This window comes from Ruditapes philippinarum, unplaced genomic scaffold (assembly GCF_026571515.1).
Source record: "Ruditapes philippinarum isolate M1 unplaced genomic scaffold, ASM2657151v2 ctg5105_1_1_1_1, whole genome shotgun sequence".
NCBI classification, from domain to species: domain Eukaryota; kingdom Metazoa; phylum Mollusca; class Bivalvia; order Venerida; family Veneridae; genus Ruditapes; species Ruditapes philippinarum.
Genome location: NW_026858020.1, coordinates 1 through 72,089, shown reverse-complemented (window position 1 = coordinate 72,089; position 72,089 = coordinate 1). Strand labels below are relative to the sequence as shown.

Below are 72,089 nucleotides of genomic sequence, written 5' to 3'. Positions count from 1 at the left end.
AATACGACAAAGCATTTATAGATACAGTTATAGAATAAATCACATATCTTATGAACTATTTATTACACGATGATTATATACAATACTTCTATTACGTTATACAAATGAGTTTGTTTATAATGAGCCGCGTCATGACAAAAACCAACATAATGGGTTTGCGACCAGCATGGGTCCAGACCAGCCTGCGCATCCATCCGCGCAGTCTGATCAGGATCCATGCTGTTCGCTTACCAACCCTATTACAAGTAGAGAAAATGACATCTAACAGCATGGATCCTGATCAGACTGCGCGGAGGCGCAGGCTGGTGTGGATCCATGCTAGTCGCAAACCCATTATGTTGGTTTTGTCATGACACGGCTCATATAATCACTTATGAGATCACTTACGGGAGATGATGATGATATTTTTCAAGAAATGCTATTTCGAATAATTTGACATCATCTATCAACAATACATGTACATACACCCCAGTGAATCTGATTCTAGCTTGTTAACTTAAATATAATTGGACCTGGCAGCAGGGTACTTCAAAATTTACTTTAAGATAAATCTTAATTGTGTCTTGTATAAATGACGAATTCCGCCAGATAAAAGGATAACAACAACACGACGCTGCAAAAACATTTGAACAAATACAGCAGCTATGTCTGTTTCATTTTAATATGTCGGGTTAGAGTCTAGAACAAAATCACATAGAGACTCGATTATGAGATCACAATTTAATTCCTTTATTTCGTACATGAATTATATTAGAAATAAACAGTAAAAATTACCGTTAAGACATTCAACACCAATTGCGCTAACTTACGTAATCAGAGAAAACCGACACTCGTTATACCCTGCTGCGTTTATGATCAATATCCGGATCAATATCTGGCTTAATCAGTATTGGCTTCGATTATCGCAATACAGCACGTGGCTATTACACAATATTATGTCATAAATGAGACCGCGCGGAAAGAATCAAAATTGGGGAATTCGGAACTTCATAAGATTTCTATGCAAAAACGCAAATCTTTATGTTTCCTGAAATAAAAGATTAAATAAATAAATAAATAAATAAATAAATAAATAAATAAATAAATAAATAAATAAATAAATAAATAAGAATATATGAGTGATGAATGAATGTATGAATAAATGAATAAATGGTTGGTTGATTTATTCAGTGAATGAATGAATGAATGATGGATGGATGGATGGATGGATGGATGATTGATGAATGAATGAATGAATGAATGAATGAATGAATGAATGAATGATGAATGAATGAATGAATAAATGAATGAATGAATGGTTGATTGGTTCAGTAAATGAATGAATGAACGAATGATGGATGGATGGATGAATGAATGAATGAATGATGAATGAATGAAAATGAATGATGAATGAATGAAAATGAATGATGAATGAATGATAAATAAATAAATATAAGAATAAATGAGTGATGAATGAATGTATGAATGAATGAATGATGGATGAATGAATGAATGAATGAATGAATGATGAATGAATGAATGAATGAATGATGAATGAATGAATGAATGAATGAATGAATGAATGAATAAATAAATGAATGAATGATTGGTTGATTGATTCAGTGAATGAATGAATGAATGAATGAATGAATGAATGAATGAATGAATGAATGAATGAATGAATGAATGAATGAATGAATGAATGAATGAATGAATGAATGAATGAATGAATGAATGAATGAATGAATGAATGAATGAGATATCATTGTTGATTTTTATTTACATATGCAAGTACATGTATTATATTAACGTAAAATTTAAATGCTGTGTGGACAATCCCGAACTTATCTTCGTGATTTCACAATTATTTTAACTTTCACGATTTCAACTTCACAGATTCACGATTTTAATATAATTAATTCATGTTTTGAACATCACAATTTCAAATTTATCATTTTCTCATGTTTGGCTCATCATTATAAAATATTATAATGATAATGAAAAAGAAATTACAAAATAACATGATTCACCATAGATGCAAAATACAAAAACGTACTATCTAATCGCCAATCGCAATTGTAAACTATTCGCTATTACACAGCGGTATTGAGCTAGAATACCGCGTCTGCATGCTACAGGTGGATGTCTTACACGTTCTGTGCACTGACTGTATCATTCGCTATTTCTATATACAGAATCCGTATTCGCACGAATACGGAATTTCGTATTTTAGTAATATACGGACTTGTCTTAAAAATTCCGTATATTAGTAAAATACGGACTTCGTATATCAAAATTCCCGTATATTGCGAGTGTACGGAGTTCGTATACTAGTCATATACGGACTGATATAATATACGGTCCCGTACATCTCCGTATTTCAAGTTTCCCGTATTCTTACACGTATATAAATGATATACGAAATTCCGTACACTTCCGTATATCCATGTCTTTTTCGCAGTGCGATTGATAATTATTTCTCTTTCTTGAGATTAAGAGCTATATATTTGATTTAATTATTTTATGATTCTTCTGCAATGAAAGGAAACAATCGGACAAATGTGTTATATACAGACTTATATGTTATGTTGGTGATTTCTGCTTTTACTTATTCTACTTTATCTGAATTATCAAATAACAAACAAATGAGAAAACTCTTATGTGTATATAGCTTTGGTAAAGAACAACGAACTTACTTATTATTAACATTTTATTAAAAACTATTTTGGGATTACATGACGGATTGACAAGCAATGAAATAATTGCTTAAGAAAGTTAAATGTGGATAAAAACTGTATTTTCCACTTTAAATCAACGAGTCTAACTTCACTTGCAAAAAACACATTAATGTATTTACATATAATCATAAAAGCTTTTGAGTTCATTGACATCGTTCTATTTTCAGGATATACGTGAACAGTAAACTTTCTTCCAGGTCATAATCATAATATGGCTATACATTTACGCTCTTATAGAGACACGGAATAGACACATTCCTCAATTTTAATACTCAAATTAAGAACTTAGTCATATTTCATATTGACAGTTACATTTTACTTTTATTTCGTGCTTTATATGCAGGAATAGAAAGTCTGATCGAAGACCCTCCTCTTAGTTTATATGCACGTAAAAATAGGATTAACAAGAAATTCGTTAAATTTATATACCCCGCCGAGAACTGGTTATTACTAACATAACAACTGGAGACATAAGGCTTTATTTATATAAGTTTATTATGTCATGCAAATTTCCTTTCTTATTGGTTATTCCCATAACATTTGTTGAAATCAATCAAGCAGTTGGAAAGAAATAGCAATATTGTTCTATATGCACACTGCAAATTAATCAAGGGCCATAATCTTGCCTTGAAGTCTCTGATCGGAACAAGGCAAAGATATGCGCATCTAATCTTAGTATTGATTGTTCCAATAAAGTTTCATTGAATTCCAGCCAGTAGTTTCAAAGAAGTAACGTGGAAACGATGGTTGCTCTATATGCATACTGGATTGCATAACTAATCAAGGGCCATAACTCTGTCTTGAAGGGTCTGACAAGAACAAGGTGATGCACATCTCCTCTTAGTACTGATGGTTCCCATGAAGTTCCCATGAAGAAATGGCACAGAAACAATTATTGCTCTATATGCATACTACGTGACAAATCAAAGGGTCTGACCGGAACAAGGCGGCCATATGCGCATCTCCTCTTAGAATTGACTGTTATCTTAAAGCTTTGTTGAATTCCAGCCAGTAGTTGCAGAGAAGCGGAAAGGATTAATGCTTTATATGCATACTGTGTAACTAATTAAGGGCCATAACTCTCAGTTAAAAGGTCTGACCAGAACAAGCCGACAATTTCCGCATATCTTCTTGGTATTGAAGGTTCCAATAAAGTTTTCTTGAATTCCAACCATTAGTTGCAGAGAAATAGCGCGAAAACGATTATTGCTCTATGTGCATACTGCATAACTAATCAAAGGCCTTAACTCTGAGTTAAAATGTCTGACCGGAACAAGGAGACGATATGCGCATCTCCTCTTTGTAAAAAAAGTTTCTTTGAATTCCAGCCAGAAGTTGCAGAGAAGAAGCGTGGAAACAATAATCAAGGGCTATTACACTCGGTTAAACTGTCTGACCAGAAAAAGCCGATAGTATACGCATCTCCTTTTGATATAAATGATTCCCATTAAGTTTTGTTGAATTCCAGCCAGTTGTTGCAGAAAAGTAGCGCGGAAACGATTATTGCTCCATATGCATACTGCATAACTAATCAAGGGCCATAACTCTGAGTTAAAGTGTCTGACAAGAACAAGGCGAAAATATGCGCATTTCCTCTTGGTATTGAAGATTATATAAAATATGATAAACAAGATCAACAAGGAAAGGCGGCGCAAGTAAAATTTTGCAGTTTACTTGTCCGTGGACAAGTAAATTTCGGCGGTTAAAGGAATTTTAAAGAAAAATTCAATTCTTTTAAAAAAACACACAATTAAACTTAAACTTTTACGAGTTTGAAAACAAAAGCGGAAATAGTTAAATGTCGGCCCAATAATATTATGCGGTCCTTACGTTATCTTCGTATCGTCTCGCGAATTTAATAAAATTTTAGAGCATACCCTATTTTAGTTTCCGGCGAAAATTATAGCAGACAAGATTTTAGAAATTTATGATATTTTTCTGCGTGATGGAACGTTTTCTTATAAATTCACTGAATGCTAAGCCGTCTAGTAAAGTAGAAGAGCCTCCCCTTGATTTACGAAAGTAGAAATGCAATTGTTTAACCTATAAATATATTTTGTCTAAGTTTCACTGTATTTTTGTAGTCTGGGAGAGAATTAAACACATTGCAACATGATGTATAATTACCTATGTCATCTTTAATATTACTGTTCGTATATTCTATGTGATTTTTTTATCTTTTTTTTTTCTTTCTTTTTCTATTTTTGTAGTTGTTGTTGTTGTTGATTATGAGCGTGAAGCTTGTGTATGTTGAATCTCAAACAAATATTTATATTCCTGTACTTTGAAAGACTTGACAGAAATATTTTATCTTTTGAAAAAGTATATTCATAGTAAAAAACGTCCAATGAAATATTCTCATTTACAATAAGGATACATTTATAAGGTTATTCGAAGGGCAAGGTATCGAATTCAAGAAAGGTATATTAATTTTATGTTTACCTTATACAGATAATAATACGTTTTTATTTTTGAAAAAATACTAAAACGCAGAAAAATATAAGTAAACGCAGAATAATACGTTGAATGGGCCCATAAGAAGACATTTGGTCAGCAAAACAATTTTATGATATCTGTAAGATTAATTCTAAAGCTAATGGCTATAAAGCTATTTTCGTCGTATAATAAAAGCCGAGAAATAACTGTTTTATGTTTATGGCATGAAGAGTAGCATACAACATTTATATCTAATTAGCAGGATAACGTTCGGGAAATTTATTCATGAGATCGTAATACTGTCTCGTCAGAGATAGAACTTGTTTATCAGACATAAGATTTTGAGTGTGGAAAAAAGTTCGACTTGATTTGTGATCAAGTGTTCCGAGGGATATAAAATGAAGACAAAAGTGAGTTTAGTTATCGACATGTTTTATCAGATACGATACATCCTGCAGCATTATATCAGTCGTGTATAAAATACAACGTAGAATTTACACCTTACTGCAGACATTTTTGCATTTTAATTATTAAGCTTCGAATAATGTATGTATTTTTATCAAATTTTCAATATGACTAAGTAATGACAAAGCTAATTTATTAAAACCGATTACATTATATTCTTTATATGACAATCTTTATTGAAATTTTCGTGAAAAAATACAGCAAACGGCAACGAAACTGAAGAAAGTAAAATAGGATAAAAAATATCAGGTCACATCTGATCACCCTGTTTGACACGAAGTCTAAGATCGTGCTACAATACATAAACATATATTCAACTATACATGTGTGAGCACATTTCAAATACATTTGTAGATAAAAAACTAAGTTATTAGTTAAGTACATTTGTTTCTTTTGTTCCCTGGTTCGATACCTTACCAACACCACGTTATGAGGACATGCATTTTTTTTTATTTCATTTTGAAATTTACTTGCAAGAATTAATTTGAAATTGTTTTACTACATCTGGTTTTTAGGATACCTTTTAAGTACTGTTTTTTTATACAATTTTATTTTTTATTCATTACATTATCTTTGATTAATAAAATGACAGCACGTTCATAATACACATTAAAATGCTACACAGATAGAATACACAACCAAAAATCAAAACGTTTTGCACGAGATAAGAGAGAAATGGCAAGTTTGAAATAAGAAAAAAAAATATATAAGTTGCTGAACCAGGATTCGAACCTACGAGTGTACGTCTATTCTTGAAGCGAAAGCCCTTAACGACTGTGCTAAGAGGGATTTGTAATTTAGACCATTTAACAACTGGTTATATACATTCATATCGATCTACAAATAGATAGTAACGTTTACGGAATTTACCGAATATGGGGTCAAATGCAAGAGTGCCAGGTCAATGTTGTTGGACAATACTTCAGATACTAAAATATAAATATATAAATACAAAACAAAACAAGACAAGCAGTCTGACAAATTTTACTTTATACGATTAAAAAGAAATCTCAAAGATCCTATATGTTTTGTGATTGATATTGTAACTGTGTGTTTACCACGCTTACAAGAAATTATATATGTATATAATTATACAAATAAAACAATTTCCAAACATCAAAGAATATGTGAAATATGTAATGCAAATTATTTTTGCACATTATATGTAACCAATAAAGTATATGCATTCATTTCTTATTGGAAAATTTGACTTAGAATCTATAGAAAATATATTTCTTTTTACCTCCCTTTATTAACATGAAATGTTAAATTCGGTAATATCTTTATAAATAATGCTTATTGGAACTTACAATATTGACACATCTTAATTTGAGCATCATATTTATGAAATAAAACCATAAAAAATTTGTGTTACAGGATCTTTAATCTATAGAACAATCACGTATAGAACAGACAAAAAGCCGGTTTTATCCCCCAACGAAAGGTAGCAACTGATATTCATTTAGAGCCTAGAACGGTTACAAAACACTGCAACGATTAAGTGCAACTGGTATAATATGGTATAACATCGTCACTATTTCATTGTGTTATAATCCTAAAATACAGACAAAACAAGAACTGCAATACATGTGTTGTAACGGAGTGCAGCGTCCGCGTTAATTCCACAGCAATAATGCATAATTATAATGTTATAATATTATATTTCAAATGAAACCAAAATTCTAATTGATTCTGAAGATGGGATAAAATTCAAAACATAATAAATAATAATAATAGATATGATGTATGATAACGTTTCGATGTTACATCTTTTATCATACAACATATTGCCCCTTCTATCGTTTTTTTTCATATTCGTAGATACAGATAGAATTTGTTTCCAAATAACATTATCATTTGAACTGAGAGAAGTCCTAAACGTCGATAAATCTACAAACCTTTCTATTTCTTTATAGAATTTTATCACATTTCTTTACAATGTAGAACATTTCAATCAACTGCAGCGGTTGCTAGAACTATGATCATATTTAATTTTGTCCTGCATCCCTGCTTTACCCTGGTCAAAGAAAGCGCTTGTACATTTATATTTACGCAACATGCAATTTGATATTTTTAATTTCGATGAAAACTTATCGTTGAACGTAAAAAAGATTACAATGATTACAATAATTACAATGTATTACTCATGTACTTGCGACCAACAAGCGCTTCAACTAACATAAACACATTAATGTAACATTTGTATCTATTTGCATGTGAAATTCATCATGTAAATTACAAAATTATCAATGCTTGATATATTACTTTCATGTTTATATATCATACATTCATGTTATTGAAAATATGCTAAAATCGCCCATGTATGGTTGATGAATTTCCACTTCTCTTCTTGAAAGCATATCATTTATGCATCGATTTAAATTTACGTTAATATCAAAGCCTTTGTTTCAATAAAAAATATGAAATATTTCATATTATGATGATTCAAATCGCAATGTTCAATCGCTTTAATTATTTTCACAGGAAATCACGAGACATTTCGCTTAAATAATCGTCCATGCAGCTCTTTCTGTGTTTCTCATGCATACAATGTTGTCAAAACAACCAAATGAATAATTTTGCAATTAATGTTTGATAAAATATTTTATTGATGTATGAACATTTAATACTTGAAATATGAAATCTACATTCAGATGAAAGGATTTTCATATCTGCTATATATTATACAAAAATGTATACTTAAGCAGAATTTAAGTACTATAAATATTTTTTTTAAAGACTTAATATATATAATACCAGAGACTTTTATTACAGATATCTATAGCTCTGTAGTAATACTAAAACACATTGTTTCTTTATTTTCTGGCACATATCCAAATACCTGAATGCCTCCATTGCCTCCATTGCATATTTAAAAAGAATAAGATTTTTAATGATATGATTAACAAAGCGTAATTATCAGTTGTTATTATTTCTAAGCCCTATGAATAAACCGAGTCCGTTGTCAATAATCAAACTTACTCTCAATAGATCGAGCGTACTAACCGTTTTACTTATTTGCAAATAATTATAGAATAACAATAATATGAACAAAATAGTAGCAGCACATTTATGCTCCTCATGAACTGATTAATTAGTTATTAAAATGTGATGTGAAGGTGGTGACAGACCTAGACTTTGACCAATTTGGGTTACCAAGAACAGTTTATTCAAGTACCTGATTGAACTATTGAAGCTGTACACTTTCCATTAACTTCCATAACATACCCAATAAAACCGAGTCTGCAAAGTTCCCTTTCAAAATTCTGAAAGAGCAGATTCCCCGAGAAGAATCGAAACAAAGTTTAAAAAGTAAATATTGTAAACTCGGTTTGATTGAGTCTGTTCAGGAGCGATAATGGAAAGTGTAACATTTTGCACGTCCATCACCGGTTGAAGCCATCTTCAACAATAATGTTTTGGAATCAATGATCCCAAAGGACCACAACAATATAACAACACGATAGTAAAGAACGAGGCAACTTTTTATAGCAGATACACAACATTTGACACCTGCTATTATAAACTTTAATTTAATTGCACTCGAGTTACCCTAACATTGTAAAATCATTCAATTCAATTTCATCAAATTTTGTAATTTGTTAAGCATGTATTCACCTCTGGTAAACGAGTATTTGCAATTATTCTCACCTGAACTGTTCAATCTTTAAATGCGCAGTTCGAGATAGGATAAAGTTTATTTCTGAAATAAATTGATTCAAATTTATGTTTGTGAAACTAAGATATACTGATAGTATTTGAATATTATTAACAAGATAACATTTATGAAATTTGTTCAGGAGATGGTAATACTGTCACGGTAGATAAAGAACTTGTTTGTCAGACATAACATTTCAAGTATGGAAAAATTGGTCCAAATCCTATTTTTTTACCAATTTTTGACTCCAGTTGAAAATATAATGTTCACTCTCACTCTTACACTATTATTCTTTATAAATAAAGTCATATTAGGCAGTCTGTAAACTTGGTACAATCTAATGAATCTCCTTGAATTTAGATTAGGACTAATGACCAGGCTAAAGTAGTGAAGCAGATGCGTTTAAAATTGGGTATATCTTCATAATTATGATGTTTTAGACTAAGACAGACTTTGCAACGGATACAAAACGATGTAACAACTGTTAAAATGCTATAATAATACATTTCTAAAATTATAAGCAATAAAATATGAACGATGTTTTAAATATCCTCAAAAAAGCAACAATTGATAGATAAATTCAATCTACTACTCTCTACATTATGACCAGTTATGATGTATTTACATGAATTATTTTTTCAACGTTCATTTCAGTTTGTTATTCTATATGTGAGATATACAATTTATCAACATATTGCTTTTAAAGCGTTTGCACAAGATTTATGTTCATGAAGAATAAGATTAATCAAGCTTATCAAATGGTTCATTTCATATTAATTTATATACAAAATGACACTTTTCAAATAATCTCATTTCATACTTTCACTAAAACCCGATGAAAATTTAAATGAAACTAGGAAACATTTCATGTTTCATGACAATTTCAATTTTGAAGAAATTTTAGTTCTCAAAGGAAATCATGCGTGGTCTTGATTCAAATTACTTTTCATCAAGATATTGAATCCTTTAAATATTAATATTCCTTAATAAAACTATCAAATTAGTATATTTTGACGATTTCAATGCAGAAGTTAATACTCAATTACAGTTTTTGTTCTCACAGGAAATCATGCCAGGCCTTGCTGTAAAAATACTATAAAACATATTAATGATAAAGCTTATAACGAGAAAAGTATGAATAAAATACCACATTAAGCATGAAATGAATAATGCAAAAGCAATGCTGGATGACATAATGCACCGACATATGAAAATTAAATATTCAAAATGCAAAATAAAACCTTTACATTAAATTCCCTTTCATCATAGTCATCAGTATATCAAAACAAGACCAGAATGTATGATATAATCAACATAAGTCATGTAAAAACAAGGAAAATATTTTGAATATTTGTGATATTTTTAGCTGAATGTCTGTTTTCAGTACGGAACATGGTTTTACATTGAAACAATCAGTTTTTAACTGTATTTTAGAAACGCTAATTATAAGATATTGCTGTAATAAACGTTCTATTTAGCTTTTTTATAAGCTGTAAGTTAATGATACGTTTATTTTTGTAAATTGAGCAATGAGCATTGGATAGTCTTTGTTTTTTTTCTTAAGAGCAATTTGTCTAGTTTGTAGTGATTATTTTAACATGGATATTTTTTCAAATGCAGGAGGTTTTTCTAATATCAAATATATCTGGTAAGGACTACAATTATTTAGACCAAAATATTAATATTCCTTATTCAAAAAGTGTTTTGTATTCTGGACTTGTTTTCAGCCGATGAAAGCAAAATTTTGATGTTGTTCTTCTTTTCGTCTTGTGAAGTACATACACATGTCATTTAGGCACTTTCAAGCCTTATCGGTACAGTGCCCCTACGTTCATTTTTTAAGACACAAGCACGAATCAGAGTAGAACCACCGACCTTCTGTTAGCTAGCTGGATGGCTAACATGTAGAAATTCAAAGACCATTACGAAATTCGAACAAACAGCAGCCAAAAACAAGGTTTTAGAAGACAAAGACTATGACCAATCGCTTTAACATTAACCATATTATTATGTCCTGATTGATAACAATGGATTTTTTTCATACAGTTATAGTGAATATCATAGAACAAAGGTAATATTATAGGAACTGAGATAAACTGAATAATATGACAAATATAAATTAGAGACTAGACAACTACTTTTCTTAGTATCAAATCAATTGTGGAGGTTATTGACTTTATTGGAACTATAAAGAACTATAAAGAACAGACAGTCGAGTCACTAACGGTATGTTTAACTGAAGATTCTTGTTGATTTTAAGCCAGCAATGAAGTGATTGCCCGAACGATTGTTATAATTTCAAAGACACGAGTCGCAAAATGTTGTTAACCGTTTATTGAATGTTTAAGAAGTCGGACATATTGAGAAATTTAGTAGGAAATTAAATTTTCGGAATTCTTGAAATATATATTTATGAAAATATTAACATTTTTTCACTTTAAAGTTTATAAATAAGTATAAGTAAGCATTGATTGAGCTTAACTGTTTGATAATAGGCATTATACGTTAAATATTGTTTACCAGTTTATCCACTTTTATATATTGAATAATAAATAGTTTCTTATCATTAATGTAAAATATCTTATCTAAAGCAGTACACAATTATTTTAACAACTGTGTTAGGCTAAACTTATTCTAAATATACATGTACAATATAATTTTATTGTAGATTAAGTATTTCCCGTTAAAATGTTGCATCATTCTGCTGAAGCCGGAGCTAATGGGTGTAAGGTAACCTGCTACCGTCCATGAACAGGCTCAATCAAAACGAGACTGCAATATTTTCACTTTTGCCATATTGGGAATTCTTCGGATTCACATCAGCACTTTTTTCTGCTAGGGCAGCTAATAAAAACATTGCATGTTCATATAACCAAAATAAACAGTTTTCAAATTACATTCTTGTGGAGTAAACAGACAGTATTTAAACCAAATTTGCAGGATGTTCGGACAATTTATTCATGGCATCGTAATACTTTCTCGGCAGATTAGATAGAAAACTTATTTATTTAGAACTGAAAGAACTGGTACCATTGCCAATTCAGTGAACTTAATTATATCTTAGTATTGCAACGTCTGCTCCGTCTTGTCTTTCTTTCAGCAAATTGTTTTCGGTCAGTGACTTTCTCATTCTTTTGTGTAAACAAAGTACTAATTCAATCACATTAAGATCTATAAGCAAACCATTTATTTCGGCATTGTGATATGAAGATGTATGTTGTTTCTCAAATGTCTTTTCTGTATTTTTTATTTCCGGACAATATGGCTCTCTCTATCAAATTTATGTCTGGAGCAGTACATAAAATAAGCTAGCTATAGTTATAACGGAATAACATTGCAAAAGGACAAAAATAACTATTACAAACATTTGCAACATTGTTAAACATATCACAAAAATAGCGTAACCTCGAATGTACTGTAACATACAGAAAACAAGATTAGATCATATTGTCTGACAAACATCAGTAATCATATTGTATCAGAATAAATTTCAATATAAATTTGTATTATTGTATAGGATATACCAGTATATTTCCAATAAAATCAAATGATAACATCAAATGACCTATTTTTTTTAAATGTTACTCCTCAATCGGAGCCTGATACAAACTTGCCATAAAACTAAAACAAGCCATTTAAGTAGTCTGAGAATCTCTATAATCTAATGACTTTATCTAGCCAGGAACTTTATCTAAATTATCCCAAATTTTATCTTGATTCTAGTCACATATCAAAATGTACACAAAAAAATGTTCAGAAGTGATTTGTTTAGGTGAGCATTGTATTTAAGTGCATATGCAATAGAATGGGTGTATTGTTTCAAGTCAATTCTTTATTATATTTAAAAAACATTCGTAAATCTCATAATAATGTAGATAATAGAAAAGTAATTGGCCCTAGAATTTTTGTTTTTGTCTCTAGATTTGATTGCATCTGAAAAACGTTATGTAATCAATAAAACGCAAGTGGTAACCCAACTCGGTGGTTTAAAAAATTAGGTAAATAACATTGAGACATAAGATATAAGGGCTTGTATTTAAAAAAATATCCTGAATAATTTTTCCTCGTTTACTTATTCATTACACTATGAACACGTGCTTTATAAATAATTATTGTTAAATATAACAAATAACAAAGTACAACCAAATTCATATAAAAAAAACATTTTTTTGATGTAGTACGTATTTATAGAATTATAAAACAACTTTGAGAAATAAAGTTTCTACAAAATTTGTAATGTGTACAACTGCTTAAAATTCTATACTGCATTAATGTTGTTGTTTTATGTGCCTTTAAAGTCGACATATAACAAAATGAAAAATGGTTATGGTCGCTTTATATTCAGCATATATATAAATTAAATATAGTTATTATAATGTCATGTCATTAAAAAATATCTTATATACATGTATGATGTCATTCCCCTTTCGTTTTGCCATGACAATCACTGGTTCAATTCAAAATCTATAACACATGAGAACAAAATCAATAAGGAAGAACAAAGTTCACAAAACAAGTCCCCGAACTATGTATGAAAAATAAGATCAACAAGTCAAGCAAGAAATGGCTACCGTACTGGCACTTGTGCTTCCAGCATATAGCAGATGTACTTATGAATTCAAACTCAGCTGTAAACAAATCCAAGAGCAAGAAAATGCGTAAAGGGTGTGACACGTATATGGCACACCAACCAATCAATGAAACACTATATGAAATCATACATTAGAAGAAGACATATTTGAGCAATTGTAAGTCTTAAGAACTTACTTTTTACTTCCAAATTTTGTTGTCTCTGTTGTTGGTATTTATTTTGATACAAGGATGTACACATCTGCATCATACTATATTGATGAGTAATTTTGTTTCATCAAGATCTTTTAAAACTATCAAAACATACTTAAACAAACGCAGGTTCTGCACATTTCTCTTCAGTTTTGTAAGTTTATTTGGCAAATACATTAATTTTGTTAGCTCAAGCAATGAAAAGAATCTCTCTAATTTGTTTTTAATTTCACCCTTTAGAATTAGATTTTACATTTTGTACCATATTGTAATTATATAAACGTTGAATCCATTAATAGGATCTTTAAGTTACACTTATTTGTTTTCTCAATGCATTTTCTAATCATTTATTTAGCTTTACCGCGGAAATGAAAATTGTGTTTTGTCTTACATCATCATCATAACAATTAAACACTCTCATGCACGTAGTGTATAAAGGGTTTATGTGTTTTGATGTAGAAGAAATAATTAGAAACGTATCTGTTACACAAAATCTTTCAAATTGTCATTCATTTTAAAGCAAAAATGTTATCAAAAGGTTTTTTAAATTTGATTTTCCGAAATACGAATTTTTGAAAATTAAACTATAATCTTCGTAGATCTACAACTTATTTCAAAACGGTAACATAAAATAAATATGAAAAGTGTTATAAATGGATGGACGAATTACCAAATACCAATCTCTTTCGTTTTCTTGCATGTTTACAAAATATAAATCGTAAAAATAAAATGTATGGCTTGTTTGAAAACAATGTACGCTTACTTTGATCTCCGATCAGGAAATATTACAAGATGAACGCGTAGTTTAGTTGTGTTTAATATTTCAGTTATTATATCAATTTATATGTTCTTCTTAAGAATATTCTCTGACCAACAAATTTATCATTCTTTGTCTATTTTTGTAATAAAGCCTTTATTTCATGTAATTTAAAATTCGTTGTCAGTCAACATTATTCCACTTTTATGTTATTTCAAGGTATAAATGTATCTTATCATAATAGACGTAATATGACTTTCTAATTACTTAAATTGAACTAAAATTGTACTGTTATGTTTAATGTTATCTTTTTGTTATTGTTTGGTAAAAACATAAATTGAAGAGATTTTATATTAATTCTATTGTAACGAACGTTTTTATGAATCGCATGTAATAAAAAGTTTTTGTGAAAGAAACAGAGCCGTTCTCTTGAGTATTCATATTTCCTTTTATTGAAGTAAAGAATATTTATAAGTCATTATAGAACCCTAAAATAACTTTAATGTTTTAAATAAATATTCATGAAATAGAACTCTCTCGATTTGTTAATTCCCACGTGATTAACTTCCGTTCCTACAAATATTTAATTGTTCTTTAAGTATTTAAATATTGCTGTGTTGTCATTTGTTATTATTACATATCAAAGGAATTCTTCAAAATTCATGAACTAAATGAAATATGATATAATGAAAGTATTTTACGATTACATATTGCTGAAGACAACTGAGATATTTCGACGTAAATAAAACTTTCTTCCCGATCTTGGTTTTTTTTGGTTCATGACAATATAATACCTCAATAATTCAAACAAGTTTTGTTACAGTTATAACGATTAACGATGGAATTTGAAAAAGGATTGTCCAGCGAGAAACATAAAAAAATGAGTGAAATGTGCATTGAAATTCAAGATAACTAAGATTAGAAAGATGTAACGTCTGTTGAAGCATTAATATGAAACGATATTGAAAATGTGAATTTGACATTTGTTTATGAGAAAAATTAGAATGGCTTACCCATATCAACTGGGCCACTTAAAACAGAATAATGTGCAAACTAAAATAAAAGACATATAGTTTTTTAATTGAAAAACATATTTTTAGTACATCCTTAACCCGATTTGAGTTAAAAGCTTTTAAACGCTTTTCGTTATAAGTCATTTCGCTATTAACTTATATTATTCATTCTGGAAAAAAACGAGATTGAATGATGGAAAATTTGCTCATTTTTAGCATATGTGTAGAATAGTAGCTCAAATTTATATGCTGTCAACAACTCGTATCCTATTTTCTTTCATTGCATTGGTAACAAATCTACACTTTTGCTCGTTCACAGTGATTTTGTATCATATATACAATATCATCTGTTTTACATTTTGAAGAAATGTTCGGACTAACAAAAACAAAGCTTATTAAAATATTGAAGTTAAGCAAAAATCATATCAATGTAATTTTCCACCGTAGAGCAACAATCAAATCTGATTGATATGTACCCATGTAGTTTGCTTCTCTACCGGGGCACTTAAGTGAGCAATTACAGGCAAAGAGAGACGGTATTTGTTTGCAAAATAAGCCTTTTTCAAATTAAGCTGATTCAAATATGTTTGGAATAAAGAGACAGTATTTATACCAAATGTGCAGGATAATGTTTGGTAAATTAAACATACAGAAAACAACATTTCATTGCCAGTAATCAGATTGTATCAGAATAAATTTCAATATGAATTTGTATTATTGTATACTATTTATGAGTATATTTCCAATAAAAACAAATGGTTACTTCAAGTGACTAGCTGGCCAGACAACATAAGCAGCATTAGAAACTCTTCAATGAGTGAATAAACACTCAAAACGTTGTCTTTTGCTCCTTCAAAGTCGGCATACAACTAAAATGAGCAATGGAAAATCGTTGCGTTACACTCTTCACGTATTTAAATTTAATATTATTCATATATATTGTATAATGACAAGTGCTGATTAAATTCCAACTAGAAGGGTCCCCTCTCCAAAAAAAACAAGAGGAAATCAACACAAGTCTCCCAAAACTAGGTATGATACTGATAACTCCTATGAATTTAATCAAAAGCCTGATAAAGCCGGACAATACTTTTCTATTTAAAACTCTAGTAGTCATTTTGTGCAGCGAAGCGGAACGAGCTATGCACAACTAGGGATCGTACTGATCACTCCTGTAAAGATTGATTTAAAATCTTAGCAGCAGTTTGACCTGTGAAAGCTGGACGATCTTGATGCGGAGGGACGGAGGAACGACCGGACGGACAGACGAACCACGAAAGCAAAAACAATATGTCTCCCAAAGATTTTGGGTCACGTATAAAGAGGCCCAACCAATCTATAAAACACAATATGTCATCACACATTAAAAATAGACATATTCGAGCAAAGGTAAGTCATATAAAAATGTGTTGTTGGAATACATTTTTACAATGGTGACTTGTTTGATTAAAGTCGGTTAATAACAATCAAAACATTTTAGTTCGAATGCTAAATAGTGAATCATATGTATTCGGGGAAATATTTGTTCATGCGAACAAAGTAAAGAATCTATCTAATTTGTTTTAAATCTCTCCCTTATGAATTAAATTATACATTTTGTACCATATTGTATTTATATAAACATTGGATGCATTAATATGATTTTAAATCTACACTTATTTGTTTTTTCAATGCATTTTCTAATTGTCTAATCATTTGTTTGGCGTTCCCACGTTAATGAGTATTATGTTTTGTCTTAGATCATCATTATTATAATTAGTTACTCTCATGCTAAAGGTCCAATTCAGAGTTTATGTGCTATACTCAGGAGAAATCATACAAAACCCATTTGTTATATTATATCTTTTCAAGCACCACTTGCAAATTTCCATACATTTTGATGAACCTCATCCAAACATTTTAAGAATTTCATTTTCCGAAAAATTGATACATGATTTTGTAACTCATGTTTAACAACAAGTTATTATATATAGATATTGTTATAAATAACAAATTGTGAAAATTGTTATAAACGGAGGGAAAAAGGACCAAATACCCTTTTGTTAAATGTTTACATTATAAATCGAAATAATATATCTGTCTGTTTGAAAACAATGTTTTTGTACGCGTCGCTTTAATCTCAGATCAGACATTATTACAAAAAGAACTCATAAAATCTTTGTGTATGTATATAATTTTAGCAATGTTCTTCTAAAGTATATTCTCTAATAAACAGATTTATATTGTCATCCATTGGTCTATTTTATTATAAAGCCTTAATTTCATGTAAATTTGTAGTTGGTCAACATTATTACACGTTATGTTATTTCACGCTATTCATGTATCTAATCATAACAGACATTTCAGGACTTTCAAATTATCTAAATTGCACTTTTATGCAATATTTTATATTCCTTGGTACAACATAAATTGAAGAGATTTTATCTTAATTTTATTGTAACGAACAATTTTATGAATCGCATGTAATAATACGCTTTTGTGAAAGAAGTTTTACAACAAAACCATTCTCTTGGACATCTTTACTTCCATTTTATTGAAGTAAAGAATATTTATAAGTCAATAAAGGACCCTAAAATAAGATTTATAACGTAAATAAATATTTATGAAATAAAACTCTCTGGATTTTTTTAATTCCCACCAGATAATATAACGTTTTTACTCGTACCTAATTGTACATTAAGTATTAAAATATTCCTGTTATGTCATGTGTTATTACAACATATCAAAGGCATTTTTTTTAAATCCAGAACTAAATAAAAGATATACTAGTAATGTAATGAAAGTTTTTCGTGATAAATTTGATGGAAGACAATTGAGATATTAGTTCGGTAAACCATGATTTTTTCTGTTCTTGAAGGAATTTCTTAATACGAGACAAGACAATCTCTCAATAATTTACATAAAATATGAAAAACAAGGAAGGGTGGAATTCAATTGACGAGAGAAATTTGCATATTCTGGATAATCTTAATAGAAATGTGTTACGTGATTTTTGTTAATATCCTGATAACATAATTTATGTCAAAATATTAAAGATCCTGTAACACAAATTTTCTTATGGTTTTATTTCATAAATATGATGCTAAAATCAAGATTTGTCATTAGTGTAAGTTCTAATAAGCATTTTATTTATAAACTTAAGGTATAACCAAATTAAACATTTCATGTAATTAAATAAAGGGAGGTTATTAGAAATGTATTTTCTATAAAGTCTACGTCATATTTTCAATACGAAATGAGTGCATATAATTTATCGATTACATATAATGTGTTCAAATATGCAGTACATATTTTACATATTCTTCAATGTTTGAAAATTGTTTTATTTGCGTAATTATATATACCATGTATACATACAATGTACATGTATATAATTTCTTGTAAGTGTGGTACAGACACAGTAACAATATCAATCACAAAACATGCAGGATCTTTTAACGGTAACAATTTCTAGTAAGAATCGGTAACTGCTTCCTTGAGGCCCGTCGCATGTTTTCGTACAGTTTTTTCATTGAAAAATCTGGAAAAAGTGTGATCTTTCGGAAGCACAAAAACACAAACAAACATGAAAAAACAGACTGGGTTTGGTTGAGTCGATACATGAGGGATAGTAAAAAAGTTCAACATCAATAAGACTACTACCACTCGCTTTAGCGGAACTCAATTTTTAACATTGACCATCTTAATGCATTACCTCCACTTTGAAAAGTATTAAAATAGGCTTCAACTACGGTTGAATACATTGAAACTTAGGGCAATGGGTTCAAATCCGAGAAGGGTCAACTTTTTCTTTCTTTTCTAACATTTATTTAATATTGATGTATCTCTCATATCCGTTTTGGGAAGAAAAAAGTTATTTATTGGCTGAAAAATACTAAATCTAAACTTGCAGCTATATAAAATGAAAACTTCACGGTATTTGATATTTTACTACAAACCAATATATTTTTGCAAAAAGGGAAATTTCAGGGTTTTTTTTTTAAATTAGGCTCTTTAATTAGGAAAATTAGAAAAATCAAATAGGTATTACAAATGGATGGGAAATGATAACATTTTATATATATTTCATAAATTTTAGTAGAAACAATCATTTTGCTTATGTGGATTGAAAACAATTCATGTAATTTTTGTAATGTAAGGCATTGTTTAAAATGTTTATATACGATTTCAGATGATCAAACATGATACCCAAAGCATCAGACATCGATCTTTATTATTTAGAATAAACACTGAATAATAGAAATAAGCGGAAGCTAACAGAATCACGCCATGCCAGCGATAAACCATATAAGGCACACTTTAACAAAATCCATCGTATAATTTTCAGTGTACAAAAGGAAGTAGGAAATAAAAAATAGTCGATCTTGTATAACTTCTACAAAAAAGTAATTCAAAAAGAAAATAAACCGTATATAGTTTGTATATAGCATGAAAACGGTAGCTTATACATAAAGGTATATGACATTTAACTATTGCAAAACAATACGATAAATGACTTGTGCAAGTACAATAATAATAACTCAATGAAAGAATTAGTCACTACGCAAGTTTGAATGAAATAATGCCAAATGGAATCAAGCATAATGCAAAGTCTAAATATAATAAAGCAAGATGGAATTAAGCATTATGCAAGCTCCAGTGTCATCATACAAGATAGAATAAATGCATTAAGTCAGTTCCATAGAAAATCTTTCTTCTTATAGTTTCATACATATTTATATAGTGAAACATGAGCTATTTTAGTTTTCATTTCTTTTCGATTTGCGGATATATATAAAGATATATTGTATCACTTTAATATTCTACAGTAAAGCAATTGAACAAATATCATTAATATTCTCATGTGTAGTTTGTTTTTCTGCCGGGGTACTTAATTGAGCAATTACATATAAAGAGATACGGTATATATATCTCAAATTTAGCTGATTCAAATAAATGATTGTGGAAAGAAAGAGACAGTATTTAAACCATATTTACAGGATAATGCTCGGAAAATTTATTCATGGCATCGTAATAATGTCTCGTTGGATAGAAAGCTTGTTTATATAGCTATATATTTTAAGACTTGAAAGAACTGGTAATATTTCCATTGCTAATTAACTTTGTTTTATCTTACTGTTTTAAGGTTATCACATATTATCACTTTGTAACGTCTGCTTCGCCTCTACTTCTTTAGAAAAATGTTTTCGGTAAGTGACTTTCTTCTTCTTCAGAGAATATCAAGTACTTATTAGTCACACCATTCAAATTTCCATGCACAAAAATAATTTTTCGTATTGTGATTTAAAATAGAGAGAAAAAAAGAATCCCTAAAGAAAGCCCAACAAGACAAAATTGAAAATGTTGCAGGCTCGGTTTGATTGAGCCTGTTAATGGACGGTATATAAAAAAAACTTACCGCCCACGACAATAATGTCGTGCTGGAAAATCTTTAAGGATCGAAAATAGAACATACCTGATTGAATGTACGGGGCAACTTTTTACCGTCTCTACACGGCACAAACAACGTTGATGTGGCGGTAAAACAGAGAGAAATAAAGAATCCCTAAAGAAAACCCAAAAAGACAAAATTGAAAATGTTCGGTAGGTGACATACTTCTTCTTCAGAGTATATCATGTACTTATTTAGTCGCACCATTCAATTTTGCATGCACAAAATAAATTTCCGTATTTTGATTTAAAGATTTATTTGTTTTCAAAAACTCCTTTCTTTCTCCAGATATAAATCTGAAACATTTCTAACATAATGGCTTTCTATGGTCGGTATATAACTTAGCTAGCAAAAGTTAATGGACTTTTGTTGTGCATAACTAGTGCGATTGTTACATATAACACCCGAACTTTGTAACTTAGAATGTACTTTTACTTACAGAATAGCAAGACTAGATCACATTGTCTGACCAACATATGTAACCCGATTGTATCTGAATAAATTTAAATATAAATTTGTATGATTGTTTTAGATGTATGAGTATTTTTCCAATAAAAACAAACGATAACATTAAATGACCTTTTTGAAACCGTCCTTCTTTATAGGAGCCTGATATTAACTTGCCATAAAACTAAAACAAGCCATTGCCAGCAGTCTGTGAATCTCTATAATCTAATATCTTATCTAGCCAGGAACTTTTATCTAAATTATCCTAAACTTTATCTTAAATATAGTCACGTATCAGAATGTACAATAAAAAAATTGTTTTGTTCATGATATTCCAAGAAACATTAATTTTATTAATTATCTCTATCGACCAAATCTTGAGATGTAATAAATGTATCAAGGATTTATCAGATTTATCAGTGATCATTGAATTAAACAAAAAAAACGGGTTTACGAAGATGATATGCATCTTAATACTTTACACCTTGATGAAAACTATTTTGATGTACAAGATTGTAAAATAACGTTAATACACGGCCATAAAAACTGTACAAATATTTATAACAGCACAAAACGAAGAATTCTGCAGTATGGACAGATTTTGTAAGTTCATTATTATCCCAAAAATTAAAGTGTGCAGTTTTTATATTTTCTATGTATATATTTACTTGTCAAAGTTTTTAATACTTACATAAGTTGACTTTTCTTTTTCATTTTTTTTTAAATCTTTACTTATTTACATATATAATTGCTGTGCACACTCGATCAAACCGTGTCTGCAATTATCATGTATTTTTGCTGTTTTTAATGCTTCCGCGGGATCACTTTTTTCCAGATATTTTAGAATTCATCATGCCTTTAGAAGATTTCAGAAAACAGTTGTAATTTCAGTATTTCAAAAGTTCTATAAAATTGTTAAAAGAACTCAAAATGTCGCTTTTGAAAGCTCATATTTTTATTCAGCACAGATATAAATCTTATATTAAATTATCAGGTCATAGAAACAAATCTGATTTTAATATTTCTAATAAAGTTCTGCTCCACTATTGTCGTTATAATTACTGACTGAATTCCAAATCTATAAAACAAAATCAACAAAGCAGAACGACAATTACAAAAAGGAGTCCCCAACAAAATAAAGCCAGACACGGCCACCATGAAAGGGCCCCGTACAGCCATTAGCGGGCATTCTATTTTTATAACAAACCAGCAGGAAACGATAGAGCGAGAAAGCCAAGCGACCACAAAGGCAGAGCCCACCAAACCAAATCAATGTTACTTGTAATTATATTTTATAAATAGACATATTCCAGCTAATGTACGTCATAAAACCTCAATATTTTAACTTTGTCTTTGTCGAATTTTCTAATCATTTATTTGGCTTTCTCATGGCAAAGTACTTTATTATGTATTATAAACGGTGACTGCAATACTGATGCCTCAACCCTTAACGGATAACACCTCAGCCATTATTATTATCCTTTTTATATTTTATTTACGTTAAGTACATTTACGTATATGCCATAATAGAACCCTTTAATAAGTTTAATGTTTTAAATAATTATTTATGAAATAAATTCTCTGGATTTGTTCATTCACACGAGATAAACATCCGTTTTCTACTTACACTTAAATAGTTATAAAGTATCTAAATATTTATCTAAAATCATTTCTATTTCAACTTTTAGCATGCATTTTGAGTCTTTCCATTTAGAATGTACTTATTTCAGCTTTCTCGTTTTACAATCATGCTGATTGAATAAAAAAATTCAAGTACGTGAACAAAATTATTATGGCTTTTACGAGATTTGAAAAATAGACAAAAAAAGACTATTCTGAGAAATCGGTGATAAATGTGATTGGGTACCATTGAGATATCAACCTCGATAAATTATTAAACTTCTTTGTGTTCTTGATGTTGTTTCTAAGAAAGAGAAAATGGATTTTTTCAATTAATTATTCAAGTTACATTTAGTTGCAAAGTATATTGAGGACGAAACTTGTGAAAGACTTTTCGGAAAGAAATGACCCCCGGGAACAATGCAAACAATAACTATAAAGACGAGTGAAATACAAATTTAGATGCGGGAAAACTATGAACGAGATTTCTAGTGTTAACAAAAGTTATGCCGAAACATTAATGTTTAAAACTTTCTCAGTAGAAAGAACGGATAATCGTTGGTTCCAGTCCCGCCTCAGGTTCCAGTTTTTGACATTTACGTTATCTTTCTTTTTTTAAAAGTGGTATAATATTTGTCTGAAGTTGAGCTATGTCGTAATAATCGGTATGATATTCTATGTGACAACAAATTTAAACAAAATTATTTCTATCAAAATATACCAAAGAATTACAAAGCCCCATGACAATGGAAATACTAGATTTTGATTTTAGTTCTTTTATAACCAATGGGTTTGGACAACTTTTTATCTTCTATAGTGATATTTGTCATTTTTGCAAAAGATTTTACCTGTTCAAACATATTTTTACATGTAATAAGTACTTGTAGCAGATAATCGATTGTTATCTTGATGTAAAATAAAACTTGTTTCATTGGAGATTATTTAAACGTAAAATAAAATACTTTCGTAAGATGAATGAGTTATCATAAGGTGTTTAAAATATTTATAGAAACCTTGCAATTTGTACTTGAAGTAATACTTACTAAATTATATTACCTTTATGTAAAAGAATCACGCAATGAAAAGAATACTATTAGGCTATTCATATTTCAATGAAAAAGTCAACCAAGCTGGAAAAGACGCTATATAGGTAAAAAATATTAACAAGCAAAGTCGCCAGAGAAGTTATTATTTACGTATATGAAAGACATTTTGCTGACAAAATATGAATATCATTCTCATTTCGATGTATAAATAGATGAACAAACAACACATGTTTATCGCAGAAGTGTAGATCTTTCTCTGATCTTCTAATGCATTTAATATACGTTGAGACAAACTAAATTAGACATTGTTTGTGATAGATGCTGTAGATATGGTAAAATATAAGGACATGTCATTGCATACCCTGTGGTACATTACACCTCAAATTAATATACCAGGTTCAAACAGTTTAAATATGTCTTCAAATAATAAATGCAAGGTTGTTAAGTAGAATATCAAACTTTTATTGGTAAAGGCATAGTGTATCAAAGTTTTAAATGCAATAGATCCTTAATACTTAATATATCTATAATCAATTTTTTGTCACTTAGGTGATCGTTACTTTAATAATTAATAAATTCAAAATTCGACTGATAATATCTTTTTATTATGGTGAGAACATAACCATATTTTGATTAAATGTAGTTTTTCTTAAATGTGTGTAAATAAATGTACTTGAAATCGAAAGAAAAGTATCAAAACTTCAATAGTCAGTTTACTTAAATGTGCAGATTATGTGGAGTGTTATCATTCCTCAGTAATTCAAAATTTATGTGAAGACCATTTTATTCGTGTTTCTTTTCTTTTTATTTCTTTATTGATTGGGGTGCAACGAATTTCTCATGATGATACTCTTAATTTATTTCACAAGGAAATTTACGGTAACGAACAATGCGTCTTGGTTTTAAAATAAATGCTCACTCTTAAAAATGTGGTAAATGACTTTAGAAAGTAATTGTATTCTGTGTTAAATATCCCGTTGGTGTTGCGGTGTGTACAAAAATACTATCGATCACATGTCTGTTCAATATTTTTCAAAATTCGGATATATCTAGCTAATATTGAGATGATAAATAAATCATCTGAACAATATTGAATTGCAAATTAAAATACGTATTTGCGGAATTTTTCGTTTTGATATCTCAATGGAATCGTAATCATGACGCTACAAATCAACACAATTTGGTTAATCCTATCCGCAATTCTAGACATTTTGATTGAATTTGATGCAATGATACACAAGACAGTCCCAATGTAACGTGCCTAAACATGATTCCCCAAATCTCAAAACTTGTATAATAATATATCTAAAACCTTGATAATTTCGTCTGAAACACATAAAGAAGACAAATTATAATGCTAACAGTCATCATTCGTCAAAACATTGAACAGACATGACAGATTACTACAATACAAATTCAGCGCTGACGAAAGTGAAACGAAAATTAATGAGAAAAACATTTTCAGCAATCCGCAATCGTCTTCCATCAAGTGCATCACTAATCTCTAAATTTGTTGTTTGTAGAGATGTAAAGTAATTTTGTCTCAAAATTGATAGATTGTTTTCTCAGCAAAAACGTTTTATTATATGTGTGACAATATTCCTTTTTTGAAATTGTTCTTGGCAATTCATTTTGAATATTGTTATGAATAAAAGAGAAGACGATATTTTACTTGTTGTTGTTTACACCTTTACCAATAATTTCACTTTTCAATCAAAATATTTTTATTTAGACAAAGATACACCCATGACAATTAAATTTATTTTGAAAATATTTTCTGTTTTAATGTCGTATGTAGAGTAAAAATATATATTTAAAGACATAGCATCATAAGTGTTAACATGAAACATGTTTTTAATTCAATTGTTCAATTAAACCAAGAATATAAAATAAGAAGAAAAAGAAATTTATAAAGGTTGCCGAAAACGGAAAAAATTAAAAATGTTGTTGCTCGGTTTGATTAAGCCTGTTCAATGAAGGTCGTGTAAACGCAAAGCTGTCGTGCAGCACCCCCCCCCCCACACACACACACACCTACCAGGTTTCAAACAGAAATGAGATGAACATGAGATGATGAATTTTTGAATTTTGAAGCATCTACTGTTTCAGTGAGTCATGTACTTTATTCGTCGATACATTCACTAGTAAATAACTTTTAATAGAATCTATTGATAAACTTCGATTCATCAATTAAGATTTCTAAGTTTTTACTTACATTTTTTTTAACAACAAAGTAAACTGCAAGGCTTAACATTACGTTTTCGCTTTATATATCACCACTTAAATGTTTTGTATCCAAAAAAGCAAAATAAAAACTTATCAAATATTATAATAAAAAATCTTTTTTAAAATTTTCATAATCGTCACTGCAAGATAGACAAATAATGAATGATCTGAGTATCTGTATATTTTAAAGACCTTTATCATGACGAAAATAGTTTATATACTTTCAACTAAATCTTTTGATCAGTTTCCAGGCCTGAATAGTAGAGCATCACCTGACATTGCATGATAAAATTAATTTTTGACTTTCTCTAAAAATTGTGCCTTTGAAATGCGGGAGTTCTTATGAATACAAACCCAGCAGGGAACCGAAGCGAAAGCAAGGACATAAAGCTCCCGTATAGGGCGAAGCATCCAATCAATGAAACACCATATGGTACTTAGTAATTATATATTAGAAATATACATATTCCAGCTAATGTCCTTCATAAAACCTTAATATTTTAATCCACGGTTTGTTAGCTCTGTCGTATTTTCTAATCATTTATTTAGCTTTCTCACGGAAAAAGTACTATATATGTATTATAAACGGTGACTGCAATACTGATGCCTTAACCCTTAACGGTTAACACCTCAGCCATTTTTATTTCCTTTTTATATTTTATTTACGTTAATAACATTTACGCATTGCAATATTTTTTATGAAATAAATTCTCTGGATGTGTTCATTCTCACGGGATTAACATCCATTTTCTACTTACACTTAATTATTTATAAAGTATCTAAATATTTCTCTAAAGTCTTCTGTTATTTCAACTTTTAGCATGCATTTTGATTCTTTCCATTTAGAATGTACTTATTCCAGCTTTCTCGTTTTACAATCATGCCGATTGACTAAAAGAATGCAAGTACGTGAACAAAATTATTATCATGGCTTTTACGAGATTGCAAAAATATACAAAAAGACTATTCTGAGAAATCGGTGATAAATGTCATGGGGTACCATTGAGATATCAACCTCGATAAATAATTAAACTTCTTTGTGTTCTTGGTGTAGTTTCTAAGAAAGAGAAAATGGATTAATGGATTTATCAATTAATTATTCAAGTTACATTTAGTTTCAAAGTATTATAAGGACGAAATTTGTGAAAGACTTTTCGGAAGGAAAAATGCCCCCCCCCCCCCAGGAACAAGGCATACAATCACTATAAAGACGAGTGAAATACAAATTTAGATCCTGGAAAACTATGAACGAGATTTCTAGTGTTGAACAAAAGTTATGCCGAAACATTAATGTTTAAAACTTTCTCAGTAGAAAGAACGGATAATCTCTGGTTCCAGTCCTGCCTTAGGTTCCAGTCCCGCCTCAGATTTTCGTGTTGTTTTTGACATTTACGTTATCTTTCTTTTTTTAAAAGTGGTATAATAATTTGTCTGAAGTTGAGCTATGTCGTAATGATCGGTATGATATTCTAGGTGACAACAAATTTAAACATAATTATTTCCATCAAAATATACCAAAGAATTACAAAGCCCCATGGCAATGGAAATACTAGATTTTCGATTTTAATCCTTTTATAACCAATGGGTTTGGACAACTTTTTATCTTCTATAGTAACTATTTGTCATTCTTGCAAAAGCTCCATGTATTTTCTGTTCAAACATATTTTTACACGTAATAAATTCTTGTAGAAGATAATCGATTGTTATCTTGATGTAAAATAAAACGTGTTTCATTTAAACGTAAAATAAAATACTTTCGTATGATAAGCATGCAAGGTGTTAAAAATATTAATAGAAACCTTGCGATTTGTACTTGCAGTAATACTTACTAAATTATATTACCTTTATGTGTAAGAATCACGCAATGAAAAGAACACTATTACACTTTTCATATTTCAATGTGTTTATTATACGGAAAAAGACTAACAAGCTGGATAAGACGCTATATAGGTTACAAATATTAACATGCAAAGTCGCCAGAGAAGTTATTATTTATATGAAAGACATTTTGCTGAGAAAATATGAATATTAATTCTCATTTCGATGTTTAAATAGATGAACAAACATTACGTGTGTAGTGCAGAAGTGTAAAAGTGTACGGTAAAAACATCAGGTAAAAACGTGAAGTGTCATGAGTTAAATCCTCAGCGAACCAAATATTTTACATGTATCATAAAAAACACTTTCTCCTGCAAAAATCGTGAGAACAAGTATCAAGTATTGTTTTAGATGTCCTCTTTGTGACAATTATGTTTGTAAATGCCTCGTTTGTTTTAATGGACAATACAAATTCTTAATAACCTGTTTATGCGTGCGTACTGATTCATTATGTTGCCTATCATCACTTAAAGGGAATCATTCTAATTGTTTTAAACTTTTTTTCTGACTTTTGAACAATTTTTATATCAATTGTTGGAACAAGATATACACTTTACTCTATCTTCTTATGTATTTATTATACGTTGAGACAAACTTAATTAGACATTGTTTGTGATAAATGCTGTTAATATGGTAAAATATAAGGACATGTCATTGTATACGCTGTGGTACATTAAACCTCAAATAAATATACTAGGTTAAAAGAGTTTAAACATGTCTTCAGTTGATGAGTGCAAGGTTGGTCGGAAGAATACCAAAATTTTATTGGTAAAGGCAAAAGTTATAAATGCATTATGATCCTGAATTCTTTACTAAATTTAATGTATCTCTAGAATCAGTTTCACTCAGAAAATCGTTACTTAACTTTAAATTCGACTGATAATATATTTTAGTGCGGTGATACTTCAACCATATTTAGATTAAATTCATTTTTAAATGTGCATAAACTAATGTAGCGTATTATTTGTGCCAATTATTTCAGAAAATATTTCCCGCAGTGTTATCATTCCTCAGTAATTCAAAATTAATGTGTTGTTCTTGTTCGTGTTTCTTTCCTTCCTTCTTTTTTTTTTGGAAGGCGGATGCAGACTTTTCCAACAAATTACTTATGGTGATAGTAATTTTAAAAGGAAAATTACGATAACGGAGCTTTATAAACAAATGCTTGCTAAAATGTAAATTAGTACACGATCTTGGAAATATCTTTGTATAACAAAATACAAATGCATGTGCAACATTAAAATGGTTCAACTACGCATATGTGTTTTACATTTATATATCTGATCGATAAAGATCAAATATTTCAAATATTCTGGACATATTCTGGCTGATATATGAATGAAATAATTCATCTATAACATATTGAATTGCAAATTAAATATACATATTTAAGGAATTTTTCGTTTTGATATCTCAAGGGAAATAATAACATCGAATCGTAATCATGACGCTACGAATCAACTCAATTTTGGTTTATCCTATCCGCAATTCTATATATTTTGAATGAGTTTTTATGCAATAATAAAACAAGACAGTTAGTCCCAAGGTAACGTGTCTTAACATTATAACCTTGTATAATATATTCAAAACCTGGATAATTTCGTCTGAAACACATAAAGAAGACAAATTATAATGCTAACAGTCATCATTCGTCAAAAGATTTCAATATTGTACAAACATGACAGATTACTACAATATAAATTAAGCGCTGACGAAAGTGAAACGAAAATTAATGAGAAAAACATTTTCAGCAATCCGCAATTGTCTTCCATCAAGTGCATCACTAATCTCTAAAGAAAACTGTTGTTTGTAAAGATGTAAAGTAGTATTGTCTCACAATTGATAGATTGTTTTCTCGGCAAAGGCTTTCATTATATGTTTGGCATTATTCTTTTTATAAAAATCGTTATTGACAATTCATTTTGAATATTGTTATGAATAAAAAGGAAAACGAAAGTGTACATGTTGTTTTTTACACCTTTACCAATAATTTCACTTTTCAAATATTTTAATTTAGAGAGACATACATACACACCCATGACATTTAAATTTGTTTTGAAAATATTTTCTGTTTTTAATGTCGTGTCTCGAGAAAAAATATATTAAAAGACATAACATCATGAATGTTAACATGAAAACATGTTTTAATTTCATTTCAACTTTTTCAATTAAATCAAGCATATAAAATAAGAAGAAAAAAGAATCACTAAAAGTTGCCGAAAACGGAACAAATTTAAAAAAAGGTTGTTGCTCGATTTGATTAAGCCTGTTTATTGAAGGTAGTGTTAGTGCAAAGCTGCCGTGCAGCACCCCCTCCCCCCCCACCCCCACCTCACACACAACCACACACACACGCACACACACACACACACACACACACACACACTTACCAGGCACCGCCTTAAGCAGAACATGAAATGATGAACTTTTGCATTTTGAAACATCCGTACATGTTGTAGATGTTTCAGTGAGTCATATGATTTATTCGTCGATACATTCACTCGTAAATAACGTTTAATAGAATCTATTTGATAAACTTCGATTCATCAATTAACATTTTTACGCTTTTACTTACAATTATCTTAATAAAAACGTAAACATTGCAAGGCTTAATCCTACATTCTCAATTGATTATGTTATCAATAAGATGTTTTATTTCACAAAAACAAGATAGAAACTTTATTAGATATTATAATAAAAAATATTTCTAAAACCTTTTATAATCGTCATTGCAAGATAAACAAATATTGAATGAGTTGGATACCTGTATATTTTTACAGTACCTTTATCATGACGAAAATGATATATATACTTTCAACTGAATCTAAAACTAGTATGATACAGCATCATTTGACATTGCATGATAAGATTAATTTTTAACTTTCTCCTAAAATTTGTGCCTGTGAAATTTTATTCACATTTTATAGCATTTGTATTATTCCATATCCAGAGATTGCAATATAATTGTATAAATGTAATATCTAAACGAACTTGCACGAATCTTTCAGAAAACATAATTGCTTTATAAGATAACTTTTGGAAATGTCAATCTTTATTTCGCATGTTTTGGGCATGTGAAAAACATTGCATTTGATTTTATAAGATTTCCGTACCATATTACACTTCATTGTCAGGCCGTACATATACCTCCAAAACAATCTTTAATAATTTTTGTTTCTTCTGTACAAAATGTTCAAGGATTTTAATAATTCTATTCATTACTCAATCAAACCTTATAGAAGATTTCGACATATGTTTTCAATTCATCAAGATTAGCATCAAACAACATATTTAAACAACATTTCAACGAGATTTTTTGAATGTCTGCTTATCGATTGATAAGAAACATTGGTTATCGTTCAGTAATTATTTCTCTTTCTTGAGATTAAAAGCTATATAATTGATTTAATTAATTATGATTCTTCTGTAATGAAAGGAAAGAAAGGGACAAATGTGTTCTATACAGACTAATATGTTATGTTGATGATTTCTGCTTTGACTTATTCTACTTTATCTGAATTATCAAATAACAAACAAATGAGAAAACTCTTATGTGTATGTAGCTTTGATAAAGAACAACGAATTTACTTATTATTTACATTTTATTTAAAACTTTTTTTGATTGCATGACGGATTGACAAACAATGAAATAATTGCTTAAGAAAGTTAAATGCGGATTAAAACTGTATGTTCCACTTTAAATCAACAAGCCTGACTTCACTTGCAAAAAATGCATTTATGTATTTAAATATAATCCATATAATCATAAACGCATCTGCGTTCATTGACATCATTCTATTTCAGGATATACGTGAACAGTAAATTTTCTTCCAGGTCATGATCATTATATAGCTATACATTAACGCTGTTATAAAGACACGGAATAGACACATTCCTCAATTTTAATACTCAAATTTAGAACTCAGTCATATTTCATATTGACAGTTACATTTTACTATTAGTTCGTGCTTTATGTGCAGGAATATAAAGTCTGGTCAAAGACCCTCCTCTTAGTTTATATGCACGTGAAACAGGATAAACTATATAAATATAAACATACTGGTAGAAAGACGTACACGTTATTTTCCAAAAAGATAATTCATCAAGTCAAAATATATATGCTGAAGCTTTACAAATCTTTTTATCACAACAATTATTCTAATAATAATTTAAAGTCCTAAAACTCCATCATTTGATACGTGTGTATGCCTACAGGCGTATCATAGCGTAGCATGGAACTTCAACAAGTTTAAGTTAAAATTCCTTTCATGTAAATTACTTATTCTTACTTGTAAGTAAAAATCCATTTATGTAAATGACAATTCTTACATTTAAAGAGGTGCAAATCAAACTTCTGGGCTTCTAAAGTTAAGCAATTGTTACAAGAAACAGGATTTAATGATGTTTGGTTATTTCCTGAATCTGTCAATGTTAATAGTTTTGTTCCAATACTTAGAACAAGACTTATAGATATCATTTCTATATCAGTAACTGGAAACAATATGTAAATAATCATAATCACTCCTTTTGTTTAAAGAATTATAAAAGAAAAATTGAATTATCAAATTATTTAAATGAAATGTTTTGCACAAAATTGAGAAATACAATAGCTAAACTAAGATTGTCTTTGCACCGTTTGAATATAGAGACTGGCAGACATAGAAACATTGTGAGATCGGAAAGAAACTGTACATTTTGCAACCACCTAAACGACATAAACGACGAAGATGAATACCATTTTGTTTTAATTTGTCCTACTTATTCAGATTTAAGAAAATTGTATATACCACGTTATTACTATAGGCATCCAAGTATGGTTAAATTTATTGATCTGTTAAATACATGTAATAAAAATAGTTTGAATAGATTAGCAATATTTTGTAATAAAGCATTTAGTATTAGAAATGAAAATATGAATAATGTATATGACTAGTATAATTATGATAATATCAAATGTTAAATTAATATGTTTGTATTTTCATTCTCGCTCTATTTAATGTACGCTGTATATTTGTGTAATGACGAGGAAATGTTATGTTCAGGTCATATTGAATAATAAAATCTGTTCTGTTCTGTTTTGTTCTGTTCTGTTATATCTTTTGATATTTCAAAAATATTTAACAATGTATACATTGCCCTGAGTCTTTGCACCTTAGACATTTAAAGCAAAACAATGGTAATCCCAGATAATTGAAGTCACCAACAATTTCCAACCGTTAATCATTATAAACGAAATGCTCAATTCTTTTTACTGGCCCGCGTTTCCTATAAACAACAATTTTGGTTTTTGCAATGTTTACCGAAATCTTGCATTTAAAAACAACAAATTCTCTATTTATTTCATGCTATTTTGTTATGCCCCTTGTGAAAATATTGCATCTGGTGTTCACTCAGTGTAATATAATTCGACCGCTCAGTCATATAACAAAATGCGCATAATTAAAAATATCCAAATTTCATCTAGCTAAATTAAAAGTTTTTTAACAAAATTAATTTATCTTTCTCAATGAATAACATTAATTGGTTTTTTATTAATTATCTTTTATTTCGATTTTCCTTTTCCCATTCCAAAAGCGTTGACATCGACCATCAACAATTCTACATGTTATCACACGTCCATAACATTGTTTTATCTTGAATTTTAAAAGAGTAAAGTATAAAAAAATAAATAATAAAAAACAAAACAAAACACGTATATATTAAATACACGACTAGTCTACAACATCTCCTAGCAATATGTTTTGAAGATTTTATAGAAACTGGGACTTAAAATACCTTTTTTATTTTTATGTCTTATGTTTTAATTTCAAAAAAATACGTTTTTTGCTTAACATAGGGATTCTGTTTTTTTTTTTTTTTTTTTTTTTTTTTTTTTTTAAAGAATTAAGATAAAGGAACAATTCTGTGATTGTTATTTCATGAAATTGAGAGTGAAAGGAAGGGAAATAATCTAAGTGATATTATCGATTATCACAGATTGAATCTCTTCACGCACCGGACTCGTTTTTGTGCAGTCAACATGTCCGAGTAAATCTCGTATTCAAGTCATTGTGCATGCAGTATTTAAGCCATACTCACTTTAAGTTTATATATAGTTATGTGGTATTTGGTCTATATTTTGGAATATTTGGGCAATATTTGGGTATACTTGGGTATTTCGTGCCGCCCTTCATAAACTCATAAACTGAACCAAGGGTACCATGTAACAATGAAAGCTGAAATGATACTTGGCTCCTTGCCATTGGTTCTTGTTGCTGGGTAGTGTGGAGGTTGCGTTCATTGAACGCCGCCTTTCCTTGTTGGTTTTGTTTATAATATTTCAGCAAGAAGAGCTCTATCTTTGTTGTCAACAGAAATGTTTTACTATCCATTAGAAATAAGCAGATGACGCTTATTATCAAAACACGTTGATTATGTTCTCTACTGTAGCAGTGGTAATTTAAAAATAAAATAAATATTTCTTCGGTTGAGGGGTACAATTTTAATTAAGATTATTTGGGTGTTTTCCGCCTAAATTTTCAATAATTGTTTAAAGTACTAGCATGTCTGGTAAGAGCCAGTTCTAGACACATTTATCAGAGAGAGACTTTTTGCAGATAACAGACCATGACTTGAAAACATGTATGCTCCTATAACGACAAACAATCAGAACGAGAGTATTGTCTTTATTTACATCCAATGTCTGTTTAAGCTGTATGCTCTATACACTCATAGTGACATTTGCAAACACATTTCCTGTTTGAGTGTAATATGTATTAGTGTATATGATCTATTCCTAGAAAAAACCTCTGGCGTATTATGAGGACATTTTTCTTCAAACAGATTAATTTACAGATATAATTTTTGTTCAATAATTTTCAAACATAACTTATTATTAAAGCAATGTAAATGGACTTGACATACTTATTGAATTATATTATTTTTGCCATCCAAAGTAAGAAACAACAAACCTCCTGCGTTGTAAGCTTTACATCTGCCCCTCTGACATATTTGTCTGATAAATATGTCCCAGCACGTTTTAATATGTAATCGGGAAACCAGCCTATTCAACCATCATTCCTGAGTGTCCATGTATAATGGAAAGGACAGTTGCTTTCCCAATAAGACTGTATTTTTTGTTCATCATAACTGAATCCATCATCCTCAGAGTCATTTGGTTGTTGTTGTTGTTGTTTTGTTTTTTTCAACATGAAGAGTAAAAAAATTCCTTGTTAACCCTCCTCCATCCACAAAATCTTCGCCAACGAATTTCACGTTCAATATCTGGAAATAAGTAATCCATCGAAAGCATTAAAAACCGCAAAATTATGAACTCGGTTTGATTTAGTCTGGACATGAGGGATAATGAAAAAAAGCATTAAGATGCCTCTTACAGACTACCGGTAGACCGCCACTGAGGTCTTTAACAGCAGTTGTAAGAAACAAAAATCTAACAACATTTATGTTTTCCAGTTCTTCTTCTAAAGTGCATACCTCCACTGAAGATGGGTTTAAAATAAACAATAAAGATATTTAAATAATTACCCATAATAAGAAGGGGAATATCGTAATATATCTATATCACATTGTCACAATTCCCATGACAATGCCAAATTCTAAATTTCAAATTGCAATTTTTATGTCTTAATTTCGGAAACTTAACTTTGAACTTTTTAAAAACATATTCTTTTTGAAATTGCATTGAATTATAAACAATGAATATTATATTAAAAGTATCTAAAAGTATCTACGACTTTCCAAAGAAATATATATAAAAAATAAAGGTAAAAATAACTTAACAAAGTTTTACGTTTTCCGTTAAAGGTATAAGAAGTTTGTACTTTGGCGGACTATTAGAAAAACATTGTATGTCACGGGTCATGTGTGTTGTTGATTAAGCACAGAATATTTATCTACTTACACTTTATTCAATGTGTTATGAAAATCAAAGGTTCCTATAATATGTATTGTTACATGATCTATTTTTATTTTGTATAAGCAAAACGGATAGTTTTGACAAATGTACAGTTGTCCAATAGAGTCAGTATTGTTCTAAGCAATGTATTAAGACCTTTTTATTTCACACTACCATTTTAAAACATTTTGACAGAACTTTGTTACTTCCAATACAGTAAGGAATTTATTTGATTTTTCAGCTACATCGGGTAAGATATGAAATGTATCAAATTATCAAACATGTATATTATATTGATTTAATTTAACGATAGTTTAACAATAACATGTTTCTCCTTAGAACTGAATAGAGTTAAACAGATTAGAAAACAACAACACCACAGAAACAGTTGCATAGTGTGCGCTAAGTAATATCAAGTAGTAAGCAGTCAGAAATGTAATATTAACTGCAATACTATTTTCGCAAAGGGAGGATATAATGCATTATATTTGCCAATATTAACAGTCTTATTGTCGGCCTTACATTCGGACCGAGGAGAGATGCATTTTACGTAGTGTTATAATTCTTTGCTCTGACAATTTAATGTTGATGGCTGAAAACGTAAAAGTGAGTTTATGTTTAAAAAATATTTAATACAATATGGAGGAAAATCGATTTTGCTTTACTTAGATATAATGAGGAGTAATTGGCGTCCGCGCCGAAGCGCGGCGCCCTTATGGAATGAAATCAGATTTTGTGAAAGGGCGACAGCAACTTCTCGAGCCTTTTAGTCGGTCGTAATAAAAGCCGATAACTCCGATCGGTATGAGGGTGCTTGATTATTAATTAAGAATGAAATGTCGCGATATGTTACAATGAATTTTCGCAATGCAAACATTTTCAAATGAAATAACCTTTTCCGTCAATAAATCGCGCTCTTCGGGGTTTTTTATTTATCATTTTGTAGTACACAGTCGGTTATCATGGTATGTTATTGTTGTACATGTATCCTAGAATGATCAGTTGATGACCTAAATATTCCAAAAACCGATTTATAGATATATCTATTTATCTTTCCTATCGGTTAATACCGGTCTCTCCCGGTCTATTTTGACCAGGATTTACTAGTGATCGGCGAATAGTACCACACGTTTATTGTCCGGTCTCTCCCGGTTTTGGAGAAGATGTTTGATATCGTTACAATTAGAAAAAAAAACAACAATAGCATGTTTCATTTTATCTATATGAGACAAAAACAATAAATATGTACACGGATTTATATGTAATATAAATCCGTGATATGTACAATAATTGAGAAAAAGGTACATTATTTATGGTATTAAAATGACATTATCAACTTTGAAACATTTTATTTAATTTGTTATCCGTGTTTAGTAAAGATGCCGAGGAATTATTCAAAGTTACAAATTAGATTTTATGAATTATTCAATTGAATGATAATTTAAAAAATGATAAAGAAAATTACAAATTTACATGTACATGGTTTAAGAATGAACAATATTATATATTGAAAGATAAACCATAATTTACTGACTTTTTCCAGTTAAGCTTTGACTTATAATCGTCGGTCAATATGACAATTGATTTCTTAAAATTTATTTTACAATTTTAATAAAAAAAGAGAAGTAAAAACTCAGTATTAAAATAGCACATTAAACACAAAAAAGAAAAGAAAACAATATCCATAAAATTTGTATTTTTTTAAATTAAAATTGATAGATATTACAATTATTGTATAATAAACAATAACCAGTGTCATATTTTTACTAACTTAAAGTGTGAACAGATACCTTAAGAGGGGGTCTTCGCTAATAGCGATAACATAATAAGGGACAATTACAAAGGTGTGGTACGTGTTGATCATGCGTTACACATATGGATTATAAATGATTGCATACATGTATATCCGTTGCTATTAATAACCACGATCATAAAGAAATAACAAGTAATATTCTAATCTCTAGCATGCCAATCAAAGTTCATAATGAACAATGTCTTTTGTCCGCTCATTCATAAGTGATATACATTTCTGGTAGTTTATAACAATATTTTGTCATCATATGTGTACTAGTTCATCTTCACTTGCTGCATTTCTTGCTTGGACGCGCTTTGATGTTTTGCATCAATGCTGTTCTTGTATCATATTATAATATAATAAAAACAAGGTATTCAACTTTCGCAGGGCACGCAAAGCCTGGCTAAGGAGGTCGAAGCCTTGCGTTTCATACACACTTTCTGCTAAAATGATCACTATATGGATAATTTGATCTCAAAAGTAAAATATTTCTGTTACATTAATAATTCCTTTGGCATCTCTAAAAGCGAAAACAAAACGCGCAATTTCTAAATTTTACTTAATGACAATCAATAGTATAATCTAGAAAATAAAGTAACCTATCTTTGTCTTTTTTCTAATCTCTCAGAATTACAAACAGTATGATGTTCGTGACAAAGGCAAATAAATGACGAAATAGATAGATATACGATAGATCATTATGTAACCAATATGTAGATCGATAAATAACAAAATTAGAAAATTAGATTTTCGATTTTTATGTTTAACGCGTGTACAAAGTTTTCTGAATGCTTTTTAATGGATATTAACCAATGTGATTAGTCCTTTCTTTTTGAAGCATCAATCATCTATGCCAACTGATTTCCGCAATAAGATATCAGTTTTTATGTTGTAGTCAGTTCACTCACAAAAAAACAAATTATTCCAAAAAGTAGTTTCTGTAATCTAAGCAAACCAATGAAGTTGTTTAGAAGCATGATTTCGATAACAGAAAATGCTATTTGTTTTACAATACTATAGTTACAGATTAATTGGAAATCATTTTGTATAACAATACATTGATGCACATGAAGCATTTGTTGCATGGTACATCAAAGTCAATATATGTACATTGTATAACTAATACAATTACATGTCTGAACGAATCGTATTGGCTGCAATATTTAGCATCTTACAATCTATTATATGGCTAAACTTCTTAAGATAATTTTTATCTAATTAAATATATTGCAACCGTCGTTTGAAATAACTTTTCTTTTATATCAATCATTAATCTCTATGTTTAAAGATCAATAAAGACTTAATATCCAATGTTTCAAACGCTTTGGCTGATATATGAATGAAATAATTTTTAGTAATCTAACCATATTGAATTGCAAAATGAATATAAGTATTAACGGAATATGTCTGTGTGCTTTCTCAAGGGAAATTATCAATCTAACGCGCAATCATGATTCCATTAATCAACACAAATTTGTTTTATCAAATCCGCTTTTCTAGATATTTTGAATAATTGTTGTTATAATAATAACCATTCCCATGGTAATATATCTAAATATTATACAAAGAAATCTTGTATAATAAATTAAAAACCTACATAATTTCGTCAAAAACATACAAAAAAGACAAATTATCATTCTAACAGTTAACATTTGTCATTGTACAAAAGACAGATTACAAGAATATAAATAAGGTGCTGACGAAAGTCAAACGAAATAAGAAAAACATTAATTATAGTCATTCATCAGATTTATCGCTAATTTCCAAGGAAAATTGATGTTTGTATATGTGTGAATTAGTTTTGTCTCAGAAATAATGTATTGTTTTCACAGTAGAAGCTTTTTATTACATGTGTTGCATCATTCATTTCATAAAATCGTTCAATCAATTCTTATGAAGAAAATGTACGCCAAACGATTACTTCTTACATTGTATCTATTAAAACAGTTGTCATAAAACCTGATATAAGTAACAATTGTTCTTTTTAATTTCACTTTGCAAAATAAACGCTTCAAAATTAGAGAAACAATCATTTATATTCTGATACAAAATATGAAATAAGTAATAACACGCCATCCCTGTTCATAATTCCCCACTGCTTAGAACAGAAGGACGTAAGAACGCATTTATGAACTTTTAAATGTTTTCTATTTAATAAGCCTATGTAGACAGAAATATACATTTAAGAAGACATTGAATCATAAAGGATTCCATAAAAAATCAACTTTATTTTTCGATAAATTCAAATGAATAAAAAAACGGAATCCCTACAGAAAACCCGCTAGCACCGGCTTAACCAAAACCAAATATTTACATAGATATATTTTTGCAAAAAGTACATGTCGCTTGATTGTGAACAAAATTGTGTACTTTCATTTTAAACTTTCTACGAATATGTCTACAAGAGCTTCACTCCAAACATAACATTTAAAATTCTGTCTAGTTGAATAAATCATACCGTGACATTTCTAATGTTTGTTGATACCTACGCCAGACTTTTTTCATTTTAGAACACTTAAAGGATGACATTCTGCTACCGGGCGAATCTCTTCGGTAATCGCTAATTTGTCTTACAATTTTATCTCGACAACGACGTTATCGCGACAGATAAAGTGCTATTTTCATTTTCATATTTTTTTTTCAAAACCTTTGCTTAGTTTTAATGTAATATAACATATTGTTTATTATCACTTTTTCACAAGAAAATGATAATAATCACAGTGTGTATTATCTCACAATAGTTCATCTGAAATATATGAAGTATTGCAATCAGGACACAGAGTTTCAATGTTTTCTGGTATGTTGCTCTACTTTATAATAACACCGATGGCAATCAGGTGTTCATACATTACAAGAATAATGTCGGATAAGTATAACTATATTCACACACTGAAACAAGTTTGTCTTAAGTAAAACTATTAACGATTATCAAGACAGGTGTAACACAACAACACTAAGAAAAAGGGTCGATCGTGAATACATGATAGGTATCTGAGGTCTTCTTACATAAGGAAGAAATGAATTACGGAAATACGCCCTTTCAGTGTGTGAGTTATTCCAAATAAAACAAATTTATCAAAATAGAAAGTAAATTCTAATTGTTAAAAACGTGTTTAATTTACACTTATCTATTACATGTTCATCGATATTCAAACCAAACTTGCAGACTTAGAAGTCCAGTTTCTTATCCAAACAAGCGTGTAAGTGTTTAAAAACAATTGCTTATCCATGAGACCACAACGTCAGTTTTCGTATGCATTTTTACTCTAAATTGATTATAGCATCGCCTTAGTGACGAACTAATAAAAAAAGTATAAATTTATTGACAAAAAATCAAACATTCATATAATATTTTGAATATACGTTATCTAAAAATAATGAATAAGTTGTGTATACAACGAAAAGTTTCCGCTGAGGATTGAACTCAGGACCTTCCGCGTGTTAAGCGGATGTGATAACCACTACACCACGGAAACAGTTGACTAGTTTACTTTACATTTGATATTCGATCTTCTGTAATATCAGTTCTTTATCTTTAATACAATGTAATAGTGAATTTACATGCAAAAAAACACCCGCAAAACTTTACACGAGTTGCCAATATCAGGAGACAGTACACCATTGAAACAGTCGCCTAATGCTGCTGTGCATTGATTTGTTTATCGCTCTTTTTAAAGATTTTTAGCTATGTTATATACTTAAAGACAATGAAAACGCACGATCCGGATAATTGCATTTTAACAAGAAAAATATATTTATTTTAAAAAAATTTTCACCGTTTCATAAAACGAATGCATTCCCGGTCATTTTGATACCAAAGGTATGAAAAATGATTGCATTTTAATGAAGTTATTGCATAATAAAGACAGTACCCGAAAAATCAAAAGAAACACTTTTGGCTAATTTTGATAAGATCACAACAGAAAACAGATTGAACCAATTCATGGTTACTTTATGAAATGAATTTTTTTTAAACTGTTAATTATCAACATGTTTTTCACACCTTTCTAGAAATGTTAGAGACAAATAAGCAATTGAAATCTTTATGAAAATGAATATTAAACTATGCCAATGGTCAGTTTTAGAAAGGTCAGTTTTAGAAATAATAAAAGCTCACATGGATATATACACACTTTTCCTCTATAAAGGGTGCTAAATTTCAAACACTACTGAAGACTTGCTAGCAAATTTTATGCAATGGTTCTACAAAGAAATAACCGCTGGGTCGATTTAGCACAGATTCAGTCTGGTTAATCTTGCAAAGCGCCAACCGTTTTGATGTTCTTTGGTCTACAATTTCTCGGCTTCACCAGCGTTTTCGCACAACACTACAGGCCGCCGAATGGCGTCAGATTCCACAGGCGGCTATCCGCACTGTAAGGTCCATGGACGACAATGTACATCTGTAAGAGACGCTGATGGAGGACATTGTCGTTTCTAAATATTTCGACGGTGACATTACGAATACACATTTATGAGTGACTTTGTTTTGGATTTTCATTTTGGTTTTTGCCTTTGTTAAGTTTGAATTACTGTGACGAAAAAGTGTGATTTTGGGATTTTCACCTTAGGTTCTTCGATTTACTGGTGTACATTTGATTTTAATCATTTTGAATTATTTTCAGTTGTTAAGTTTGCGTTTTTGTATTAAAGTTATGATATATATCTAATGGAGTCGTTAGTGTTTTGCTTTTATGTAATAAAATGCATATTGTGCGAGCGTGCGTTTTCATTGTCCTTAAGTATATTTAGGATACATAGCAGTAAAATATAGCATACTTAAATTCAAAATTGTAAAGGGAAAACGATATTTGTGCAATGTTATATTTTCGACAATAACAGCTTTCACAAAGCGTGGATACAATGCAATGCATATGCCAATAATCACAGTTTATTGTCCACCTTTTACCCGTCTGTTCTTTTTTGAGAGTATTTTAAACCCACTTTTATAAACAGTAAAGTTAGGGACTGAGGATACCTGACTTTTATACGTTAAATGTGAAAATTGTTTGGAAATTGATATTTGTTTTACAATTCCTTAAGCGATTTAGCTTTATCCAAATATACCACGTAATAAAAACAGTGTAAGTTTAGTAATTTTAATCAAGTCTGTTAATGGGAGATAACTAAAACTTCAACATGGCTATAATCAAGGTCTCTCAATATGAATAATATATATAATAAAACAAATTATAGAATAGTGAGCTCGGTCTAAAACTTCAACATGGCTAACGACCAAAATATTGGCTTAAAGCAGAAATAAAGATATTTAATATAATCAAGTTCTCTCAATATACATTCAACGATCGTTTACCAAAATAAATATTGCTTGATCAAGATAAAAATATCAATAACAGTACTTGCAATAAACTTAAAGCCGCCTGAAAAGGATGATGTTTTATTCATAAGGCCAAGGCAAAAGTGTTTATTTATTGACATCGTTCCATTTTCTATTAAATTTGACCAAGAATATAGACGTGTAAACATATATATATTTCATGTGTAAAATTTGTAAAATGTAGTGGGTAGTCACTAGAAAGCGTAAAGTTTATGTGAAATAAATTAGTTCGTTCGTTCGTATATACATTTCATGCTTAAAATTTGTAAAAGTTTCTTTACTGATTTCATTGTTGCTAGACTTGGACATTTACACATGTAAGGCACTTGCTACTGGGTGCCATTCTGTCCTGGAAACAATACTTCAATTATAATTTTATTTTATGGCAAATGGAATTTTTCTTCTGTTTACACTCAAAATTAAATGAAAATAAAGCAACAATTTTGCATAAAGCATATTTTTTATTGTCATGTGAGCAATATCCTGGCTAGAAAGATGAAGTATCATTTGATGTTATAGTTTATCTTACTACTATAATTGTGCCCATGAAATTTTCTTCATATTTTATGGTATTTTATACCAGTCTATAATCAGGAAATTCATTGTAAATGTAATATCAAAAATAGCTTGCACGAATCTTTCGAAAGTGCCATAACTTCAAAAGATACCTTTGGGAAAATGTCAATCTTTATTGCGCATGTTTTGGCATGTGAAAATATTTGTTTTATTATTTTTTCGTTCTTTATGCAAATGAATATAAATGGTCTGTAATGAATAAAAGTATTGCACATAACCAACGGCGGGATTCGAACCCGCGATCCCCGGCTTAGGAGGCTGGTGATCCATTAGATCACGGAAACGGTTTGTGTATTGGGAAATTGTTAAAGATACAAATTCTATATACATCATATACACATAACTTTTATGTATTTATAGAAATAATCTTAAAATGAAACGTTCCTATAATTGGTATAATTTTATAATCCATTTTCATTAAAACTAATTATGAAAGTAAAAAAGATGTTTCCGCTGAGGATTGAACTCACGACCTTCCGCGTGTTAAGCGGATGTGATAATCACTACACCACGGAAACAATTACGTATTGACGTAATTTATTTTATTTTATATTAATGTTGCATAGCGTACCTTAATAAACATAAAATGCTTTAAATTTATCAAATTATCAAACATTTATATCCTTTCAACGATCAAAGCGTAATTAAGAAACTGCGAATTTTACTTACGACTATTTATATAATAAAACAATTATAGACTATTGAGCCCGGTCAATATGACATTCTGCCGGGGAATATCACATCACACTCAATGAGTAACTAGTCATAATTGTATATTATTTATTTAAAAGTATGTTTTAGTTACGCTACTTTACACTAAAATTATGCTTTAGTTTATTTTCTAGCCAGATTACAACTGACTGAAAAAATTCTCAAAACAGTTTCAAATGATTTTGTTATCCTTATTTCAACCAAAACAAAAAATATCTTAAAGGGAGCCGAATTGAAAAGCTTCATTTTTCATTATCACCAATTTATTGTTTTTCAGCCAACTTATTGTCAATATTTCCTTTTTTTCTTTTTCCGACACAGGACATACATTGCTCAACAGTCGTCTTATTTTTTCAATTAGTGTTGCTTATTTAAATGTAAACTGTTTCTGTAATGGTGGCTATATTGTTACCCCTCAAGCAATGACAGAGAGTTAGCAGTTGGCTAATTACAATACATTTAAAACGTTTCATCAGCTATACTTAGGTGTTGAAATTCGATCGTATAACCAATTTCTTGGCCATTAATGTGATAATGTATATAGGACTTTCAAAAATAGTTATACATCAGAGCGGGCGCTGTAGTGCAGTGGTAACACTGTCTGACTACGAATCAATGGGTTGCAAGTTCAATCCCCCGCTACTCCAATAAAACTACAAACAATCTTTCTAATTACTAATCACTAACTCACTTAACACAAGTCACATTGATAACATTAATAACGTAGCACATGACTGACAAAAAGGACACAAAGCACATATCACACAAAGGACATGACTCACATGACTGACATAGTACAAATCACACAGATGAAAACACAAATCACACAGAGGACATGACTGACAAAGAGGACACAAAGCACATATCACACAGAGGACATGACTCACATGACTGACATAGTACAAATCACACAAAGTACACATTACACAGAGAACACAAAGCATAAATGACACAGAGGACACATAACACAAATCACAGAGTACATGACACATATAACTGATATAACACAAATTACACAGAGGGCACAAAACACAAGAGGATATGACACATTAAGCACAAATCACACAAATGACATGGCACACTAAGCACAAATCACACGGAGGACATAAGACACTAAGCACAAATCACACGGAAGACATGAGACACTAAGCACAAAAACACAGATGACATGACACACTAAGCACAAATCACACGGAGGACATGAGACACTAAGCACAAATCACACGGAAGACATGATACACTAAGCATAAACCACACAGACGATACAAATCACACAGAGGACATGTCACATTAAGCACAAATCACACAGAGGACACTACGTGCCCCTTTAACGAATTTCAAATTCCATGCATGTACGCATCAATTATTATGGATAAAAAATTTCTGTAATCAAAGATCTGCAATTATAATTAGACATTGCTTAAATAACCAATTCAATATTGAAAGTCATTAATAGATACTTGAATTCAAACTATTTCCATACTTTAACTCTAATGTTTTTTTTAAGTTAATTACATTTATCCATACAGATAATTTGCATAAAAATGATGTATTTTTTAGAATCAGGAAGGATATGAGTCTAAATGACAGTAAGGATGCTGTTGCACTTGCTAAACTAGCAGTATTGGACTCTTTAGTTAGTGAACAATTTACAAAGCTCATTAGTAGAATGCATGTTCCTAACACGACGAGTGAAGCGATGGAGATGGTCAGACGTGGGGAATTAGCTCTAATTGGTAAAACTATTCATTGCCATTTTGTAACTTAAGTGAGTATATTTTCTTGAATAATTACTAATTTCTGACTCTAATATGTGATAAGAGTAGCTTTCTTCAAATGACTTAAACCGGTTTGAAGTAAAAGAATTATATATAACCTCCGGCGGGACTCGAACCCGCAATCCCCGGCTTAGGAGGCCGATGCCTTATCCATTAGGCCACGGAGGCGGTTATATGGTAGTAAATTGTTGAATACACATATTGTATATATGCCATTTGATGTAATATATAAGGGGAGATCCCTTAAGAGAGCATTGTAAACTAAAGTAAATAATAGAAAATTGCAGTCAGTTTTATTTATTCTGTACATTATAGACATCTCCCTCAGCACTATTCGGTATTCAATACTTAAATTATTAGAATCATTGCTAAATTGGGGAAAATAAACATTATTTATTGAAGGTCTAGATCGACGTTTTACACATACACAACATCTTTTTCACCTCTATTAACTTTCAAATTGAATATGTACTGTATATTTATAGAGCTTGCTGCTTATAGACTCCTTTGAAAATAATAAAACAATCCTGTTAATAACATTCGTTGGAAAACATACTACATATGTTCTTAGGGGGCAGGGGACATATTCGAATGATGGCCCCGGTCATTTTTTTTTATAACTCAGACATGGTGTTTTTAAGATACTGATAACTTCTGATATTTCTCTGTCATTGTAATTCTTTCTTGTTTGTGTGTAGGAAATGAGAAGTATTTTTGGGTTTTTACCCGAAACTAAGCATTTTGGAAGCTTTGTATGTATTTCTGACTCTCCGAATGGAGGTGAAAAAGTTAAAAATCAAGCTTTGACAGTTGGCGCCAAACAAGTAAAAAATTTCAGAAAAATATAAACGTATGACAGACACTTTATTGGTCATTTCTGAAAATGCCATAGCTTGCACTGCGTGTTACTGATATTTTTAAAGGAATCGGGCGGATTCTGGAGTATGCTGCACCTTCATGAAGATTGCCCATATTGGTATATTTTAGGTGTGATTTTGGCTGGGTGTGGGTAAATACAAATTGTTGTCAGTCATTTTTTGAAGGAGCAATGCATGCAAACTATTATTTACTTCAATGTATGTCATATATCATTGAATAATGCTGTGCAGCTGGATATCTGCCTGTGAAACAGGTTTTGAAATATTTGGAATTGAGTTTCTGGTCACACTGAAATACAAAATTGTTCATTTTTAGGTCCCCTGCCCCCTTAAGTTGTTTAAGCATTAATATAGTCCTATAAAGAAAGAAATATTTCAAGCATAACAAGAATGACTTTCATGTATTTTCAAATTTTCTTTCAATCTTGTTAATTTTCTATCAACATTTATAGCATATATAAATGACAAACATTTATATCATATATAAATGACAAATATCATTTTATTTTCCATATTTGCACACATCATTAATGCACTCAACGTTTAAACTAGATAAATCTATTATCAAAATGAAACATTACGTTAATATGTATTCTTTTATTATATAGTTTCAATAAAATAAAATTGTGAACGGAAAAGAAAAATGTTTCCGCTGAGGATTGAACTCAGGACCTTCCGCGTGTTAAGCGGATGTGATAACCACTACACCACGGAAACAGTTGACTAGTTTACTTTACATTTGATATTCGATCTTCTGTTATGTCAGTTCCTTATCTTTAATACAATGTAATGGTGGATTTAAATGCAATATAAACACCCGCAAAACTTTACACGAGTTGCCAATATCAGGAGACAGTACACCATTGAAACAGTCGCCTAATGCTGCTGTGCACTGATTTGATTATCGCTCTTTTTCAAGATTTTTAGCTATGTTATATTTAGGATACATAGCAGTAAAATATAGCATACTTTTAAATTCAAAATTGTAAAGGGAAAACGATATTTGTGCAATGTTATATTTTCGACAATAACAGCTTTCACAAAGCGTGGATACAATGCAATGCATATGCCAATAATCACAACTTATTGTCCACCTTTTACCCGTCTGTTCTTTTTTTAAGAGTATTTTAAACCCACTTTTATAAACAGTAAAGTTAGGGACTGAGGATACCTGACTTTTATACCTTAAATATAAAAATTGTTTGTAAATTAATATTTGTTTTACAATTCCTTAAGCAATTAAGCTTTATCTAAATATACCACGTAATAAAAACAGTGTAAGTTTCGTTATTTTAATTAAGTCTGTTAATGGGAGATATCTAAAACTTCAACATGGCTAACGACCAAAATATTGGCTGAAAGCAGAAATAAAGATATTTAATATTATCAAGTTCTCTCAATATACATTCAACGATCGTTCACCATAAATGGACGATCCTAGAAACAACGATCACAAGTGATCACAAAAGTTCAACCTGTGTCTTATGTAGTGAGTTGTTAACAAATTAGTAAAGCAATCGTTAGAACACCATACCTTTCATAAACTCATAAACTGAAGCAAGCGTACCATTTAACAATGAAAGCTCAAATTAGACTTGGCTCCTTATCGGTGGTTCTTGTTGCTGGGTAGTGTGGGGTTGCGTTCATTGAACGCCGCCTTTCCTAGTTAATCTTGTTTATCATATTTCAGAACAAGAAGAGCTATATCTTTGTCGTCAACTGAAACTTTTTCATATCCAGTAGAAATTACCAGATGACGGATCAAACACGTTGATTATGTTCTTTATGGTAATTTAAAATTAAAATAAATATTTTTTCGGTTGAGGGGTTCAATTTTAATTCAGATTATTTGGGTGTTTTCCGCCCAAATTTTCAATAATTGTTTAAAGTACTTACATTTCTGGTAAGAGCCAGTTCTAGACACAATTATCAGTGAGAGACTTTTTGCAGATAACAGGCCATGAATTGAAAACACGTATGCCCCTTTAATGGCAAACAATCAAAACAAGAATATTGTCTTTATTTTCATCCAATGTCTGTTTAAGCTGTATACTCTATACACTCATAGTGACACTTGCAAACACCACATTTCCTGTTTGAGTTTAATATGTATGAGTTTATATGTTCTATTCCTGAAAAAACTGTATCATATTATGAGGGTATTTCTTCAATCAGATTAATTTTCGGATATAAATTTTGTTCAATGATTTCAAATATAACTTATTATTAAAGCAGTGTAAATGGACTTGACATACTTCTTGAATACTATTATTTCTGTCATACAAAGTAAGAAACAACAAACCAACAAGAAACTCCTTTGTAAGCTTTACATCTGCCCCTCTGACATATATGTCTGGAAAATATGTCCCAAACTATTATTTCTGTCATTCACAAAATTTTAAAAATTTTGAACAAAGAATATTAAAATATAAATTTAAAATTGTATAAATGTTTTTACATGCAAGAATAAGTGATTTACATTAAAAGAATTTTTACCTAAATACCCTTCCATAGAACTATAAAATGCAATACTGAATACTTTCATTTTCATATACAGATATAGCGAAGTTGGTATTGTAGTTCTTACAGACATACTTTGTTTAAATGAACATTTAAATCCTGTTAGTTAATGAAAATGTAAGCTTCAAGCCAAGCTTTTACGAATATTAAAATAAATTTATCTTTATATAATAAAATAAATTCGAAGAAAAATATGACTTCATGAAAAGTAGTATTGTAGAATGAACTGGTTATATAAACTGAAGACTGTTTGCAGAACTCTGACATTTTCAAGCCCAATGCGGTCCTCCATCCCTTCTGTCCCTCAACCTCCCTTTAATTGAAAACTGCAGATATAAAATGCAATTAAGCACCTTTGAAAAAATTTGCAACGGTCAATTGTAAAATAAATAGCTTCTCTTCAAGCGTTATTGCTTTATTTATGAGTAAAACTGATTTGAAATAAAATGGCGAATGATAAAAGAAAGTTTCTAAAAGCGGTATTGCTTTATTCAAATTAGTAAAACTCATTTGAAATAACAAAATTGCATATAACCTCCGACGGGACTCGAACCCGCAATCCCCGGCTTAGGAGGCCGATGCCTTATCCATTAGGCCACGGAGGCGGTTGTGTGTAACGCTGAAAACTCATTCTGTATCTGTGCCTTTTATTGTTGTCACTTTAAACAGATCCCTCAAGAGCAATGAAAACTAAAACAAATAGTTAAAGAATGCAGACTAGGATACATTTATTCTGGTTATGAAAGCTATCTCCTTTCAGCAGTTTTTACATGTAATATATATTTGGTACTTTTTACTTTTAGAATCATTGTTAAAATGGAGAGAGAGAAACTTTATACATACGTATAATGTAATTCACTTCCATTAACTAGAAAATTGAATATTTATAATATGGAGGTTGTCGTTTATTGTGTTTTCAAATTAGACTATCTATAATTCATCTATAGTATGTGTTTATGACAAATACTGACTTTAGATAAGCATTGTATTTTCCATTTCACGGGTCATGTATGTTGTCGATGAAGCACAGAATATTTATCTACTTACACTTTATTCAGTGTGTTATAAAAATCAAAGGTTCCTATAATATGTATTGTTACATGATCTATTTTTATTTTGTAAAAGCAAAATGAAAATGTTTCCAAGAATGATTTAACGGATAGGTTTGACAAATGCACACTTGTCCAATATAGTCAGTATTGTTCTAAGCAATGTATTAAGACCTTTTTATTTCACACTACCATTTTTAAGCATTTTGACAGAACTTTATTACTTCCAATACAGTAGGATTTATTTGAATTTTCAGCCACATCGGGTACGACATCTACGATATGCGTTTGATTTAGATATTTTAGACACAGTGAAAACGAGTCTATATGGGATACGATATGAATTTGATATGAATTTTGTGGACTTTGAAACTTGAAACAAGGCTGAATGATATGATCCAATAATGATTTTTATTGGAACGTCACAAGGTTATAAGATATGAATTGTATCAAATTATCAAACATGAATATTATATTGATTTAATTTAACGATAATTTAACAATAACATGTTTCTTCTTAGAACTGAATAGAGTTAAACGGATAAGAAAACAACAACACCACAGAAACAGTTGAATACACATATTGTGCCTGTTTTATTTGACGCTAAGTAATATCAAGTAGTAAGCAGAGTCAGAAATGTAATATTAACTGCAATAATAACTTTCGCCAAGGGAGGATATAATGCATATATTTGCCAATATTAACAGTCTTGTATCATAGTTTGGGGACCTTTCTGTTGAAAAAGTGTCAGAGTTAAATCGTATACATATACATGCACATTGCGGTAACTGGAGTGCAGGTATCAGTTACCCGCACTCCAGATAATGCCCGTGGATTGGTTCATTTTTGCCGGGGTTTACATATTGTGACGGCAGAGAAAGGGAAAGGGGGTCGAAGCCTTGCGTTTCAGACACACTTTCTGGCAAAATGATCATTAAATGAATAATTTGATCTCAAAAGTCAAATATTTCTGTAACATTAATCATTTCCTTGGCATCTCTAAAAGCAAAAACAAAACGCGCAATTTCTAAATTTTACTTAATAAATGACAATCAATAGTATAATCTAGAAAATAAAGTAACCTGTCTTTTTTCTAATCTATCAGAATTACAAACAGTATGATGTTCGTGACAAAGGCAAATAAATGACGAAATAGATAGATATACGATAGATCATTATGTAACCAATATGTAGATCGATAGATTACAAAATTAGATTTTTGATTTTTACGTTTAATGCGTGTACAAAGTGAATGCTTTTCTATGTATATTAACTAATGTGATTGGTCCTTTTAAAGCATCAATCTTCTGTGCCAACTGATTTCCACAATAAGATATCATTTTTTATGTTGTAGTCAGTTCACTCACAAAAAAACAGATTATTCCAAAAAGTATTTTCTGTAATCTAAGCAAACCAAGTTGTTTAGAAGCATGATTTCGATAACAGAAAATGCTATTTGTTTTACAATACTATAGTTACAGATTAATTGGAAATCATGTTGTATAACAATACAGTGATACACATGAAGCATTTGTTGAATGGTACATCAAAGTCAATATATCTACATTGTATAACTAATACAATTACATGTCTGAATAAATCGTATTGGCTGCAATATTTAGCATCTTACAATCTATTATATGGCTAACTTCTTAAGATAGATTTTATCTAATTAAATATAGTGCAACCGCCGTTTGAAATAACTTTTCTTTTATATCAATCATTAATCTCTATGTTTAAAGATCAATAAAGACTTAATATCCAATGTTTCAAAAGCTTTGACTGATATATGAAAGAAATAGTTTTTAGTAATCTAACCATATTGAATTGCAAAATGAATATAAGTATTAACGGAATATGTCTGTGTGCTATCTCAAGGGAAATTACCAATCTAACGCGCAATCATGATGCCATTAATCAACACAATTTGGTTTTATCAAATCCGCTTTTCTAGATATTTTGAATAATTGTTTTTTACAATAATAAACCATTCCCATGGTAATATAAATTAATATTATACAAACAAATGGTGTATATCAAATTTTGAACCTCCATAATGTCGTCAAAAACATACAAAGAAGACAAATTATAATGCTAACAGTCAACATTAGTCATTGCACAAAAGACAGATTACAAGAATATAAATAAGGTCCTGACGAAAGTCAAACGAAATAAGAAAAACATTAATTATAGTCATTCATCAGATTTATCGCTAATTTCCAAGGAAAACTGATGTTTGTATATGTGTGAATTAGTTTTGTCTCAGAACTAATGTATTGTTTTCACAGTAGAAGCTTTTTATTACATGTGTTGCATCATCCATTTCATAAAATCGTTCAATCAATTCTTATGAAGAAAATGTACGCCAAACGATTACTTCTTACATTGTATCTATTAAAACAGTTGTCATAAAACCTGATATAAGTAACAATTGTTCTTTTTAATGTCATTTTGCAAACCAAACGCTTCACAATTTTAGAAACAAACATTTATATTCTAATATAAAATAAGTAATAACACGCCATCACTGTTCATAATAAGTTTATGTAAACAGAAATATACATTTAAGAAAACATTGAGTTAAAAGGCATTCCATAAAAAATCAACTTTATCTTATCGATAAATTCAAATGAATAAAAAAAAGAAAAAAAACGAAATCCCTATAAAAGCCCGACAGCACCAGCTTAAACAAAACAAAATGTATACACAGATATATTTTGGGGAAAAAAACACGTGCCACTTGATTGTGAACGAAATTGTGTACTTTCATTTAAACCTTCTACGAATATGTCTACAAGAGCTTCACTCCAAACATAACATTTAAAATTCTGTCTAGTTGAATAAATCATACCGTGACATTTCTAATGTTTGTTTATACCTACGCCAGACTTTTTTCATTATAGAACACTTAAAGGATGACATTCTGCTACCGGGCGAATCTCTTCGACAATCGTTAATTTGTCTTACAATTTTATCTCAACAACGACGTTACCGAGACAGATAAAATGCTTTTTTCATCTTCATATTTTTTTCTCAAAACCTTTGCTTAGTTTTAATGTAATATAACATATTGTTTATTATCACTTTTTCACAAGAAAATGATAATAATTACAGTGCGTATTATCTCACAATAGCTAATCTGAAATATATGAAGTATTGCAATCAGGACACAGAGTTTCAATGTTATCTGGTATGTTGCTCTAATGTATAAAACATCGATGGCAATCAGGTGTTTATGTTGGATAAGTATAACTATATTCACACACGGAAACAAGTGTGTCTTTAGTAAAACTATTGATGATTATCAAGACTGGTGTAACACAACAACACTAAGAAAAAGGGTCGATCGTGAATACATGATAGGTATCTGAGGTCTTCTTACATAAGGAAGAAATGAATTACGGAAATACGCCCTTTCAGTGTGTGAGTTATTCCAAATAAAACAAATTTATCAAAATAGTATGTAAATTCTAATTGTTAAAAGCGTGTTTAATTTACACTTATCTATTACATGTTCATCGGTATTCAAACCAAACTTCCAGGCTTAGAAGTCCAGTTTCTTATCCAAACAAGCGTGTAAGTGCTTAAAAACAATTGCTTATCCATAAGACCACATCGTCAGTTTGCGTATGCAGTTCAAAACTAAATTGATTATATCATCGCCTTAGTGACGAACTAATGAAAAAAGTATAAATTTATTGACAAAAAATCAAACATTCATATAATATTTTGAATATACGTTACCTAAAAATAATGAATAAAGTTGTGTAAACAGACAAGATATATGTTTCCGCTGAGGATTGAACTCAGAACCTTCCGCGTGTTAAGCGGATGTGATAACCACTACACCACGGAAACAGTTGACTAGTTTACTTTACATTTGATATTCGATCTTCTGTTATATCAGTTCTTTATCTTTAATACAATGTAATGGTGAATTTACATGCAAAAAAAACACAAATTTCAAATTCCATGCATGTACGCATCAATTATTATGGACAAAAAAGTTCTGTAATCAAAGATCTGCAGTTAGAAGTAGACATTGCTTAAGTAACCAATTCAATATTTAAAGTCATTAATAGGTTCTAAAATACAAAATAGTTCCATACTTTAACTCTAACCAGTAAAGCTAAATAATGTTTTTTTAAGTTAATTACATTTATCCATACAAATTATTTGCATAAAAATGATGTATTTTTTAGAATCTGGAAGGATATGAGTCTAAATGACAGTTAGGATGATGTTGCACGTGTAAACTAGCAGTATTGAACTCTTCAGTTAGTGAACAATTTACAAAGCTCATTAGTAGAATGCATGTTCCTAACACGACGAGTGAAGCGATGGAGATGGTCAGACGTGGGGAATTAGCTCTAATTCTAATAGCTTTCTTCAAATGACTTAAACCGGTTTGAAGTAAAAGAATTATATATAACCTCCGGCGGGACTCGAACCCGCAATCCCCGGCTTAGGAGGCCGATGCCTTATCCATTAGGCCACGGAGGCGGTTATGTGGTAGAAAATCGTTGAATACACATATTGTATATATGCCATTTGCTGTAAAACATAAGGGGAGATCCCTTAAGTGAGCATTGTAAACTAGAATAGATAATTGAAAATTGCAGAGTCAGTTTTATTTATTCTGTACATTATAGACATCTCACTCAGCACTATTCGCTATTCAATACTTAATTTATTAGAATCATTGCTAAATTGTGGAAAATAAACATTATTTATTGAAGGTCTAGATCGACGTTTTACACATACACAACATTTTTTTCACCTCTATTAACTTTCAAATTGAATATGTACTGTATATTTATAGAGCTTGCTGCTTATAGACTCCTTTGAAAATAATAAAACAATCCTGTTAATATCATTCGTTGGAAAACATACTACATATGTTCTTAGTTGTTTAAGCATTAATATAGTCCTATAAAGAAAGAAATATTTCAAGCATAACAAGCATGACTTTCATGTATTTTCAAATTTTCTTTCAATCTTGTTCATTTCCATCAACATTTATAGCATATATAAATGACAAACATTTACATCATATATAAATGACAAATATCATTTAATTTTCCATATTTGCACACGTCATTAATGCACTCAACGTTTAAACTAGATAAATCTATTATCAAAATGTAACATTCCGTTAATATGTATTCCTTTATTATATATTTTCAATAATTTAAAAATAAAAAAAAATTTGAACGGAAAAGAAAAATGTTTCCGCTGAGGATTGAACTCAGGACCTTCCGCGTGTTAAGCGGATGTGATAACCACTACACCACGGAAACAGTTGCAGATTTGTAGTGCCTATATGGTAAATTATTCTGTTTTATTATATGATCTAAATATATCTGCAATCTCATTGGTCCAAACAGTAGTCAACAGAACTTTTTATAAAATCATATTTACTGGGTGTAGTATCATATTCACTGGCTGAATTGGATTTTCCCAGTCTAAAAATAGATTGAGACTCATATTCAATGATCATACACCGTAGACTGTTAAATACGCGTGTTACTTAAAAAATAATTGTTGCTTTTTGTTCTTTATGGCATATTTCTCGATTAAAATATCAATACATTACCATTTTACTTAAAGGCTACACCGCAATGTTGAGTATAAACTTGAATTACTTTTGTATGCGCAGCGTTCGCGAAGTCGTTGCACGCCTAACACGTGCGTCTTTTTTCCCGCGCTTCAACGAGGCAAAATTTGTACATGTATATAAGGTTGTACTTTTTGTGATTTTTTTTTATTTCTTAGCCTATTCATATAATAAAACAATTATTGACTAGTGAGCCATTGAATATGATGTGATATTCACCGGCAGAAAGTCATATTGACCTCGGCTATCGCCTCGGTCAATATGTCATCTGCCGGTGAATATCACATCATATTCAATGGCTCACGAGTCAATAATTGTATAATATTTAGCATAAACAGTGTAATTAAAATTTCATAATTGTGAAATGAAATGTAGGGAAATATGATTTAAATATATGAAATTTTCATATACATGTATTTTTATCCCTTTCAACGACCAAAGGGTAATAAAAAGTAGCTGTGATGGTTTTATCTTAGACTATTCATAAAATAAAACAAATAATAGAATAGTGAGCCCGGTCGATATGACATTCTGCCGGTGTATATAACATCATATTTAATGACTCACTAGTCATAATTGTATCATTATATTTAAAAGAATGAGGTTTTATGAAATATTATTTCCAATGCAAAAGTCATATGTGTTTATGACTAAATGCAGAACGCTTATACATTTCACCTCTATTCATTTTCAATATTCAATATTTATAGAGATTGTTGTTTAAAGACTCAATTGAAATCAATAATACTTACTGCATAAACAATCCTATTTATAAAAATTGTTTGAAGATAAACTACATATTTTAAGTGGTTTAAACATTCATATTGTTCCATAATAAAAGTAGATAGTTTTAAAGTAATATTTCTAGCATTGTAGAAAAAAACTTTCATGTATTTTTAAAATTTTCTATCAAGTGTGTTCATTTCATCATATATTAATGACAAATTTAATTTTTCCGTATATGCATATGTCATGTATGTTGAAGATTGAACACACAATGTTTACACATTGGGTGAATATATGCTAAAAATGAAACATTCATAAAATGTATTTTTATACATATATGATCATTAAAATTGTGAAATAAAAAAAAAACATGTTTCCGCTGAGGATTGAACTCAGGACTTTCCGCGTGTTAAGCGGATGTGATAACCACTACACCACGGAAACAGATAGGTTCGGGTATTGTGTCTCTGCCATTTCACACTAAGCGATACCATATATAGTTATTGGAGAGGTCAATTTGACCGAGTGAACTGTGTACCGAAATTTTGCTGCTCCTTAAACTTTTGAACCGCTATGACTAAATAACGCAACGGAGATTTTTGGGCGCAAATGGCACAAATTTTACTAAACATTTAAAAAATTGAAGTGTAAAACAAACTTTTATTATGATACTATATTCAATATATATAATAAAGTCTGTTTTGTTAAAATAATTGTAACTTCTAAGCATTCAGTATGTCTTTTATGCAAAAATATCCCCAAATATTTTCGAATTAAACAAATCTTCCACAGCAGCAAAAAGACCTCTCGCATGCTTCTTTTTAAAGAAGCAAACTCGTTTGATCTTTTCGACCATTTTTACTTTTGGCAAGGGAGGCTATAATGAATATATATGCCATTGTTAACAACTTTATTGTCGCCCTTTTACCCAGTGAAATAAGTGCTTTTTTCTAAGTATTGTAATGCCACTTCTCTTACAATGACAGTTGAGAGTTAAAAGTAGAACGATTTAGGTTTACAGTGAAAAAGATTTTTTAAACAAACTGACATTTAATACAATATATGAATCAATGAATGTACATATAGTTTTTTCTAAATATATGGAAAAAATGTGATCCCTCGGAAAAAACAGCAAAATTACATTTAAATATCAGACTCGGTTTGATTGAGCCTGTACATAATAATGAAAAAGTGCAACGTTAACATCCCTCACGCCTCCCTAGCACCGGATTGAGCGGTACTCAATTTTCAACACTTAATAGTGCTGGATCAATGATCCCGAAGGACCAGAAAAATATAAATAAAAAACACTGAAGTGAAGTACGGGGCAACTTTTTACAGCTGCCACGCGACACTTGACACCTGCTGTTGTGAAATATACAAATCTGGGGGGGGGGGGCATGGAACTGTTCAAAGGCTGTCTTACGAACGCTTGGTTGTTTAATTTCTTCAGACTGATGACTGTCATTGCTTTTAAAGTTTGCATATTGCATGAGGCAGTTATTGCTCGTAGGATTCTTAAATATGCCCAAATGTCATCAAGAGTAGTTTTGCATGTGGAAGAAAGTGTTTCAGACTGTAAACATGAAACAGAAAATTTTGAGACGATATTTGGGGATTAGTAATTGGAATGAATTGAAGTAAGTTTTTTTCTCTTTTTATTACTTTTGAAATTTAAGTTATTTATCAATTTCAGCTTTGCTTTTCTCTAAAAATCCCTGTCAATGTCAAAACTGTCAGCAAAAATAAAATAAAATTGAGGTACCACATGGTGAAAATCTTAAAAAATAGTCTCGTCATTGAAAAGTGTGAAATTATATTTTGATAATTTTCACTCTGAAATTATGTTAAATTATATTAAAAATGAAACATTCATAAAATGTATTTTTATACATATATGATCATTAAAATAAATAAAACCATGTTTCCGCTGAGGATTGAACTCAGGACCTTCCGCGTGTTAAGCGGATGTGATAACCACTACACCACGGAAACAGATAGGTTCGGGTATTGTGTCTCTGCCATTTGACACTAAGCGATACCATATATAGTTATTGGAGAGGTCAATTTGACCGAGTGAACTGTGTACCAAAATTTTGCTGCTCCTTAAACTTTTGAACCGCTATGACTAAATAACGCAACGGAGATTTTTGGGCGCAAAAGGCACAAATTTTACTAAACATTTAAAAAATTGAAGTGTAAAACAAACTTTTATTATGATACTATATTCAATATATATATAATAAAGTCTATTTTGTTAAAATAATTGTAACTTCTAAGCATTCAGTATGTCTTTCATGCAAAAATATCCCCAAATATTTTCGAATCAAACAAATCTTCCACAGCAGCAAAAAGACCTCTCGCATTTAAAGAAGCAAACTCGTTTGATTTTTTCGACCATTTTTACTTTTGGCAAGGGAGGCTATAATGAATATATATGCCATTGTTAACAAATTTATTGTCGCCCTTTTACCCAGTGAAATAATTGCTTTTTTCTAAGTATTATAATTCCACTTCTCTTACAATGACAGTTGAGAGTTAAAAGTAGAACGATTTAGGTTTACAGTGAAAAAAAAAATTAAACAAACTGACATTTAATACAATATATTAATCAATGAATGTACATATAGTTTTTTCTAAATATATGGAAAAAAAAGTGATCCATCGGAAGATTTAAAAACAGCAAAATTACATTAAAATTGCAGACTCGGTTTGATTGAGTCTGTACATAATAATGAAAAAGTGCAACATCCCTCACGCCTCCCTAGCAACGGCTTGAGCGGTACTCAATTCTCAACACTTAATAGTGCTGGATCAATGATCCCGAAGGACCAGAAAAATATAAAAACACTGAAGTGAAGTACGGGGCACTTTTTTACAGCTGCCACGCTGCACTTGACACCTGCTGTTGTGAAGTATAAAAATCTGGGGAAAAAACATGGAACTGCTGAAAGGCTGTCTTACGAACGCTGGGTTGTTTACTTTCTTCGGACTGATGACTGTCATCAAACTTTTCAAGTTTTCATATTGCATGAAGCAGTTATTGCTCGTAGGATACATAAATATGCCCAAATGTCATCAAGAGTAGTTTTGCATGTGGAAGAAAGTGTTTCAGACTGTAAACATGAAACAGAAAATTTTGAGACGATATTTGGGGATTAGTAATTGGAATGAATTGAAGTAAGTTTTTTTCTCTTTTTATTACATTTGAAATTTAAGTTATTTATCAATTTCAGCTTTGCTTTTCTCTAAAAATCCCTGTCAATGTCAAAACTGTCAGCAAAAATAAAATAAAATTGAGGTACCACATGGTGAAAATCTTAAAAAATAGTCTCGTCATTGAAAAGTGTGAAATTATATTTTGATAATTTTCACTCTGAAATTATGTTAAATTATATTAAAAATGAAACATTCATAAAATGTATTTTTATACATATATGATCATTAAAATAAATAAAACCATGTTTCCGCTGAGGATTGAACTCAGGACCTTCCGCGTGTTAAGCGGATGTGATAACCACTACACCACGGAAACAGATAGGTTCGGGTATTGTGTCTCTGCCATTTGACACTAAGCGATACCATATATAGTTATTGGAGAGGTCAATTTGACCGAGTGAACTGTGTACCAAAATTTTGCTGCTCCTTAAACTTTTGAACCGCTATGACTAAATAACGCAACGGAGATTTTTGGGCGCAAATGGCACAAATTTTACTAAACATTTAAAAAAAGTGAAGTGTAAAACAAACTTTTATTATGATACTATATTCAATATATATAATAAAGTCTGTTTTGTTAAAATAATTGTAACTTCTAAGCATTCAGTATGTCTTTTATACAAAAATATCCCCAAATATTTTCGAATTAAACAAATCTTCCACAGCAGCAAAAAGACCTCTCGCATGCTTCTTTTTAAAGAAGCAAACTCGTTTGATCTTTTCGACCATTTTTACTTTTGGCAAGGGAGGCTATAATGAATATATATGCCATTGTTAACAACTTTATTGTCGCCCTTATACCCAGTGAAATAAGTGCTTTTTTCTAAGTATTGTAATTCCACTTCTCTTACAATGACAGTTGAGAGTTAAAAGTAGAACGATTTAGGTTTACAGTGAAAAAGATTTTTTAAACAAACTGACATTTAATACAATATATGAATCAATGAATGTACATATAGTTTTTTCTAAATATATGGAAAAAATGTGATCCCTCGGAAAAAACAGCAAAATTACATTTAAATATCAGACTCGGTTTGATTGAGCCTGTACATAATAATGAAAAAGTGCAACGTTAACATCCCTCACGCCTCCCTAGCACCGGCTTGAGCGGTACTCAATTTTCAACACTTAATAGTGCTGGATCAATGATCCCGAAGGACCAGAAAAATATAAATAAAAAACACTGAAGTGAAGTACGGGGCAACTTTTTACAGCTGCCACGCGACACTTGACACCTGCTGTTGTGAAATATACAAATCTGGGGGGGGGGGCATGGAACTGTTCAAAGGCTGTCTTACGAACGCTTGGTTGTTTAATTTCTTCAGACTGATGACTGTCATTGCTTTTAAAGTTTGCATATTGCATGAGGCAGTTATTGCTCGTAGGATTCTTAAATATGCCCAAATGTCATCAAGAGTAGTTTTGCATGTGGAAGAAAGTGTTTCAGACTGTAAACATGAAACAGAAAATTTTGAGACGATATTTGGGGATTAGTAATTGGAATGAATTGAAGTAAGTTTTTTTCTCTTTTTATTACTTTTGAAATTTAAGTTATTTATCAATTTCAGCTTTGCTTTTCTCTAAAAATCCCTGTCAATGTCAAAACTGTCAGCAAAAATAAAATAAAATTGAGGTACCACATGGTGAAAATCTTAAAAAATAGTCTCGTCATTGAAAAGTGTGAAATTATATTTTGATAATTTTCACTCTGAAATTATGTTAAATTATATTAAAAATGAAACATTCATAAAATGTATTTTTATACATATATGATCATTAAAATAAATAAAACCATGTTTCCGCTGAGGATTGAACTCAGGACCTTCCGCGTGTTAAGCGGATGTGATAACCACTACACCACGGAAACAGATAGGTTCGGGTATTGTGTCTCTGCCATTTGACACTAAGCGATACCATATATAGTTATTGGAGAGGTCAATTTGACCGAGTGAACTGTGTACCAAAATTTTGCTGCTCCTTAAACTTTTGAACCGCTATGACTAAATAACGCAACGGAGATTTTTGGGCGCAAATGGCACAAATTTTACTAAACATTTAAAAAAAGTGAAGTGTAAAACAAACTTTTATTATGATACTATATTCAATATATATAATAAAGTCTGTTTTGTTAAAATAATTGTAACTTCTAAGCATTCAGTATGTCTTTTATGCAAAAATATCCCCAAATATTTTCGAATTAAACAAATCTTCCACAGCAGCAAAAAGACCTCTCGCATGCTTCTTTTTAAAGAAGCAAACTCGTTTGATCTTTTCGACCATTTTTACTTTTGGCAAGGGAGGCTATAATGAATACAACTTTATTGTCGCCCTTTTACCCAGTGAAATAAGTGCTTTTTTCTAAGTATTGTAATTCCACTTCTCTTACAATGACAGTTGAGAGTTAAAAGTAGAACGATTTAGGTTTACAGTGAAAAAGATTTTTTAAACAAACTGACATTTAATACAATATATGAATCAATGAATGTACATATAGTTTTTTCTAAATATATGGGAAAAAGGTGATCCCTCGGAAAAAACAGCAAAATTACATTTAAATATCAGACTCGGTTTGATTGAGCCTGTACATAATAATGAAAAAGTGCAACGTTAACATCCCTCACGCCTCCCTAGCACCGGCTTGAGCGGTACTCAATTTTCAACACTTAATAGTGCTGGATCAATGATCCCGAAGGACCAGAAAAATATAAATAAAAAACACTGAAGTGAAGTACGGGGCAACTTTTTACAGCTGCCACGCGACACTTGACACCTGCTGTTGTGAAATATACAAATCTGGGGGGGGGGGGGCATGGAACTGCTGAAAGGCTGTCTTACGAACGCTGGGTTGTTTACTTTCTTCGGACTGATGACTGTCATCAAACTTTTCAAGTTTTCATATTGCATGAAGCAGTTATTGCTCGTAGGATACATAAATATGCCCAAATGTCATCAAGAGTAGTTTTGCATGTGGAAGAAAGTGTTTCAGACTGTAAACATGAAACAGAAAATTTTGAGACGATATTTGGGGATTAGTAATTGGAATGAATTGAAGTAAGTTTTTTTCTCTTTTTATTACTTTTGAAATTTAAGTTATTTATCAATTTCAGCTTTGCTTTTCTCTAAAAATCCCTGTCAATGTCAAAATTGTCAGCAAAAATAAAATAAAATTGAGGTACCACATGGTGAAAATCTTAAAAAATAGTCTCGTCATTGAAAAGTGTGAAATTATATTTTGATAATTTTCACTCTGAAATTATCAAATATAATTTTCACATAATTAAATTAAATAATATAGTTTGTCCATAATTAAATTGAATTATATATTTTGTATGGTGTTTTTGTCCCAGATTTTGTACATAAATTACAGAATTGCAATTAATGAAAGTTTCTTATTCTATAGTAAAACAACAACAATAAATAACTAAATTGACTGATGAAATAATATTGTATAGCAGGAGATTTAGATGGAGCCAGCGTTGACAAACACGTGGACTTGGTTACAGTCTTTATTTTAAATGTATCCATATGTTTCAATTAGGTCATAATCGCATATTTATTAACATCGTTCCTTTTCAGAATTAAAAAAAAAGTCTGTTATTTTTTTTTCTTTCAGTTCAGAAACTTGTTATATATACACAATATTAAACATGCTATGGCTACATATATTTGTTTTATACATAACATGGAATAGACACATTTCTCGACTTATTGCACGACACTACGGTATAATTTTTTATTCAGTTATACTTTTACATTAACAAATAAAACATTTTATTAAAACAATTTAAAAAATGACAAATATCTTAAGACCTCTATGTAAACCCGAATAAAATAAAACACGTAACTATTATTTTATTTTATTAAAAATAATATATATGTTTTCATGTAAGATATTCTACTCTATATTATTTTATTCAATGGTGAATAAAGCCAATGAACAATTTCCTTAAACCCAACTTATGTGCAAATACTGTTCACCCTTTCTTTCGAAGGTTGCATTATAGGTTTTGATCAACAGAAAAACGAACCATTTTTGCATTAAAAATATTTGATATTTTGTCCAGTTAACAACTTCTTGGCCAGAATGATGGAAAATAACTTCATATAGATTTATCTTATTCGTAATATTGAGGCTAGAATGAAAATTTCTTCATAATTTATGGCATTTTCTGGCATTTTGCATCATTCCAAATTCAGGGATTGCATTGCAATACGATCTTGCATGAATCTTTCAAATGCATTATTTGGTTCATAATATACGTTTTGGGATGTAAATCTTTATTGCAAATGTCATTTTAAAACAATTTTTAAGGTTTATTTCTTGTGTTTGGTAATTCAAGTATAATAAACATGAAAGATTTTCCAAAGGTTTGTTTATTGTAGCATAACAAAAATCGTTTACTGATTTTTTAAAGCGTTCTTTTATAGAATAATGAGAAAATGTTGGTTTCTTCTCCGCAATTAAAGGTAAGTAGTCTCAGACAATGTATTTTTTAGAGATGACGATCTATGAATATGTTTCAATTTTTTCTTATTATTCTTCTACAACAACAGAAAAATTGAACTAATGTTCTTTTGCGGACCTATAATTTTGTTAATGAATCCGGCTTTCTCTAGTTCCACCTTATGATATATCATATAACAAACAAATGAGAAAAATCCTATCTCTGAAAATGTGTCTACAGCCTTGATAAAGAAACAATGAAAAAATACAAAATTTACATTCATCAAAAACTGTTCTTTATTAGCTTACATGACAGATTGAAAATATATGGAATAATTGCTGAGGAAAGTGAAATGGGGATTTAAAAAAAAATGCATTATATTATATGATACAAACTTACTACCTTTATAGAAATTGTGTCTTTGCTGTTATTTTTTTTATATAAAAAAATGTTGAAAAAAAAATGTTTCCGCTGAGGATTGAACTCCGGACCTTCCGCGTGTTAAGCGGATGTGATAACCACTACACCACGGAAACAGTTGTCTGCAGTGTTATAATGTATTGTGTTCAACCTGGTCGTTCAGATATTAATATGTTATCAACAGAACGGTTTTTTGTAAAGTTCATGATAAGATAACAATTTGCAAGTTATAAGCATTGGTAATACGAAAATAACTATGTCAAAGGGGAGCGGTGGCCTAGTGGTTAAGATGTCTGCCTCAAAGATCATGGGTTCGAGCCCTACTCGGGTCACGACCATGTTTCTTCATACATGACACCAGTACTGGTTGGTTCCAGGAAGCGGACTCGAAAGTGATTAATATAAGTTGCAAGAACTTGTTTCGCAATCGAGCTTAAATAAATGTTTAAACCAACGATGTCAAAATAGTTTAACATCAACCAATGTCAGAAGTAAAATGTTTTATTTCACTTTTTTGATAGCATGAAAAATATAAGTTATTATATGACATTGCAATTTGCTCTTATTGTTTATTTGTTTTAAAAGATATCAAGGTAAAAACATGCTATGTATTGCCAAAAAACTTGTATTTTTTTTATCTATCTTAATACAACAAATTATGGTTCATTACTTACAAAAGTTATTCGTCTAGTTGTGTTATTAAGGTAAACCACCCCTAATGGGCATTATAAAGAACTGTAAAATTGACAACATCGTCATGAAAAAGAAATGAGGTGAATCGTATAGAATTTTTGACAGGATTTATTTATATACATATAACAATAGAAAATGCTAAAATAATATAACAAACCTCCGGCGGGACTCGAACCCGCAATCCCCGGCTTAGGAGGCCGATGCCTTATCCATTAGGCCACGGAGGCGGTGATTTATATGCACAATTACACTAAGGCGTCAGTCAGAGCGAAAGTGGCGCTTGACTGGATTGAAAATTGATCACTTAATTTATAGAAACCAATGCGCTGTTAGGAATAAGCTTCTAAATATGTCCAAAGTCAAATACTACACTGAGAAAGTAGAGCCATGTGGTCGTACTACACTAGCCATGTGGTCGTGATATGAAAAACCTTACCAAAGTGACCCGGCATTTGATGGATGCAAGCACAGATGTTGTGCTGCCATCTGGTAAAGCTGCAAACGTTCTAGCACAAGACTTTAGTGTCTTCTTTGTGGATAAGGTTGAAGGCATATGTAATGGTATAGCGAGGACCAATCTCACCAACAAACAATGTTGTCCCTGAAGCACCTTTCAATGGAGAGCAATTTTCAAGCTTTTCAGTAGTCTCTGATATGGAAATTTCAAAAATCATTCGCAATTCGCCAAACAAATCCTGTGAACTTGACCCCATTCCAACATGGCTGATGAAAGATTGTTTAAATGAACTATTACCATTAATCACAACAAGAAGCGCCGCAATGCGACGAAAACCAGGTTTTCAACGACCAAAGTTTGATGTGACAGCAATCAATAGGTCAAAGTACATTGAAGTTAATGAGTAGAAGCTGAAACTTCTATTGTAAGCAAATGACCTTGAACTTGCTCCCAGATATCTAAGTAGCAATCCAAAGCTGCCACTCAGCAAGTTTATTGTCAAAAGGTCAAAGCAAACTCAAGTTATAACATGAAAACTTAATACATTAACCTTGATCACAGACACCTGGGTAGCAATCCCAAGCTCCCTCTTGATATAAGCTACCCATTCATCAAGTTTGGTGTCAAAAGGCCAAAGCAAACTCGAGTTATTGAGCAGAAACAGTATTTCTATTTTTAGTAACAGTGACCTTGACCTTGATAACAGACACCTGGGTAGCAATCTCAAGCTGCCTCTTGATATAAGCTATCCATACACCAAGTTAGGTATCAATAGGCCAAAGCAAACTCAAGTTATAGAGCGGAAACTGAATTTCTATTTTTAGTAACAGTGACCTTGACCTTGATCACAGACACCTGGGTAGCAATCTCAAGCTGCCTCTTGATATAAGCTATCCATACACCAAGTTTGGTGTCAATAGGTCAAAGCAAACTCAAGTTATTGAGCGGAAACGGAATTTCTATTTTTAGTAACAGTGACCTTGACCTTGATCACATACACCTTGGTAGCAATCCCATGCTGCCTCTTGATATAAGCTATCCATACACCAAGTTTGGTGTCAATAGGCCAAAGCAAACTAAAGTTATTGAGCGGAAACCAAAAGTTGACGCCCGCCCGCCTGCCCGCCCGCCCGCCGACTTCGGCTTTACAATAACCCGGTTTTCGTTGAAAACCTGGTTAAAAATCATAAACACTTCACTTGAGAGGGCCTATGTACCACCCGCTTTTAAAAGTTCTAGAGTCAGACCTTTAATCAAAAAGTCAGTGTTGGATCAAGAGGTTATGAGAAACTACCGGCCTGTATCTAATTTACCGTTTATCTCCAAAATTCTCGAGAAAGTTGTCCATTCCCAACTTGAAAGACACCTATCTGCACATAAACTTCATGAAGAGCGTAAGTCTGCTTATAGGCAGTTTCATTCAACAGAATCTGCTCTATTATGTGTTCAAAATGACATGCTCTCTTTATCAGAATGAAGCTACCGTTCTAGTAATGCTGGACTTATCTGCTGCTTTTGATACGATCGACCATAGTACCCTCCTTTGCCTGCTCGAACAACACTTCGGAATAGTAGGCAAACCTTTACAATGGATGAAATCATATCTGTGTGAGCGTCATCAAACTGTCTGCGTCAATGGCGAACTGTCAAAACCTGTACATATGACATTTTCTGTGCCACAAGGGTCCGTTCTTGGTCCGAAGAATTACATCATGTACACTAAACCTGTAGGCGCGATCTGTCGGAAGCATAAACTTCAACATCATTTCTACGCTGACGATTCTCAAATGTACATGGCATTTAAACCAAAGGAAGCCATTTCACGCAATGAGACCTTGCGCCCTGAATGACATCATACTATGGATGAATAATAACTTTCTGAAACTCAATGCGGACAAAACAGAGGCGATCGTCTTTGTACCAAAACGAAGTGATGTTGAAGATCTTACTGTAAGAGTCGGTGATTGTGTAATAATACCATCAACAACAGTTAGAAACCTTGGCGCCGTATTGGACTCTCATTTAGACGTGGAACAACATGTGAACTCAGTTTCTCGTTCATGCTTAATGAAAATACGACAAATAGGTCAAATTCGGAAATACTTGACTGTTGATTCAACCAGAACCTTGATAAACTCGTTAGTGACATCAAAATTAGATTACTGTAATTCGTTGCTATATGGATCTCCAAAGTACGTTCACAACAGGCTCCAAAATGATCAAAATACGGCTGCTCGTGTTATTACCAGGACACCGCGAAACTGCCGCATAACCCAAGTTTTAAAGGAACTACATTGGCTTCCTGTGTACATCAGAGTCGAGTACAAACTCCTTACATATGTGTTTAAGGCGCTTCATAGACAGGCACCTACGTACAAACGAAACATGCTAGACATTTATGCCCCATCCAGACAACTTAGGTCCCAGAATGATTGCTTAGTACTTGTTGTACCGCGTAGAAGGACTGTGACTTATGGTGATCGTTCTTTTATGACGACAGCCCCTAAACTCTGGAATGCCCTACCTAGAACACTTTAAAGCTGTGAAACTCTAACAGTGTTTAAGAGAGCACTTAAACTCACTTATTTAAGAGGTTTTATTTGGACTGATTATTTTTTAGGTTCTTACCTGAATTTTATTATTTATCCTTTTTAAACTACATTTGATTTGAATTTGTGACTTGAACAATATCGATGTTTTCTTTTTTTTTCTTTTAAATATTGTATCATTTATTTTGTTATATTGTACAGTACTTTTGAACGTGTCAATGTGCGTGAAAAAAGTGCTTAAGAAGTTTGGTATATAATAATAATAAGTCGTTGTCCATTTAATTCTGTAATACAACCTCTATGAAAAGAATACTGCAATTAGTACAGATACATGTAATGTTCTATAATTAAGCGATTGCTTCGTTAATTTCTTTGATGCAAATGAATATAAAATTTAATAAAAAAAAATCTGTTTCCGCTGAGGATTGAACTCAGGACCTTCCGCGTGTTAAGCGGATGTGATAACCACTACACCACGGAAACAGTTGTCTGAAGTGTTATAATGTATTGTCTTCAATCTGGTTGTTCAGATATTAATATGTTATCAACAGAACGGCTTTTTGTAAAGTTCATGATAAGATTACAATTTGCAAGTTATGGGCATTGTGTAATACGAAAATAACGATGTCAAAGGGGAGCGGTGGCCTAGTGGTTAAGATGTCTGCCTCTCAACCCAGAGATCATGGGTGTGAGCTCTACTCAGGTCACGACCATGTTTCTTCATATGACACCAGTATTGGTTGGTTCCAGGAAGCGGACTCGAAAGTGATTAATATAAATTGCAAAATTTGTTTCGCAATCGAGCTTAAATAAATGTTTAAACCAACGATGTCAAAATAGTTTAACATCAACCAATGTCCAATGTTGATACGAAACGTCAGAAGTAAAATGTTCTATTTCACTTTTTTGATAGCATAAAAAATATTAGTTATTATATAACATTGCAATTTGCTCGTATTGTTTATTTGAAATACCAAGATAAAAATATGATGATATAGTAATAATTGTAAAAACAACCAAGATTCTGTTGATAATCTTTAAAATTTACATTATTCCTCTTTACTTATAAACGTTGGTCTAGTTATGTTCTACAAGTCTAAATAAGATGAAGTAAACGTAATTTGTATTGAATATTAAGTAGTATATAGATTTAAAAGACGTTCATTAAAATGAATATACACTATGCCGAAACCGATTTTTTTGTAATATTTGAAGATCTTCAAAATTATTATTAATGTGTGTACACAACCCCCATCGTGGCTTAATGGATAAGTCATTGTCCTATCTAACCGGCAGTAGCGGGTTTGAGCCTGTCGGAGGTTAATTTCACAATATGTTTAGCCCAACATAATATTTAAAAAATGCAATTTTGTGGCAAATCATTTCGGCTTAAAGACATCTGTATTTCTTAATTTTAGAAAAAACATTTTTTCCAAAATATAAAATTTAGAAGTATACTCGACCATATATTTCACGTAGCAAAATGATACAGACATTAGTTGAATTTATTTATTTTCGAAGTGTTGTTGATAAAAAGTGGAAGGTCATGAGTTCAATCTCCAGCGGAAATATATTCTTTACAATTTCATAATTCTAAAAATAATATTAAATAGACAAAAGGATATTTTATCTTATGATTCTTGAGAATTACATATATTTATACATGTCTTCGGTTATTTTTTCCTCATATAAATGAGTCTTGAATGAATGTAAAACGACTCTAGTGTAAGTGTGCTTATATCACCGAGTCCGTGGCCTAATGGATAAGGAATCGACCTTTTAATCCGAGTATTATCGGGTATTCTTATCGAACCACGTATAGACATATTATTGACCGGACGAATGACCAAGCATGTTCGTTGTATACTAGTTGCAAAAAATTTAAAGATGCCGCAAACTTTAAACGAATAAAGTTTTCATACACGCTCCATAGAGAAACTTGCTGAAAGTCAATCATCGCTAAAACATAAATTTCAGCAAAGTCACAAATGACACAATTTTAGTTTTGAAATTTAAGCATGACGATATAAGACATTGATTTTTTTTGTTATTGTTTTAAAAGATATCAAGATAAAAACACGCTATGTATTGTGCAAAAGAAAACTTGTATTTTGCTTTTTATCTATCTTGATACAAAACATTATGTTTCATTACTTACAAAAGTTATTCGTCTAGTTGTGTTTTTAAGGCAAATATGGAACAGAATTAGTGCATTTATTCAATTTTTGGACTTACATTATGCTTGATTCTATACTTCTTTATGACAATGGAAACCTACGTATTGCTGAATACAGTCATACATTATGATTACTGAATGCACTATCATGTAATCGCAACTTCATGTGTTCCTTTCTGAACCATTAAACTCACATATTTTAATATGCTATATGTTTAATTGCATCTTTTTTAAGGACAGCGTATAATGTTCGGTGTTAAAGATAACATTCTTTGCTTGTTCTTGATATAACTAGATGTTAAATGGTAAGTTCCTGAAAGTACCTTTAATTTGCTATAAATCTGCCACTTACATATTGTCGACACTTTTTCACAGTAAATAATTGATTTTGATCAATACTTGGGCGAATTTGACGTGTCTTTGCATTCATATGCTGCCATATATTCACTTATTACAAATATAATGCAAGACATGATCAGTGCGCATTGACAACGAAGATGACAACGATAGCATTATTATAATCGCATGTTACAGTACTCACTAAGCAGTTGGCAGTAAGCATAATGAGAGTTGCAATATTTTGTTTTCATATTATGACAGCAGGTCTCGCTTTGTCGGTACATCCCGTTATTTTACGAATGGTCCCGCTATTTGGCACGTGGGAACAAAGTTACGTCCCCTTTATGTAGGGGCATATACCGAACAGTGTTAGTTGGGGCTGACATGTATAATGTGGCAGATTATGAGGAAAACAATTGAGTGTTTTTGGCG

The 72,089-nt window shown here is 30.7% G+C and overlaps 15 non-coding genes across 15 annotated transcripts; all 15 read right to left on the bottom strand.

Moving 5' to 3' along the window:
- Positions 1–41,568: 41,568 nt before the first annotated feature.
- Positions 41,569–41,641, bottom strand: Trnav-aac (transfer RNA valine (anticodon AAC)). The gene has a single exon. It is a non-coding gene; the product is annotated as a tRNA-Val (tRNA).
- Positions 41,642–44,524: 2,883 nt separating this feature from the next.
- Positions 44,525–44,597, bottom strand: Trnav-aac (transfer RNA valine (anticodon AAC)). The gene has a single exon. It is a non-coding gene; the product is annotated as a tRNA-Val (tRNA).
- Positions 44,598–46,663: 2,066 nt separating this feature from the next.
- On the bottom strand, positions 46,664–46,736 carry Trnar-ccu (transfer RNA arginine (anticodon CCU)). Its single transcript has one exon. It is a non-coding gene; the product is annotated as a tRNA-Arg (tRNA).
- A 1,354-nt stretch (positions 46,737–48,090) lies between these two features.
- On the bottom strand, positions 48,091–48,163 carry Trnav-aac (transfer RNA valine (anticodon AAC)). Its single transcript has one exon. It is a non-coding gene; the product is annotated as a tRNA-Val (tRNA).
- A 2,335-nt stretch (positions 48,164–50,498) lies between these two features.
- Trnar-ccu (transfer RNA arginine (anticodon CCU)) lies at positions 50,499–50,571 on the bottom strand. The gene has a single exon. It is a non-coding gene; the product is annotated as a tRNA-Arg (tRNA).
- A 4,230-nt stretch (positions 50,572–54,801) lies between these two features.
- Positions 54,802–54,874, bottom strand: Trnav-aac (transfer RNA valine (anticodon AAC)). Its single transcript has one exon. It is a non-coding gene; the product is annotated as a tRNA-Val (tRNA).
- Positions 54,875–55,446: 572 nt separating this feature from the next.
- Positions 55,447–55,519, bottom strand: Trnar-ccu (transfer RNA arginine (anticodon CCU)). Its single transcript has one exon. It is a non-coding gene; the product is annotated as a tRNA-Arg (tRNA).
- Positions 55,520–56,243: 724 nt separating this feature from the next.
- Positions 56,244–56,316, bottom strand: Trnav-aac (transfer RNA valine (anticodon AAC)). The gene has a single exon. It is a non-coding gene; the product is annotated as a tRNA-Val (tRNA).
- A 1,414-nt stretch (positions 56,317–57,730) lies between these two features.
- Trnav-aac (transfer RNA valine (anticodon AAC)) lies at positions 57,731–57,803 on the bottom strand. Its single transcript has one exon. It is a non-coding gene; the product is annotated as a tRNA-Val (tRNA).
- Positions 57,804–59,281: 1,478 nt separating this feature from the next.
- Trnav-aac (transfer RNA valine (anticodon AAC)) lies at positions 59,282–59,354 on the bottom strand. The gene has a single exon. It is a non-coding gene; the product is annotated as a tRNA-Val (tRNA).
- A 1,467-nt stretch (positions 59,355–60,821) lies between these two features.
- Trnav-aac (transfer RNA valine (anticodon AAC)) lies at positions 60,822–60,894 on the bottom strand. Its single transcript has one exon. It is a non-coding gene; the product is annotated as a tRNA-Val (tRNA).
- A 1,478-nt stretch (positions 60,895–62,372) lies between these two features.
- Trnav-aac (transfer RNA valine (anticodon AAC)) lies at positions 62,373–62,445 on the bottom strand. Its single transcript has one exon. It is a non-coding gene; the product is annotated as a tRNA-Val (tRNA).
- A 3,041-nt stretch (positions 62,446–65,486) lies between these two features.
- Trnav-aac (transfer RNA valine (anticodon AAC)) lies at positions 65,487–65,559 on the bottom strand. The gene has a single exon. It is a non-coding gene; the product is annotated as a tRNA-Val (tRNA).
- Positions 65,560–66,290: 731 nt separating this feature from the next.
- Positions 66,291–66,363, bottom strand: Trnar-ccu (transfer RNA arginine (anticodon CCU)). Its single transcript has one exon. It is a non-coding gene; the product is annotated as a tRNA-Arg (tRNA).
- A 3,189-nt stretch (positions 66,364–69,552) lies between these two features.
- Trnav-aac (transfer RNA valine (anticodon AAC)) lies at positions 69,553–69,625 on the bottom strand. Its single transcript has one exon. It is a non-coding gene; the product is annotated as a tRNA-Val (tRNA).
- Positions 69,626–72,089: the final 2,464 nt, after the last annotated feature.